This window comes from Microcaecilia unicolor, chromosome 5, assembly GCF_901765095.1.
Source record: "Microcaecilia unicolor chromosome 5, aMicUni1.1, whole genome shotgun sequence".
NCBI lineage: Eukaryota > Metazoa > Chordata > Amphibia > Gymnophiona > Siphonopidae > Microcaecilia > Microcaecilia unicolor.
In genome coordinates, this window is record NC_044035.1 from 303,934,581 (window position 1) to 304,006,669 (window position 72,089).

Below are 72,089 nucleotides of genomic sequence, written 5' to 3' on the forward strand. Positions count from 1 at the left end.
GTTGAGTTTGGGTGTCCCCGACCGTATTATTGAAATGAAAGATGGACGCCCATCTTGTTTCGATAATACGGGTTTCCCCGCCCCTTCATGGGGACATCTTGCGAGGACGCCCTCAGGAAAACTTGGGTGCCCCATTCGATTATGCCCCTCCATGGGGTCCTTTTACCAAGCTGCAGGAAAAAGCGACCTGCTCTAGTGGTGGAGGCCATTTTTCCCATACACCAAGGCCATTTTTTCCACAGCTGGTAAAAGCCTCCCCAAAAGTGACCACATGGTGAGATAACTCTTACCATGTGGCCATGCGGCAAGGACCCCTTACCGCCACTCATTGAGGTGGCGATAAGGGCTCCCGAGCTAACCCAGCGGTACCTGCACAATGCCCAATTACTGCCAGGTTATCGCCACCCAAACCATTTCCTGGGATTTTCTTTTTCCCCTGGAAATGGTGCATGCTTGTGGCATGACTACCACTAGCATCTAGGTTAGGCCGTTGGTAGTCCCAGAAGAGTGAGCGGTAAGCAGTGGCGTTTCTAGGGGGGCTGACACCCAGGGCAGATCGCCGATGTGCTCCCCCCCAGAACAGCGCAACCCACCCCCCACCGGTGAAAGAACCCCCGATCCCCCAGCGAAAGAACCTACCCCGGGTGCACGCCGCTGGGGGGGGGTGCCATGCGCCTGCCGGCTCTTCGTTTTCATGCTCCCTCTGCCCCGGAACAGGAAGTAACCTGTTCCGGGGCAAAGGGAGCATGAAAACGAAGAGCTGACAGGCGCGCGGCACCCCCCCAGCGGCGTTCACCCGGGGCGGACCGCCCCCACCGCCCCCCCTTTGGTATGACACTGGCGGTAAGGCCAAAGGTCCCCTATACTTTGTTTAGAAAGGCACTCAAGACTTATCTTTTTGAATTTTTGTAATAAACTGCCTTAATATATATATATATATTTTACCTATTATCATTGTATTTTTTCAACTATTATAATTTATTATTGTATTTTTCCTGGTGTTTACCCAGCTTCTTGAAGAATGTAAACCACATAGAACTCAAATGTGACTTTATAGGGTAGAAGTACACATTGTATTGCATTGCATCTTTAATTTTACTGTTAGCTTCACTTACCCTATGCAAATCACCCCAGGGGATTAAAAGCATGGTCACCAGAAATAGAGATGACCTCAGTCCTATTATAATTAAGCGATAATTTATGTCCCAATAACCACCAGACTGCAATTTGAAAACTCTCTGCTAGTGAAAATAACAGCAACTATCCAGTAGAACAATAGGGGGCATCATGCACCATAGTGAATAGTTATATCACCCCCAGTCATAAGGCCAGTCCAAAGTTACCATCATAATAAGACAAGAATATAATCTAAATTGCTGCACATTTTGTAGAATGCTAGAACATTACATTTCTAGCAGTTGCCATTCATAACAGCACAGCTATCTCATTATGGTGTTTCATTACTGATTTACCAGCAATATACCTAGGAGTATATCAGCTTGAAAAGCAATTCCATGGCATTATGAAGTTCTATTACTGGCACTATAGGTTGTTGTATTTCTCATTTTCATTTTTCATTAAATTTTGTTAAGATTGTTATTTAATATTCTGTGTTAATACCAGGTCCATGTTGTTTCCCTATTTTAGTTTTGTCTTGCATCTAGAATAATATGTATCATTGCATTTGGTTTTACAGTAAAATGAGCCTATGACCTTCCAAGGGGTAAGAGTGAAGTTTTACTTAGCAATTTCTCAAAGTTTGAAATGGCTTTTGTTGAAACACAGTATACCAGCACACAAAACTGATGCCCATGTATTGCAGGGTGCAGAGATTTATACAACTTGATAAAGTGCTATTCTAGATTGCTGCCAGGATGTATGTATCAATATCCAGCAAACTGAATTGACCAGCAATAACATTAACTTAAGGATATGCATTCATTAAATCATATTTGGTTCATTGATTTAAGGTACACTAACCTTTGAAATTAACACACTTCGGTTTGGGGGTAATTCGTACACAACTGCCATTATAGAATACTAGCGCAAGTCCACATTTACATGCCTAACTTTAGGCATGAATCAACTTGAAAAGGACAAAACCTTATCTTGCAGGGATCATAAACTAATTCCTAAACAAGCTCCTGGCAATCAAAGACTTAGGGCCCTGTTTATTAAGCCACACTGTAAGAACGCTAGAGTTTTTAGCATGTGCTAAAAATTAGCACATGTTAACGCTAGAGACACCCATATAGTCTCTAATGTTAGCATGTGCTAAAAACGCTAGCACACCTTAGTAAACAGGGCCCTTATTACCTGTCACCAATATTATACAATTATTTAGATATATATTTTTTAATGTTTTTTTTGAACCTCAGAACCACAGTCAGCTAAATGCATATCACTGTTTTTAAGTGCATTGCTGCCCATTCTATTATTGCTCATTAATACCAATTATTGGCCTATTATTAATAGACCTGACCTTATAACTTTTTTGCTGCAAATGTAAACGTTATTACAAATTTGGGAATGCAACTTTCTAGAATTAGGGAGTTTGTCAATTAGTGTGCATTAAAAATGCTCTAGCCATGTTAAAAAAAATTATATTAAAATGAATATGTGAATTATCCAATAAACTTCCCAAATCAGGAATAATTCAGAAAAAAACATGAAAACGAACCTGTCTACATCTTTTTATCACTTTACTTTTAATTGAAATGTTGTGACTGTCTTCAATTAAATATCCATTTCTACTGCCTGTGAGGCAGATTAGCCAACAGTGCCTCCTTCTTACTGTAGTGCTGTTGCTGAGATATAGTTATACGACAGAGATGTGATACCTGGAGAACCATGACAAGGATACAGTTATTCTGAGATATAAAGAGATTTTTCTAAGCTGTGTTAAGTAGCTGGTATGGTATTTACTGCACGGTAAATGTTAGCAGAATGGTAGATAAGCCTGTGCTAGTTGCTTAATACAGGTAGGAGTGGGAATTGGGCATATCTTGGGTGGGTCAAAGAAGTCACCATCTTTAATTTCCCAGTGGTTGATATCTCCTTCCATCCCTCAAATATGAAACTAGCAAGGGATACTGGGCTCTATGTTCTGCTTCAGGAACTATGAACTTTCATAGTACTAAAATCTTTTAAAAATAACATCTTAATAGATTTCTATGCAGAGTGGAGGTGTAGCTTAATGGTTAGTGTAGTAGCCTGAGAGCCAAGGAGACCAAGTTCGAACGGCCATTTTTTACCATGGCTGGGAAAAAGGCTATTATTCTAATGGGCCAGGAAATGGGCCTGCACTAAAATTAAAACTAGCATGCGCCTATTTACAGCCTTAGCCCTTACCACCAACCATTGACCTAGTGGTAAATGCTCAATAGCTACCTATGCAGTAACTATGCAGCGTGTGCTAACGTGAACTTGCTGCCAGTTACCACCGGGAACGCCCCCCAGGATTCGTCACGTGCCAAACTCAGAATTACTGCCGGGTGCATGCTCTACCTGGCGGTAATGCCGATTGGGTGCATGCTATTCATGTGTTAGCCCTCCTGCGCCTTTTTTTTTTTTAACCCTGGAAGGCTCGCAATTTAAAAGAAAAAAATCACAAAGAATGTTAGTGAGATTGGAACTTGGGTCCCCTGGTTCTCAGCCCGCTGCTCTAACCATTAGGCTATTCCTCTGCTTTGCATGGCTATCTCTGTGACCATTTTAAAACATGGATATTCTTGTGCTACTACAAGGACATCCATCTCCCTTGTTTTGTCCCATTCACAGTTTGGACATTTCAGTTTGTAAAACAGATGTTTATGCTGGACATCATGAGCACACAGACATCCATTTCTCATGTATTTTAGAATAGGCTGTATGTCAGCAGATCCTGTTCTTCAAATACATGAGAAATGGATGTCCATATGTGATGTATAGATTTTGATGTCCATATTCTGAGTTTGATGCTCTTTCTAAAATGCTGCTCCATTGTAACCACTTGCTAAGTCACATACTAACTGCTTACAAAAAGGGTCCCTATCAGGGGAATTTTCGAAAGAGAAGGGCACCCATCTTCCGAAACAAATTGGGAGATGGGCATCCTTCTCTAAGGGTCACCCAAATCGGCATAATCGAAAGCTGATTTGGCTGCCCTCAACTGCTTTCCGTCACGGGGATGACCAAAGTCACGGGGGCATGTTGGCACCGTACCGAAGGCGGGACTGGGGCGTGATTAAGAGATGGGCATCCTCGGACAATAATGGAAAAAAGAAGGTGTCCCTGATGAGCATTTGGCTGACTTTACTTGGTCCATTTTTTTTCACGACCAAGCCTCGAAAAGGTGCCCAAACTGACCAGAAGACCACCGGAGGGAATCGGGGATGACCTCCCCTTAATCCCCCAGTGGGCACCAACCCCCTCCAACCCCCCCCCCCCCAAATTTTTAAAACATTTTTTGCCAGCCTCTATGCCAGCCTCAAATGCCATATCCAGCTCCATCACAGCAGTATGCAGGTCCCTGGAGCAGTGGGTGCAGTGCAGTTCAGGCAGGCAGACCCAAGCCCATCCCGCCTACCTATTACACTTGTGGTGGTAAAAGTGAGCCCTTCAAAACCCACCCAAAACCCACTGTACCCACATGTAGATGCCCACCTTCACCCCTTAGGGCTATGGTAGTGGTGTACAGTTGTGGGGAGTGGGTTTTGGGGGGGGGGGGGGTTGGGGACTCAGCACCGAAAGTAAGGGAGCTATGCACCTGGGATCAATTTGTGAAGTCCACTGCAGTGCTCCCTAGGGTGCCTGGTTGGTGTCCTGGCATGTGAGGGGGACCAGTGCACTACGAATGCTGGCTCCTCCCACAACCAAATGCCTTGGATTTGGTTGTTTTTGAGATGGGCATCCTTGGTTTCCATTATGGCCGAAAACTGGGGATGACCATCTCAACATTTAGGTCGACCACGAAATATGGACACCCATCTTGTTTTGATAATATGAGTTTCCCTGCCCCTTTGCTGGGCCGTCCTTAGGGATGGGCACCCTTAGAGACAGGCGTCCCCATTCGAAAATGCCCCTCCATGTATCCATATACAAAGCAGGGGCGTATCTGCGTGGGGCCACAGGGGCATGGGCCCCCGCAGATTTCGCCCTGGACCCCCTCCTGCCGTCAACCCTCCCCCGCCGAAGTCCACTTCCTCCTGCCGCTGCCTTTAAAAATATTCCTTTAGCTGGCGGGGGACCCCAACCCCTGCCAGCCGAGCTGAGGTCTTTTAAGTTCTTCTTCGTCCTTCATGCTGTTCAATGCTGCTGAATCTAGTTTCGGAGTCTGACGTCGCTGCACTTTGTACATGCAGAACGTCAGACTCACAGATTCTGTTTCTGTGAGTCTGACGTCCTGCACGTACAACGTGCAGCGACGTCAGACTCCGAAACTGGATTCAGCAGCTTTGAACAGCATGGAGGATGAAGAAGAACTTGAAAGACCTTGGCTTGGCTGGCAGGGGTTTGGGTCTCCCACCAGCTGAAGGAATATTTTTAAAGGCAGCGGCAGGAGGAAGCGGACCTCGGCTGGTGGGGGTTGGGGTCCCCCGCCAGCAAAGGTAGGTGACGGCGGTGGGGGGGGGGGGTCAGCAGTGGTGGCCGGGGGGGGGGGGGGGGGGGGTTGGCAATGGCGGCGGTGGTGGCGGTAGCAGGGGAGGCTATAATGTGCCCCCTCACTCTGGCTCTGGCCCCCCCTACCGCTGAAGTTCAGATACGCCTCTGATACAAAGCCATAATATAATACATTAGCATGTTTTCAGTTGTTTCTACATAAATTTCTATCAAATGCGTTCTTAGTCTGTAAAGATTAATGGGAAGATAGAAGATATCTAGGAGGTGGAATATATTTGATCAAAAAACTACAACTTTTGTGTTGTGAAGATGCATTTTTTCTCTGATCTGTTTTGTGAACAAAATGTATTTCATCTGTAACATCAAAGCAGTTCCATCTACAAATGTCTTTTTTTTTTAATTCCTTAATCCATTCTGTTGACAAAAACTTCTGTCAACTGCCTTGAGCCATTGTATTAACAATTCATTTTGTCAGTCATGATTTGCTCTAGTAGTGAATGTATTTTGCAATTCTCAGCTCTATTCTATGGAGGTATAGAACAGACATTGCTATCTGCTTAATTTTTTAGAAATACATATTGACAGTAATCTTAGCAGCTCATTTCATAAATCTCTCAAGTGACTATATTATATCTACAGAATGGATAAGTTATTCTGTACTGTGAGTAAGAGGAAAAAACGTGGGGAAACAGCAAATAAGGAACACAGCATGGCAAAGGAGAAAAAATGAACTATAAAAAATACTATTTCATTCTGTTTATACTTGTAATCCATTGATCATAATCCTTGTGTGCAATAGCCCTTGAGAATAGCTATCTTTTTATGCTACCACTATCATTACTTTACAGGTATTGATTCATTTGATATTTGTTGCATAGACATTGATGTTAATGAATCTATGCTCTATGAAGCACTTTTGCCAGAATGGTATTGTAATTTGTGATTAAATAAAAGACCATCAATCTATGTTAGGAATTGTTTCCCTATTTCCCCTTGCACAGTGATATTAAAAAGTAGATTCATACAAAAACATTCATAGAGATATTCTGCATTTACAAAGGCAAGAATAACTATGGTTTCTTTGGGTAGTGAAATGTCCAATCACAATCCCCCTAATTCTATAACTGGGTACCTGCATTTATATGCCACTTGTGAGTGTAAAGGTACAGAATAATAACACTTTCATAGGTAAGTGTATATTTATGCATGTTAGTGCAATAAATTGACTGTTATTCTATAAGTTTGCACATAAATGGCATAGCATATCATCCACAAGGGGGGTATTCACATGGGTGGATCATGGCAGGGAGTGCCCAATGTTGCCATTTATATGTGAAACTTATAGAATACAGTAAGTTATGCTTGCCCCAGTTGCATTTAAATGCCTGCAGGTGCATAAATGTTAGGTATGCCAATACCAGTTTACTCTAGAATTTTGTAATCACAGTTCTATATTAGGTTCACTCTCATTAACTGGTCGTAATCACTATAGAATACAAATTCTAGAACAACCGTTACAGTATTAATTTTCAATCTTTATTAAATATTTTTTTTACCACAACTATTTCATTTTTCCATTATTGTTTGAAACTCCCCAATCCTTATCATTCATACTCATTCATACTATCAACAATCAAACTATATAAAATAACATAAATATATACAAATACCAATGCTTTCAACTCCAAATAGTCAATGGTTCAACATAGTCATTGATAATTTAACAGTTCAAAACGTCTTCATCAGTAAATTTTTGATCTTTCATTCCACATTCCCAGATTATACCAGGACATTCTGTTGTAAACTCAAGTTGTGCTCAACATAAATATTCATCAATCCCTGGTGCATTCCTGCTTCAAAGGATTCCAAGTAACATCATTACCCACAACAAGCTGTAGTCTCTGGTTCTTATTAGAACAATTATATCTCATATATGAACAGCCATAAACAATTTGGAGTAGATAAAGTCGCAAATCTTTACATGTGGTCATGCATCTCTTAGTAAGGTAACCACAGTCGGACCTTTGCATGAAAAGCTGTCCACTTCTCATTAAGGCAGCCACAATCGGACCCTACACGATCGTGTTTCGCTATACAAGTGTCTTCAGGGGTCTTGTGTTCTAGAGCAAACAACAACATATTTGTATAACATTTCCACAACCCAACCCAATCCATAAAATCATACATAAATCCAAAAACTTCTTACCGGCTATTCAAGGTCATCAGGCACTGGACAACAAATGATGTGCCAGTGGTAACGTCCAAAAGAACACCCACACATGTGCATACCATACTTCAGGAACTCAGGGTTTAAATACCACCCTAAATACTCAGCCAATCAATTTCTTTATTTAATCCATATGGGTTAACTGTATTCCAGAGAAATATTAAGTGCTGTTCTTTCCTTTATAATATTAAAGGAATATTACCACCCCTCTCTGATTTAATCTGATTTAAAACTACAAATTGTAAATCTTGTACTGCATGATTATAATCTGATCAATGAGAGACCAAGGGGGCCTCCGAACGACCAGTCCGTAGATTGCTCAAATGTTGAGCTATCCTAATTTTAATTTTCCTAGTAGTTAAACCAATATACCATAAACCACATGGGCATTTCACCCCATAAATGCAGTTCGTGGTATTGCAGTCAGTGCGTCCTTGTAATCGATAAGATTTACCCGAATGAGGGATAGTAGCTTCCTTCACTTGCATGGTGTACTGACAATACACACAATGATTACATCTGAAATGACCACATTCTATCGATCCCTCTACTATTCTATTCCTGTCATGAGTTAACTGTTCTCCCAAATTCATCCCTCACGAAAAAGCAAAACGGGGTGTATTTTTAAAAAATCTCATGTATTCCTAATATCGACCAGTGTCACTTGATAATCTGCATTATGCTACGGGAGGATTGAGTATATGGCAATACATATGTCAACGGATTATTTGCCTTTTTATCTATTTTCTGGTATTGCCAATCATTATGAAAATTATATGCTCTTTTTGCAGCTGTTTTTAATATTTTATCCGGATAGCCTCTTTGATGGAACCTAGTGATCATATGATTTGCTTGTATTTTAAACTCATTCTGAGAGCTGCATAACCTCCGAACCCAAAGCAGCTGACTAGCCAGGATACTATTTTTTAACATTCCAGGATGGTGACTGCGATAGTGAAGGATAGCATTACGATCTGTTTCCTTGCAATATACTTTGCTAATGAATCTTCCAGCATCCCATCTAATGTTAACATCCAAGAAGTTAACCTCATGATAAACAATATGATGTACAAATTTAATATGAGTACTCACCGAATTTAAATATTCAAAAATTTTAACCAAATCTCCATCAGTCCCTTGCCATACCAGAAGGATATCGTCAATATAACATAACCGTGTCAGTACCCTTTCAAAGTATCGTGATGTATAAACAAATTGTTTTTCTATCTGATCCATATAGAGGCATGCTACTGTTGGGGCTACAGTGGCCCCCATGGCCACTCCTTTTATTTAGTGAAAAAAATGTGTTATGGAACTTGAAAAAATTATGGTAGATGACTAACTCAGCCATTTTTCCGAGCAACTGTTTCATCTGAGCTGATAAAGGTAGAGACTAAAGCAACCTCTTAATTAACACCAGTTCATATATAAGGCAGTGACGTCTAATGTTACCAGGCATATACATCGATCTATGTTTACCTGCAGCTGTTTCAACAATTCAAGCAAATGACCTGAATCCCTCACATACGATGTTATAAATTCTAGACAAGGATGAAGATAATAGTCTAAAAATTGTGAAAGTGGTTCAAACAATGAATCATATCCTGACACAATAGGATAACTGGGGGGATTGACCAGACTCTTATGTATTTTTGGTGTAAAATAGATCAACGGTATCTTAGGATATTGTTTGAATAAATACTGAAATTCTTGAATAGAAATCACACCATCTTCCGAGGCTCTTTTTAACAAATCATATACTTGTAGTTGATACGGTTCAGTGGGATCTTCCTGTAACACTCTATAGAACGTTTGATCACCTAATTGACTAAGGGCTTCATTTCTATATTTATACCTATCTTGCACAACCACTCCACCCCCTTTGTCAGCCCTCAAAATAATTATACTGTCATCATTTTTTAACTGAACCATTGCTTCACGCTGTGCTCAAGACAAATTACTATACTGTTTACCCATATTTTTTTCAAGGTGTTTAAGATCTTGTAAAACCCATTGTTGAAATGTAGCTATCGCGGGATCAATCGAGCCATATGGTAACCATTTGCAGTTGAAAGCATTGGTATTTGTATAAATTTATGTTATTTTATATAGTTTGGTTGTGGATAGTATGAATGAATATGAATGATAATGATTCGGGAGTTTCAAACAATAATGAAAAATGAAATAGTTGTGGTAAAGAAAAGTATTTAATAAAGATTGAAAATTAATACTGTAATGGTTGTTCTAGAATTTGTAGAATTTTGTAATGGAATCTGGGTGCCTAGATACTATTATAGAATAGTTTACCACTGTACAGCATTGGAACACCTAAACAGACATATCCAGCTATAGAATTTTCTCCAATGTTGATGATACATTGAAACTCTCTGCTCAGTATGTGGCAGCAGCTAAGAAAAGAAATAGAATGTTAGGACTATTAAGAAAGGTACGGTAAACAAAACTGAGAATATTATAGTTCCTTTGTATTGCACTATGGTACAACTGCACCTCAAATATTGTGTGCAAATTCTGTTCACTGCATCTCAAAAATGATGTAGCAGAATTGGAAAAGGTACAGAGAAGGTAATACTGTGAGAGGTCGTAGCAGCCATTTTTAAGATGAGTTAGTTTGTAAAGAGGAAATGGAATATCTACACTGGTTTGATATTCAGATCTTAATCACAGACAGAAGAACTAGAGAGAGATTTCATTAAAGACATTCACGATATTGCTATGAAGAGGAAGTACTATTAAAAGGGTGATTTCATATGCTGGATGTTGATAGGGAGTCATGTGCTATGGTGCCATCTAGAAATAGGGAGATCTGTTCCAGAAACTGGTAATGGAACCCATGTAGGAGAGGGGACATACAGGATCTCGTGCTTATGAATTAGGAGAGTATTTCTGATGCTATAGTGCGTGGCTATCTGGCAACCATTAATCACTGGATGATGCAGTTCAAAATGAGGACACACATTGAGAAGGTTTATTCAAAAGTGAGGTCTACCTGGATGGGATCAATTGGGGGAAGTAAAAATGCAGTGAGAAAATCTGAAAGGAGATATTTTAAGGGCTACAAACCGTTGTGTTAGGAAAGTAAATAAAAGAAAGAGGAAAAAGAAGCCACTATTGTTCTTGAAAGAAATAGCTGAAAAGTTAAGGAATAAGTGGTTAGCCTTCATAAGCTATACAGAAAAAGGAAGACAAACAATATCTGGAAAAGCTAAGAGAAGTTGGTAAAAAAAAGGTTAGGAAACAAAGATGCCAATGGAAGTAAAAAGGTTTGGTGTAATACCTTTTTTTAAAAAGATATGTTAGTGATAGGAGAAAGTGCAAAATAGCATTTGTCAGACTTAGAGGTGAAGGGAATTGTCACGACTTGGGGTAGGTGAACTTTTGGGCCGTAGTCAGGTTTATGCTGCCCACCCAACCTAAAGGATAGGTGGATGCCGGCTGGCTGCAGGTGAATCATGCCCCAATAAGTCAGGGTAGAGTGTGAGAGCCCATAGGAGCTGGCCTAATGGAGTCAAGGCCAGGGAATGGCTGGAACAAGGCACAGGCTGTAACAGGGCTAAAGAAGCAGGCTAGAACAGGGCTGAAGACAGAGGCTGGACCAAGGCGGTACCTCACACTAGACCAGGCTAGGCAACCCATTGCTAAGGCACTGGCTGGGAGACATGAACTTCCTTATATATTACTAGACAGGAAGTGATAACATTAACCAGCACCCTCTTGCAGGGCTATAAAGGAACTGCAGGGTTTCCAGCAAGTAAAACAGATTCTTCTTGGCATAGAATGCTGTTGGAGACCACAGAAAACAGGCGACAGCATGATAAGGATGAACATGTAGAAGCTGATAAGGATAAAGTGAGATTGCTTAACAAATACTTCAGTTTTGTGTTCACAGATGAAGGGCTAGGAGCAGGACCATAGAAAACAAACATGGATAGCAATGAAAGTGAGGTAGATCTTGAAAGAGGTTTAGATTTCCTTTTTTAACTAAAAGTAGATTAAATGATGGGACTAAATGGGATACATTCAAGAGTACTAAAGAACTTAGGGAAGTTCTAGTGGCTCTGCTATATGACCTTTTCAGTGCTTCCCTAGAGGACTGGAGAAGGGTGGATATGGTCCCTCTCAAGAGGAGATTGGGAACTACAGGCTGGTTAGTCTGACATCTGTGTTGACTAACGTTTTTGAAACATTGCTAAAAACAGAGGGCCATTCATTTTCTGGAATCCAATAAATTGCAGAACCTGAATAAGGATAATGTTACTAAAGAAGTTTTGTCAGACAAATCTGATTAATTCCTTTGACTGGGTGACCACAGAGTTTGATCGAAGGAAAACACTAGATGTGGTATACTTTGATTTCAGCAAAGCCTTTGGCATAGTTCTCCATAATAAACATAAAAATAAACTGAGCACCCAAGATATGAGCCCTTAAATGACTGACAGGGTTAGAAACTGGTTGAGTGGGACTCAACAAAAGGTAATAGTAAATGGAATGACCCTTGGTTAGCAATATTGCATAAGGCTATCAGGTACGTTTTGCCTCTTTTTGGTTAATACCAAAATCTTAAATAGGATAGACACTTTGGAAGATGGGGATAACATAGGAAGAGACCCAGTGAAAGTTGAAGAAAGGTCTAGAAGTTGGCAGCTAAGATTTAATGCTAAAAATACAGGGTCATGCATTTAGCTTGCAGAAATTGAAGGGAGAGGGTAGAAATATGTATGTACATGAAAGAAGAATGGGGACCTGGTGGTAATTAGATTTGTTGATGTTAACATGGCCAAAGAGGTAGAAAAGATGAGAGCAAAATCTAGAAGTATGCATAATGGGGGGAGGGGAGAGGGGAGAGGGCGGGGATAGTCAGCAAGAAAAAAGAGTTATTGTACCTCTGTATAAGTTTCTGGTCAAACATTATGTACAATTTCTGGAGATAGCACCTTCAAAAAGATAAAATCTGAATGCATTATGTCCAGTGGACAGCTACTAAATTGTTAGTAGCCTTCATCATAAAGCATATAGGGACAAACTTAAAAATCTTAGGGCCCTGTTTACTAAATCCATGATATTTTATGGGCATCTACACGGCTAGTGCGCACTATTTTTTAGCACGAGCTAAAAACGCTAGCACACCTTAGTAAACAGGGCTCTTATTATGTAAATTTTGAAAGCAAGGTGAGAAAGAGGAGATATAATAGAGATACTGAAATAACTGTTCATAAATGCACCAGAAGCAAGTCTCTTTCGATTAACAGGAAGCTCTGGTACAAAGGAGTATAAAATAAAGGTGAAATGGGATAGACTCAGCAGTAATCTAAGGAATATTTCTTTACACAATGGGTGGTTGATACATGAAATGGCCTCTAAGTGCAGGTGGTGGAGACAGGAACTGTGCCTAAATTCAAAAAGCATGGAAGAAGCAGAAAGGATTTCTAAGGGAGAGGAAAAGCTTGCAGAATTTAGTAGTATGGATGCTAATTTTCATTGACCGATATTACTCCTGACTATTTTAAACATGTTTTAAGACCTCATGATCCAGCCCTCTTGCTGAGGTCAACAGGGACCTGGCAGTTGGAACAACCTTATTTGACCGGAATACACTATGTTGAGACCTCTGAGAGTGCTTTGTCTGTAGCTGGTCCACTCCTATGGAATAACTTCTTAAATTCACACATAGCTGATAGCATACAAATAGTATCAAGCAATTTAGAACATAAGTGTAGCCATACTGGGCTAGATGGGCCATTGGTCTGACCCAGTATGGCTACTCTTATGTTCTTACGTTCTAAATTGCTTGATACAATTTGTATGCTGTCATCTATATGTGAATTTAAGAAGTTGAAAACAAATTATTTGTACAGGCATATGCCTAATCTGGTGATGGAATAGGATTGGAGAGGAGCTGTTGATTGTTATTTATGTTTTATTTTACTTAAGTGTGCTGATCTGTAAACTGCTTAGGTGATAGGCTGACTATAAATACAATAAATAAATAAGCCATATCTTCCTTATCTGCAATCATTTTTATTGTTTCTATTTTTTTTTGTATCAGACACAAGGAGGCAAACCATATCCAAAAGCCGTTCTACAGCATTACTTACAAAAATGTTAATCCTTGTAGTACACCACTGATAACACAGATAGACAGATTTAGAGAGAGAGAGAGAGAGAGAGAGAGAGAGAGAGAGCGAGATTAAAATAGTGATATATACATTTTTTATGCACATGTTTTATGTGATGAATTATTTTTTATTCCAATATGTGGAAACATGAAAAGCTGTGATTTTGTTGAACATTGCTTGAGGAAACAAAATATGCCCAAACTAGTTACTGAGTACAATTCTTTATTCTGTCAAGAAATTATGTTTAATTGGAAACAAATTTTGAATGGTGTCAATCCATCAATCATATTGTTTTATATTGATAGAGATGCCACATTTCTGACAGCAGTAAGAAATGTGCCTGACACCAATAACCACCCTGTCAATGCAGTTGGGCACTGCAGTATTTTCCTCTGCAGAGCTAGAATTACAGCTGTATGTAAAGTACAGCAAAATTAAGACACAAATTAAATAAAAACTGAACAGGAAGCCACAATTTTGACAATATTTCAAAGAGAGAGACAATTTGTTTTGCTGTTTAAGCTCAGTGGCCCAAAGCATATTTGTGCATTACTTTCCAATGCTGTTTTTATCATAGGGGATAAGGTGAGCCTATTATATCAAGTAAAATCTAAATTAGATACACTCCACCCTATATTCAAAGCAATTTAAATGGCCGGGAGAGGATTAAGGCTGCTTAAACCGCTTGTCTATAGCTAACCACAAATATTCAGCTGCATATAACTGGTTAGTGCCACTGAATATTCACGGTTAGAGCTGATCCATAACAGGCTAACTTGTGGGCATTCCAGGATGGAGTTGGCACTTACAAGGTTATTCAGCCTCTAACTGCATAAAATAACTGCTTAAATTAAGCAACATAAACAGCAATCCTATCTTTAAGCGGTTCAGTTTATATGATTGAGGACTGAATATTACACTTAACCACATAAATATTAGTGGCCATATACAACCAGATATTTAATGCCAGTGCTCGGACATGACCCAGTATTGAATATCCAGGCATACTGCTGGTGGAGGACATAAAAATGCTGACCGCTGCTGTTTGATTATATTGGTTGGAATATCTTACAAGATAGACATGTTTTTGACCACTCTGCAGAGCTACAATGACTCCACAAACAAATTCTAAAATTACTAAAAGTAACCCACCCTGATGCTCACCAGGCAATAAAGGGTTACACATACAACTACAAGTTTGTAGAAATACCATTGGTTTATCTAAACAAGTGGAGAGAGAAAAACTGATCAAGTCAAAAAGATCTCTTATACATTTCTCTTGGGTATCAACTAGCATATTTCAATAATTGTGATGCCAATCTCCACTAGACTTTGTTGGTCATAAAGAGGAATAAACCCCTCAGATTTTTTTATGCTCTATTATGGTTTTCTTCCACATTTCCATTCCCCCTGTTGTCCTAAGTGTTACAAAACTGGAGAAATGAAAGTAGACTGGTGACTACTGCAAATTGTATGGGAGATGTCACATCTGGTGTGATCCTTGCCTACTGATTGTCTCTTTTACTCTCTTACAAGTCCTGAAAATATTGCCTCTGCCACTGCCCATATCCTTCCATATCCACTAGGCCACATCTACCTGGAGACCAGAAGTCTATACTGATGATCTATTACCTTCTTCCTCAATAGAATGTTTCTTTCACCAAGATTTGCTTTCCAGTCTCTACAGGTGGAAGTATACAGGGCTATCATTGAACCACCAGAAAAGTTAAGGGGGGAAAAAGAGGGGGGAGGAGGAGAGAAGAGAGTACATGAGAGTAAGATGAACTGTTTTTTTTTTTTTGTTGTATTATATGGAATGTTATTTAGGACTGTGTATGTGATTTTTGTTATCTTCCCAGTTAATTATACAGAACATAAATTAATAAACTAAACTAAAATCTCCTTTCCTCCCTATATTTTTCCTTGAAACTCAAATTCCCAGAACCTTGACCTTATACTTATTGTAGGGGTCAGAATCAACCTGTCTAATCACTGTCCTGCTGATATTCAGCCATCGGTGGACAGCATTGTTTTGTTCGCTGCTGATGCTAAAACTGGAAATTCAATGTCAGGCCCTGTTCGGGCTCCAGCACTGAATTTCCAGTTTTTTTCAAAGCTGGCTAGCGCATGCCGAGTTAAGTCAATATTCAGACTTAAGCAGCCATAGGCTGTCCTATTAATGTGCTAAACATGGCTGCTTAGCTCTGATTGTTGTGAGCTAACTGGACTCCTCCCTGGAACACCCCTGCCATAGCTGTGTGTTGTATCATTCATTGCAGCTTTGGCGATGGTTTGTCTGAGCTTTGTGGTGTGAAGTCATCTTGCCTGGCTGATAATAGATTATACTACAGACCTTTTTTTTTTTTTTTTACCAAAACATAGGAAAAAAAATCCATTTAACATAGACATTAAACTGTGCCATTACCCTAGAATTGTCTCTGATTAGTGCATGCAATATAAAGCTTTTCTGTATGTAAAGCAATTTTACTTGAATTTTCAGTTATAATTTTATTCCCATTACTTTAATAATACATATATATCTTGTCTTGCCAATAACGTTTATATAATCTAAATCAAGCACCAGTAGGAGAGTAAGGAAAGGAATAATATCACCAGTAGCAGAGGGAGAGAGAGAAATCAAAATCCCTGATGATTTTCCCATGCCACGAGAGTAGGCACCAGTAGGTCTCTTGCCAATGAGATGGATGGGAAGGCGGGAGGGTCTCACTGTGACTAGGCTCTGCAGTTAGTTGTAGGATATGGAACTACTTTGAGGTACAGAGCACTGTGCAGTTGGCACTATTTCCCTTCCACAAAGGAAAATCCCTGCATATAGAGGATCCCTAGTGTTAACTATGGACAAGATAACAGTGGCCAAGCACCCAAGTGAAATTTGGATTGGTGGAAAGCAGAAAGGGTTGGGGAAAGGGGATTTGCATGGAAAAGGGGTGTAAGGTGGAAAGGGGGGAGTTTGAATTGGTGTTAAAGGGAGATTTGTTTGTGAATGGTTTTGTTAACATATTGAGAGGAAGGTCATTACTTAGTGAGGAGTGGGGTGTATTAGTGCTGGATTAAAAAATCTTATGAGCTGGTGAAATAGGGCGGATGGTTGTGATTGGAGGAGACAGTGGGTGGCAAGAGTGAGGTGGTGAGGAACTGGGTGATTTCATTTGGGGGGATTAATGAGGAGATTTGGATGATGGGTGGCTAAGAGAGGGAATCTGTGCTGGTTTTGCTAAGTGGTTTTCCCATCTGGCCCTCCCTTAGGTTTTGTTGCAATGGACACTTGGTGGTACAGGGTGGGAGGATAGGGGTTTGAGGTGTTTAAGCTTGTATTTTCATATGGGGGAAGGTCACAGTGGATAAATATAAAAATTCCAGGTGGCCTTCTGATAAAAAGTGAAACAAAATAGAGATGAATACTGGAGTGTGCTTTGTTTGTGTGCAATACCGCCACAAATTGAAGGCAAGATCTTGATGACACTACAGGTCTCATGGGAATATGATATTGATGAATAATTTGTTCAAGTATGTGGTTGAGAAGGGGGTGGCTAGGTTGACACTGATTAGCTGCAGAAGGGAGGGGGATGGGTATTATAGTGAATGCCATACTGGAATTGCGTGGGAACAATTTAAGATTGTCATTGTGTTACCTAATTGGATGTTTATATTTTAATCAAGCTATGGCCAAGTTTTGCTCCAAGGTTAAGGTTGCTGTGTGTTTTATATTTTGTTGCTTGATGTGAAGGAACGAAAGTTTGCAAGGTATAAGTATTTTGTTGTTCATAAAAGATAATAATAAACAGGCATATAAACAATACCGTAAACCAGAACACCAATACAGCAGATTTCAGCAAAGGAATCAAGGACCAGTTTTAAACAATAGCCCCCCCAACCCCCATAAATTGTACAGGGGAAAGGGGAAAACCCTGATGAGTACCCCGTAAGATGGGAAAAGTCTCTGAGTCCCATTGACCAGCAAGGGAGCCATAGGTTGAGCATATAAGTTTTAGTAGCCTGAATAAACCATCCATCCATCCACCCCCATATAGTATAAAATCCAAAACAGGTAAGACTAGTCAACCTGATCGAAGGCTTTTTCAGCATCTAGACTCACAAGCATAGCTGGAATGTTGGCAAGATTGCTATTGGCCTTTTTAGGAGGAAAAGTTGAGATCTCCCCCGATGTCTCTAAATGGACTCAGGAAAGGAGGAAGAAGATTATAGCAACGAGACAAAAGGTACTATCATTAAAAGCTCATTTTCAGCTCTGTTTTCCTTGTAAATGTATTCTTCTTTTTAAAGATAAGAAATATGTTTTCTTTGAACCTCTCCAATTACATAGCTTTTTGAATTCACAGGGTAGCTCAGGCTATACTCCAGTTGTTTAGCCGACCAAGATATAGTTAAGGGAAGATTACCTGTCCTTTCTTCTTTATTGTATTTCATTCTTAATCCAACTTCCCTTGGAATATTATCAAGGATCCTCTATATTTGTGGACTATTTAGCCAAGTTTTTCTTTTGTGCCTTTGTAATTAGTTTCCTGATGTTTAAAATTTTTCTTTATATCTTGGTGTTTTTTCTTTCACAGATGTATATTGTCTTTGTAAACTTAATTGTATAAATAACATTTTTTTTAAAGATTGCTACTGCCCATTGCCAAAAGAGTCTTTCACACATTGATCACTGACTGCCTGCCCTTGACAAAGCCCACTTGCTCATGATTAATCACAGCAGGCAGATGAACAGCCAAATGATAGTCCAAAATTCGAGATAAGATCTTAATATTCACGTTCATTAAAGAAATAGATCCATAAGATTCAGTGATATGACCAGGCTATCCAGGCTTGGGATAAGGGTAATGAGAGCCATGTTATAAAGACAGGGCACCACCATCAATCACATCATTATAATAAGACAGTAGAGGACCACAAGCTTTCAGCACCATAAGTTTATACAATTCCAGGGTATATACATCTGGCCCTGGGGTCATAAAACATTTCAATTTGTGAACCTCAAACTGAAACTCTTTGGCCTGGTTAGGAGAGTTCAAATGCCCAAGAACATCTTCCAAGAACCAAGGAAGACCAGAATCTTCCTAATAGTCCAGAAGCTGAGCCCCTGGCACCATAGGAGAAGCACTATAGAGTTTACGAAAGTAATCTAAAAATATCTGAGTGATTGCTGATGTGCGGTTTCAAGGAAATCCCTGCAAATTAGAAAATGTAGAAACTTGCCCAATTTTTGGTAATTTGGGCAAGTAATCTCCCTGGTTTATTGCCATACTGAAAAAAATGTATACTTGTGAAAAATATTTTCTTAGTACATTCATGAATTAAGGCATTTAATTCATACCTGCATAGCCTTCATAACATCCTTATTAGCAGAATTAGAATTAGATGCATAAATGCATTTGTCCCGTGCATAGTGCATCTCTAAAAGAATAATACCCTGGGAAATATGGCGAGCATGAGCTGACATATAAGAAATAATATCCCCACGAAGAACTGTCTTCATCGCATCCCAATACAATAACGATTTTGAGACATGTTGCTCATTAAAGGCAGAATAATCATCCCATTTAGAATTCAAATAAGCCTGAAAATCCTGGTCATGATGAAGATAAGAAGAAAAGCGTCAAACTGGGTGAACCTCACTCAACAAATCCAAATCCAGAACCACGCATACCATAAAGTGATCTGAAACAACAATAGGGCCAATCTCTGCACAGACAACTTTAGCAAAAATAGATTGGGAGACCAAAATATAGTGTATGTGAGACATGGTGCCATGTGCTCGAGAGACATGGGTGTAATCAGTCTCACAAGGATGCAACAGGTACCAAGGGTGAACTAAATGCAAAGATGCACAAAGAAAAGGTAACCCCTTACCAGGGCCCAAACCCAGATGTGATTTCTGGGAAGTTCAGTCCAGATGGAAATTCAAAACCTGATTAAAATCATAAGGGCTACTGTAGTGGTACAGAGTTGGGTACAGTAGGTTTTTGGTGGGTTTTGGAGGGCTTCCCATACAATATAAGGGGATAATGGTGAACCCTCATCTCCATACCTCATCCTTGGAGACTTTAACATATACGTTGATGACCAATCCAACCCTCACGCTTCTTAGTTCCTCACTCTAACATCCTCCTTCAACCTCCAGCTATGCTCCACCACCCCAACTCACCGAGACGGCCATTGTCTTGACCTCGTCCTCTCCTCTTCTGGCTCTCCCTCCAATTTCCACGCTTCAGCTCTTCCTCTCTCCGATCATCACCTGATCACCTTCACACTTCTTCATCCCCCCCCCCTCAGCCCCGTCCAACTCTAACCACTACCTCCAGGAATCTCCAGGCTATTGACCTTCCCACCCTATCCTCTAGTATTTCTAATCTCCTCTCCTCCATCATGTCCTCCGAGTCTGTCGACAAGGCTGTCTCTGCTTACAATGCCACTCTCTCCTCTGCTCTGGACACCCTTGCACCATCCACCTCCCGTCCCACTAAGCGTACTATTCCCCAGCCATGGCTGACCTCTTGCATCCGTTACCTTCGCTCCTGCGCCCAATCTGCTGAATGACTCTGGAAGAAAACTCGCACCAATTCAGATTTCCTTCACTACAAATTCATGCTATCCTCCTTCCACTCCTCCCTATTCCTTGCCAAACAGGATTATTATACCCAATTGACCAATTCTCTCAGCTCCAACCCCCGCTGTCTCTTCGCCACCCTTAACTCCCTTCTTAAAGTGTCCTCCGCTCCCACCCCCCCTCGCTCTCTCCTCAATCACTGGCCGATTACTTCTGCGACAAGGTGCAAAAGATGAACCTTGAATTCACTACCAAGCCATCTCCTCCTCTTCACCCTTCAACCCTCTCCCTCAAACAATCAACCCAGGCCTCCTTCTCCTCCTTTCCTGACATCACCGAGGAGGAAACCGCTCGCCTTCTTTCCTCCTCAAAATCCACCACCTGCTCTTCTGATCCCATCCCCACCAACCTACTTAACATCATCTCTCATACTGTCACCCCCGCCACCTGTCATATCCTCAACCTCTCTCTCTCTCTCCACTGCAACTGTCCCTGACACTTTCAAGCACGCCGTAGTCACACCTTTCCTCAAAAAAACATCACTTGACCCTACCTGTCCCTCCAACTACCGCCCCATCTCCCTCCTACCCTTCCTCTCCAAAATACTTGAGCGCGCCGTTCACAGCCGCTGCCTTGATTTTCTCTCCTCTCATGCTATCCTCAATCCACTTCAATCCGGTTTTCGTCCTCTACACTTGACAGAAACAGCACTCTCTAAAGTCTGTAATGACCTGTTCCTTGCCAAATCCAGAGGCCACTACTCCATCCTCATCCTTCTCGATCTGTCCGCCGCTTTTGACACTGTCAATCATGATTTACTTCTTGCCACACTGTCCTCATTTGGGTTCCAGGGCTCTGTCCTCTCCTGGTTCTCCTCCTATCTCTCCCACCGCACGTTAAGAGTCCACTCTCATGGATCCTCCTCCACCCTCATCCCGCTATCTGTTGGTGTTCCCCAGGGATCTGTCCTTGGACCCCTTCTCTTCTCAATCTACACCTCTTCCCTGGGCTCCCTGATCTCATCTCATGGTTTCCAGTATCATCTCTATGCTGATGACACCCAGCTGTATCTATCCACACCAGACATCACCGCGGAGACCCAGGCAAAGGTATCAGCCTGCTTATCCGACATTGCTGCCTGGATGTCCGACCGCCACCTGAAACTGAACATGTCCAAGACTGAGCTTATCGCCTTTCCACCAAAACCCGCTTCTCCTCTTCCTCCACTTTCTATTTCAGTTGATAACACCCTCATCTGCCCGCAACCACGGAGTCATCTTTGACTCCTCCCTCTCCTTCTCTGCGCATATCCAGCAGATAGCCAAGACCTGTCTCTTCTTCCTCTTTAACATCAGCAAAATTCGCCCTTTCCTCTCTGAACACACCACCCGAACTCTCGTCCACGCTCTCATTACCTCTCACCTTGACTACTGCAACTTACTCCTCACCGGCCTCCCACTTAGCCACCTATCCCCCCTTCAATCTGTTCAGAACTCTGCTGCACGTCTTATATTCCGCCAGAACCGATATACTCATATCACCCCCTCCTCAGGTCACTTCACTGGCTTCCAATCAGATACCGCATTCAGTTCAAGCTTCTCCTTCTTACCTACAAATGCACTCAGTCTGCTGCCCCTCACTACCTGTCTACCCTCATCTCCCCTTACGTTCCCGCCCGAAACCTCCGTTCACAGGACAAATCCCTCCTCTCATTACCCTTCTTCACCACCGCCAACTCCAGGCTCCGCTCATTCTGCCTCTCCTCACCCTATGCTTGGAACGACCTTCCCGAGCCCTTACGCCAAGCCCCCTCCCTGCCCATCTTCAAGTCTTTGCTTAAAGCCCACCTCTTCAATGCTGCGTTCGGCACCTAACTCTTTCAGGAAATCCAGACTGCCCCTATCAGACTGACTGTTCACGTGTCCTTTAGATTGTAAGCTCTTTGAGCAGGGACTGTCCTTCTATGTTAAATTGTACAGCGCTGCGTAACCCTAGTAGCGCTTTAGAAATGTTAAATAGTAGTAGTAGTATGTGTACCTGGGACTTTTTATGTAAAATCCACTGCAGCAACCCTTAGGATGACGCTCTGCTGGGATGTCTGTGTGGTCAGTGTACTAATAATGCTGCCCCCCCCCCCCCCCAAATATATCCCAATGGCTTGTTTTTTTGTGAATTTTTTCCCTTTGACATTTTTCTTCTTGAAAATGGTCCCAAAAGAAATTTCTGGCACTGTTTCTGAGTAACTCTAGGCAAGTCAAGAAATAACTTAATTTTTGAACCATTTCTCAGAAATAAGCTTTCAAAACCAAATTTTGGTCTGATTCCAAGTTAAATGTTGCAACTAAAGTAGTTGTCTAGATTACAACATCCAGAAAATCAGTTAAATTCATAGCAAATACAATCCCAACTCATGGGAGCAAAGTCAGAATGGGTCAAAAAAAAAAGACAGACATTGGGCCTGCACAACAGGTGGCAATGACTCCGTAATTATTTTCAAAATTTCCTGCATATATTTCTGAACCATATCTATGAGGTCAATTAAAGAAGATCTAGGAAAATTCAGAAACCTTAAAATGTTCTTTCAGATCTGATTTTCCAGATATTCCATTCTCCTTTGACAGTATAATGTATCTTTAACTAAAGCATTATTAGTTTTCTGGAGTTCCCCCAGTTTCGTTTCCAGGTTCCCCCAATGTAATAGCATGTTGATTCAGCAATTGGGTTTGTTTCTCCATGGTTTCTTTATACTTTGGAAAATGACCTACATATTTTACAACAAAAATCAAGGAAGTGTAAAGAAGTTGCATGGTATCCCAAAAGTAACTCCATTGTCACAACTGACAGTTTTTGCAGTGGCTACACAGATAGCCCGGAGGTACCTACCATTCCCTCCCTGAGTGGGGTTCCTCACTGTTTGCTGCTCTTGCTGTTTACCAACCACTCTAGAGATCTCTATATGCAGGGCCGGTCAAACCCAGTAAGCAGGGTAAGCATTGCAGGAGGGCACCTGCCTTCAAGGGCGTCACTTTGCAAGCTGAGTATCTAATCTCTGCTGCTCATCTCAGTCTGGCTCCAAAGTTGTCAGCTCTCTGTCCAGTCCCCTCCCCCCTCCAACTGAATCTGGCTCTGAAATAACTTGTGGGAGCTCAGCTAACCTCTGTCTTCTGCCCAGAGAGGGCTCAGACAGAGACAGCACAGCAGAGCCTGGACCCTTGTTTTGTCAGAGACTGTTGTTTAGTGCTGCACCTGACCCACCCTTTTCCACCCCCACCCCCCACCCCCAACACAACAACTCACAGGACAGGAGGGCTAGATGCCTGCTTTCAATTCCTAACCATCACCTAACTCTCATTCCCACTTCAGTAACTCCTGTTAGTCTGTCCAACTCAGATTGTAGAATATGTTAGTTTATGCTGATTAAGTCTGTCCTAGCTAGATCCTAAGCTGTGCTCGATGGGAAAGTTATTGTGCTGCATGCAGAGTCCAACTTCTTAGGATTTCAGGTTAATTTTTGAAGAATTTGAAGAGGGGCTATCTCTGTTCTACATGTGTGACTGCAAGGCCAAGTGTCTGAATAGGGATCTGTTTGTTAGATTCTGAAATTCTGGTAACACATAGTTTTTCAGAGTTGGCAAGACTGTCTGTTCTCCTAATTCCTGGTCTGTGTGCTAAGTTATTTTTCTTCTATACTGGTGTAATATTTTCAATGATGCCATGGCTGGTAAAAGGGGTGTCTCTACTGTGGGGGCGGAGCCATAGTGATCCCGCCTCTGGATGGGTAGGGGCGCCGACTAATAGACTGCAGGAGGGCGCTAGAAACCCTAGGGCCATCCCTGTCTATATGGGAAGAAAAGATTGCAAAAGGAGAATGCTCTGTCAAAGGTAGAGAGGACACTGTCTCCTCTGCCTTAACCCCACATTCTCCCACTCAGGCAAAGCCTCCGGACTGCTATGGAGCAAAACTATGTGCATTGCCCAGAGAAACCTCACTTGCACTGTTCCCAGCACTACTCGTTTCTGGTGCAGTTGAGAAAGGCATCATAGCAGAACCAGCGGGGGCTCGTAGTCTTTCCAAGGTAGTCTGCCTCTGCAGGGGGTTTGACTGCAATGTCAGAGGAAGCTGATGCACTACACCTTTCCTCTTCTTCCTCATGATAATGAAGAAGGCAATGAAATGCACACTGAACCAAACACCAAGAGCAGCATCTATTCATGGAATCATTTTTGATCCCTCCCCCAAGTTGCTGCTTTTTTCATTGGATGTTGTCAGTTTAAATCAATCTTTGAAAGATGACATATCAGGTATTCTGAAGTTGGATGTTTTCTTGTTTAAAAAAAAAACAAAAACGGTCCTTAGGAATGAAACAGAAGTTCATGAAAATAAAACCCATTCAATTAATCTGAGGCTAACAATTTCCAAAATTACCTGCGAGGTCTCCAAAGGAAACTTTTATCTGTTATTTATTTGAAATACTGAAGCGTCTTTAGAGCTTACTCCTCCTATTATCAAATCTGTTACTTGCAATAGCTAAAAATAAACCTAAGCAAGAATCAGTTGAAACAAGTGTTGGCTAATCTGGATAGTTGGATATATCAGATATTCTTGATTCTTCTGCTACTGATTTAGTGCCCTGTTTACTAAGCTGTGCTGTAGGTGCACTAGCATTTTTAGCATGCGCTAAAAATTAGCACGCGATAACACTAGAGACACCCATAGGAATATATGGATGTCTTTAGCATTAACGCTAAAAATCCTAGCACACTTTAGTAAACAGGGCCCTTAGGGGCCCTTTTATTAAGCTGCGTAAGCATCTACGCATGCCCAGCGTACGTCAAAATGGAGTTACCACATGGCTGCTGCGTGGCTCTTGCTTAGGGTTACCATATTGATCCAGTCCGGGTTTTGCTTCCATTGAGAGCAATGGAAGTAAAACCCAGCTCAATCTGTCCTCCTTTTTCTGGAGCCATATGGTAACCCTACTCTTGCTGTAATTTCATTTTTGGCATGCATCCGATAAGCGTGGCCAAAAAATAATTTATTATTTTCTGCAGCGCATATCAGACGCACACCAAGTGGCATTTGGTGCATGTAGGTCATTACCACCCAGTTACCATGTGAGACTTTACTACTAGATCAATAGCTTGCGGTAAGGTCTCAGACACAAAATGGACGTACGGCAATTTTCAGTTTGCCACATGTTCATTTGCAACAAAACTTTTAAAGGCATATTTTACAGGTGCACTGAAAAATGATTCTGTGTGCACCCAAAACACGCATCTACACTACCGCAGGCCATTTTTCAGTGCGCCTTTGTAAAAGGGCCCCTTAGTGACTTCTGGATAATAGTTTCCTATGCATTGAGATCTAATAGAGATTGGCTTGTATGTTTATTGCTTAACCATAGGGAAGAACTGTTTCTAAATTGCAAGGTCAGAATGTTTTCTGACGTTACTAAGGAAACACAGAAGCGATGGAGAGAGTTTTTGTTACTGTGCTCTGTTCTTCTTCAGCTAGAGGCTCTTTCTTTTAAAAATTTCCCTACAAAGTATAATCAAATATAGATATACAAATTATAATTTCATTGAATAAGTTCATTTAACCTCTTTTTGGCTGCTAATTGTTAGATGACTCCTTTAGCTTTTGATTCTTTTCCAGCTGCTGTTTGAGATGTTTGTAATAGGGTTTAGCCTAAGGTTAAACATTTATGCCTACTTACATTCTTCCTTTTTGTAGACTTTTTTTTTTTTGCAAATGATCTTTATGCTCCTTTTTTCTCATATGTTGGGGGCACTGTGGTGCAATGATATAAGCTTTTCTTTATAGGATTTTCTTTACATTTTATTCTCATTGTTGCACTTTTCTGTACAAACTGTTTGGTTATTGTTCTATAGATTTTTCATTAAATATGAAAAATACTTAATAAATGAATATACAAATTAATACAAAGACAAAAACAAAGACAACCAAATATTTCTAATTTTTCAACTAAGCTAAAGTGCACTTCAAGTTCCTGATAAATCTCCAAAAGCCTTAGAAAAAAGAATTGTTGAACCCCTGTTTAACTTGCAGTAAGATGATACCACATGAAAGTAAGGGAGAAGAGACTTCCAGAATGAGGGCGCAGCAAAGGAAAAATGGTAATGTGTGATTTCTCTAGGCCCTTTCACTCTAGTTAGGTGGTGTCTGTGGGGCATGTGAGGCATGCAATCAATAGCACCAATGTAATTCAGAATACCAGTATAACCTCCCTGAAAAGTGCCTCTGTTGCAGTCAGAAGATGGGATAATTTTCTGAGGGTCACTGTGGCAACAGGTGCTGGTAAAGCTGGCCCGGTAGGTGGAAATGGGAGGAGCCCAGCCTCAAGAGGTGGGGCAGAGATGTGTTAAAAGGAATTGTGAAAAGTGGATCCAGATATTCGGTTACCTTACCCCACTATGATCCTTAGTATTCAGGGGGGCAGTCCCAGAGCTGAACAGGAGGACTTTGGAATGGCTGGTTGCTGGAAATCTCTGCTGGGAGGGCAGAGGGAGTTAGAGTAGGGTCCCCATCGAGGGTATTCACAAAAAGGAAGGAGGGACTTTTAGAAAAAGACACCCCCAGGTGGGAGGAACGTGGGCGCGGGAGAGCCCCACTCCTTCTAGGACTTGCCAGCCAGCCAGTGGATCCCTAATCTGGGATGGGACAGACATATCATGGACATTGATTAGATGTGATATTGGCCTCTTATGCACTTAGGGCCTCTTTTATAAAGCTGTGCTACCGATTCATGGTGCGGCAAATGAGAGGAAGCCCATTCAATTCCTATGGGTTTCCTCTCATTTGCGCGCAGGGATCATTAACGCGGCTTTGTAAAAGAAGCCCTTAAACTGAAGAAACAAGGGTTGGTTTATGAACTGATATTGGTTTGATGTTAGTCTTGTAAAAGGAAATTTTGAAGTTATGTACTGAGACTGATGGTCATTATTGAAGAAGAGTGGACTATTGTATCCCCCAGGGCGGGAGTACCCTTTGGCCCATCAGGATTTAGTCCAGCCCTGTCCTGTGCCCAGTTCGACTGAATTACAGTCTGTTTTGTGGACCCAGGTCCTGGATACCTGACCCAGGTAGCTCAGCCGGCAGCCCTGACTGAGGGGTAAACCAGGGTTACATAAAACTGACGCCTGTAACGTGAGATGAAAGGGCTAATTCTCACCTGGACAGAGACTTGGAGAAAAGGAGACAATTTTATGATTTTTTTCTGTAAACCCACTCATGTGGGGAGAAAAGAGAGGATTGCACCTTTGCGTACAATTGCATGGCTCCCCCAGAGATGAGGTGAGTGGGAAGACCGCTATGGAGATCGCTGCAGAGAATTCCTCAAGAGACTGAGTAACTCTTGGGGCAGAGCTGGGCAGGAAAGAGGCCTGAGTGTCATGATGACTGTTCCCGCCAGTGTGAATAACCACTGGAAGAAAAGGGAATTTGTGTTCAAAGATCATTGCAACAGAGAAGAAAGTGAGCATGTCATTACATCACTGGTAGAGATTTCTGGCGAAAAAGGATGGACATGGCGGTCCAGTCCTAGATACAGTCCAGCAGCTGGGGAAAAGCTCAGTGGGACAATTGCCTGGCAAGGGAACAGACAAGCTGCAGCCCCAGGTTGTCCTGCTGGATGGGACAGAGCTAAGAGCCAAATTGATATTAAGGGAGACTGAATCTGAGGAATTACAATCTGTTTATTGCCCTGGGATTGCCCCTGAGAGAATGAGAGTTAATGATTGTTTAACAATACCTGTTGCTGAAAGTTTCTGTTGATTTTCCTATTGATAAAGTTCCCCATTTATTAAAAGCAACCTGTGGAATGGGAGTGGATTCTTTTCTTGAACTGGTATTAAAGCTGAAAAAGGTGATGGCAACCCCCACCCCCAGGATTTAGCCCGGCACCGGTCTGTGCCCAGCTCACAAAAATATTTTATTTTTTGTACGCCTTGGTCCGGGTCTAATTGAGCAGGACCAGAGTTAAAAGGATGATCATTTATTAAAACTTATAGATGTTCTATTTTTTTTTTACTTACAGCATACATTTGATACTGATTATCTTAGCAGTATGTTAGATTTTTATATTATTTTTCAATGTAAATATAATTTGAAATGTAGATAGAATATTGATGATTTTTTAAATTCAACCAATGTTTTACTGTAGGACTTGGATATCACATTGAGTGTTCCACGGGAACATCAATATTTCTAAATAAGAGTATAAATAACAAGAGGTAAGATTTTTTTTTAACTATTATTAATGTCAGAGTTTATATGGAGACAATGTGGCTGTGGTCCTGAACTCATTAATCATTTCTGATAATTACTAAAACTTAATGATGTGTGAATCATTACCTTTTTTCCCCATTTCATTTTGTTTTTCATTTGTGTCATTCAGTACATGCTTGTACTAAGCCATGCATGCTGTTGCTAGATAGCATGCATTGTTAGTAATATGGATCCATCCAATCATTCTTAAAAGACAGATAAAGATATACATGCAGAAAATGTTCATTTCATTCTGTTTTGTTTTCATTTGTGCAGTTCCATGTCATTTTGTGAAAGTGCACTCTTTAACTAGGTAATGTACACTGTCTAGTATTAGCACATGATATCTAATAAAAGCATGGGCTATATTTAGTGCATTCTAAACTTTAAGTAGCATGCCCTATTAGAAAATGAAATGAATCAGTACAAAATAATAGATGTGGCTATCTTTTAGGGCTGATTAGGGGTGTGCAAGCAAGAAAGCCAACAGTGAAATTATTTGAAAAATGTATGTATTCCCATTATAAAATGGGAAATACACATACAAATGTTTGGCTCACCCTAGCCATCCCCGTAACACTCCTTTGAAATTTCTGCATCCCAGCCATCTACACATGTACTGTAGATAAGAGGATTTTTTTTAAAAAATCAACCTTTACATATATACGCCCAAATTCTATATATGACATATAGAGTTATATGTTTAACGTATATATCTCAATTGAATAATGAGTCAATCAGTGCTGATAATTGATGATAACAACCAATTATCAGCACTAATTGGCACTAATTAGGATTTACACACATATATTCTATAATGATCTGTGTATAAATCCTAATGCGTGTAACTACTCAGGGGAGTGTCTAGGGGTGTTTTGGAAGCATTCCTAAAATTTATGCATGTACATACAGAATCATGCCTACAACTAGGTATGTTCACAGCAGGTCTAATTGCAGGTGCCTACAGTTAGGTGCAGCTATGCGCTAAGCACGATTCTATAAGAACATAAGAATAGCTATACTGGATCAGACCAATGGTCCATCTAACCTAGTATCCTGCTTCCAATAATGGCCAATCCATTTTGCAAGTACCAGGCAGAAACCCAATTAGTAACAACATTCCATGCTACCAATCCCAGAGCAACAGTGGCATCTCCCATGTCCATCTCAAGTACAGACTGTGGACCTTTCTGCCAGGAACTTGACCAAACCTTTTTTAAATCTAGATATCCTGATTGTGGTTACAACATCCTCCGAGCGAGTTCCAGAGCTTAACTATCCTTTGAGTGAAAAAAGTGTTTCCTCCTATTTGTTTTAAACGCAGGGTTTTTTTTTTTTTGAGGGGGTACTTGGGGGTACTGAGTACCGGCACCTTTTCCATTATCTGCTACAATTGATTCATAGACCCCAAGTTTTAATGAAAGAACTCAGGCTCTACACACCAATTCTGCCTTGTCATAGATTCTGTGACTGATTGCAGGGGGCCTGGCTATTGTGGGGTGGGTGCCTCAGTGATTATCCTACTCCTGAAGGGTGGCCTAACATTTGAGTACCGGCACCTTTTTTGCTAGAAAAAATGCACTGTTTAAACATATTTCCATGTATAAAGAACACATACCCCTTATAGAATCATGCTAAGAATGTTAAAGTTTCAGCACTACTTATAGAATTTGGCCCATAGTCAATTTACACATATATGCTAAGCTCAATATTCAAAGTGATATAGCCGACTGCTGACAGGTTAAATCGTTTGGACAGGGCTAGCCATTAATTTTCAGCGGCATTTAACCGGCTAAGTGCCACTGAAATTCATGGTTAGCCCCTAACTCAAAGCTGGCTATGTTGAGGGCATTCCGGGGTGGAGTCAGCAATTGGCCACTTAATTGCTGATACTCAACAATAAATGGGACCGCATAAGAATCTGTCCTATTTTTATGCACTAGACCTCCCATGGCTGCTTAAGTGCTGAATATTGACTTAAGCGGCTAGGTGTTAGCCAGCTGTAAAATAGCTAGATATTCAAAGCCAAAGCCCACACAGGTCCTGGCTTTGAATATCTGGGCATAACTCCATTGGCAGTGAGCAAAACGCTCACCACCACTGATTGAATATTAGACCTGCTATTTAAATGCGTAGATGCTTCTAAAAGGACCTCTACAATCAGTGATCTATCCCACAAACTAACGGTACTGTGTTCTTTTTTTTAAAAAATTTCTCTGTTACAATTTTTGCTGTACAATACTGAATTTAGTTTACATGAAATCAAATATCCACATGCATCCATGCATACATTCAAACAGCATGAAATCATATCCTAAACAAAGGGTAAAGGAGGTAATCTTCATGTTCTGTCTGGAGTGGCAGGTACAATTTTAGCTCTCTTACTAGGCAGAATATATGGTCCATGCTTGTCTTTATCTGCTGTCTTTTACTACTACTACTACTTGACATTTCTAAAGTGCTACTAGGGTTACGCAGCGCTGTACAATTTAACATAGAAGGACAGTCCCTGCTCAAAGGAGCTTACAATCTAAAGGACAAATGTACAGTCAGTCTGCTGTCTTTTACTATGTTATATTATGTTTTACATTCCTTTGCATGCATAGATGAAAAGTAGCACTTTCATATGTAAGTATCCTGCACCGTACTCTACAATAGAATACGTAAGTGCTTGAGCACGCAATTGCAAGGCGGTGGCATGCAGAGTATGGGTGGGATGTGGGTGGGGATCCCAGTTATATGTATGACTGACAGAATGCAATTTTGAGGTCCATATATAGAAAGCGAGGGTTAGCATTCAGCTGCCAGGGGGTGGAGCATGGGTGTGTCATGAGTGTTTTCACAAGTGACACATGCAAATTACAGAACACTATTATTTAAGCATATTGCATGATGTGTTTAGTTGCATCAACTTATTCCAGCCATTGACCTGTTGTAAGTAGGTGTGCCTAACTTTTGGTGCACCAGTGTGCACTTCAGACAGGCGGACCCAGGCCCATACACCCACTACCTGTTACATTTGTGGAGGAAACAGTGAGCCCTCCAAAACCCACCAAAAAAACCCTCTGTACCCACATATAGGTGCCCCCTTCACCCATAAGGGCTATGGTAATGGTGTACAGTTGGGGGTAGTGAGTTTGGGGGGGGGGGGGTTGGGGGGCTCAGCACACAAGGTAAGGGAACTATGTACCTTGGAGCATTTTATGAAGTCCACTGCAGTGCCCCATAGGGTGCCCAACTGTTGTCCTGGCATATCAGAGGGACCAGTGCACTAGAAATGCTGGCTCCTCCCAAGTCCAAATGGCTTGCATTTGGATGTTTTTGACTTGGACGTCTTTGGTTTTGAAAATCGCCGAACGTCATAGACGTCCTTGGTATTTTCAAAACGAAAGATGGACTTCCATCTTTTTTCAAAAATGAGCTTTTCCCCGCCTCCGGATCTGGACGTTTTACAAAGACATCCAAATCCCAACTTAGACGCTTCTTTTCAAAATGCCTCTCTTGGTCATTTAGAACTTTCCTCACTTTCATCTTTTTTTTTTGAGACAAAATTCAGAAGGGAAGTCAGGGCCTTGGATAGTAATTTTTTTACCCATCTCTCAGGATCCTCAAAATATATATTCTCTGTAGCCCTCAAAACTGCGACCAAATTGTGTTCCACCGTGGATGCAGCTACTCTTTAGAAGCAGATATATAAGTAATTTTGCTATCACTAATGCCTGGTGAAAACAATGCATTTGTTCTGTCACTTGATATGTGCTACATTCTTTCATCTTGTAATGTCTTTCCTGATGTGCAGTATGGATGTGACCTTTCTATCTACTGATAAAACTGAATTTCTACCAATATAACTGTGAATAAAACTGAGTGTGAATGATCTAAGTGGTCGTTTCAAGCTTGAGCACAAATTGATTTTTTATAATTAAACTATAAAGCATCTTCAATCAGTTCTGCTAGAATGCAAAGATTTATGGAGACATCCAATGTTTGTTGCATTATGGTGAATGACTTCTCTTTAAAAAGCAAAAGCCTGAGAATGCTGGTCATTTTCAAACTGGGCTGTGATTTATCTTCCATTTTTATTGACAAGCTGAGAGAATTTCTGTCTTTAATGCAATTGGCTGTCATTCAAAAGTATATTATACCTATAACTTTCTCTATATCTTTCTGAATCAGGCAGCAACAACTAATTTCAAGTATACTTCAAGCAGATATGGTGTATGGTATTGATGGAAAGTGAGGAAGAAGACCAGAGACTCAATAGCATTTTCAATTACACAGGTAGGGCCAAATGGGCAGATTTGGAATTTGGTGAGCCAAGAGATCCTTCTTTAGCTTCTAAAATGTTTTCTTGTTTCACAAACACAATATGATATCAGAAAATAAATGTGGAAAATAAATAAAAAAAAAAAGAATCTGTGTTTTACTAAAAATAGCTGAAATTGTACATGCATAAGAATTCTGAAGAAATCAGATATGCATGTCTATGATCCTGGCCAAGTCATTTAACCATCCAGATATAAAAAACTTACCCCCCCCCCCACCTGATATTTAAAAAAATGTAAGAGGGCAAGAGAGCCTCCTAGCTGCCAACTGCTGATATTCAGCAGCACAACTGGGCAGAGTCACTGAATATCAGCTGTGACTACTCATTTAAAAAATGGGCAGGTCAGGGGCAGTACAAGGAGGGAAGTTGGGAAACAACCGGCAATATTTAGTGTCAGCACCCAATTAGCTAAGTAGGAAAGTTTAGGATAGCTCAGAAGCTATGTTGGTGCTAGCACTGAATATTAGTTGGTACCCACATAACTATTTCCCCCCCTTCCTGCGCCCCCTGATGCAGCCTCCTCCTTTGGGCTTCTCCCAGGCCTACTTCATATCCATGGTGGTCCAGTGGGGTTGATGGGGGCAGAAGCAAAGACCACTCACTCCTGCCCCTTGCAGTTACCTGAAGAAAATGGCTGACTTGATCTCTCATGGGAGCTAGGAGATGGGGAGCTGCCTCAGGTGGGCAGGAGGAGGAGTGATGGGGGTTAAAAAAGGGAAAACATCATTGTGGGTGCCAGACGATATTCATATGCAGCCCGCATAACTGTCTTATGTGGGCCCCGGCTGAATATATGCCAGGACCCGCATAAGTTCTGGCAGCCAGCCTCGCTTAAATTACTTGGAGGGGCAAAGTCTGACTTTGTACATGTTGCTCAAAACATCTAGAATCTGAATAGCAAATATAGCCATTTTCAAAACAGCAAAACATCTATCTTTTTTTTTAATGGCCACTTACTAGATGTTTTTTCTCTGTGCATTTATCTTTTTGGTCCATTTTTGAAAAAAGAAACGTCCAAATGAAAAAATGCACAAATCAAGCCATTGGGATGAAGAAGGAGCCAGCATTCTTAGCAGACTGGCCACATAGACATCCCAGCAGAGCACTGGGACACCCTGGGCCTAGGGGGCACTGTAGTGGATATCACCTAAAAGCTCCCTGATACACATCTCACCATTGTTCCCTTATATTGTATAGGGAGCCCTAAAAACCTATCAAACACCTACTGTACCCAACTGCACACCAATACAATAGTCCTTATGGCTGCAGGTGTCACCTATGTGTTGGTACAGTAGGTGATTGGTGGGTTTTGGAGGGCTGATTATGGGTCTGGGTCCCCTTCTCTACAGTGCACTACACAGACCACTAGGCTACTCCAAGGACCTGCTTGCTGCTCTAATAGGAATGGCTATAACATCTGAGGTTGTCATAGAGGCTGGTATGTACTGTTTCTTTGGGGGGGGGGGGGGGGTTGGAGGGGGTCAGTGAACAATTGGCAGATGGGTTATCTGGTCATTTGTGGCTAAGTCATTGCTAAAACAGGTGTAGCTCAAAAGTCTTAGTTTTAGTCCTGGACATTTTCATTTTGTTCCATTATGGCTGAAAAACATCCAGGTCTTATGAACACCCAAATCTCACCCTTAACATACCCCCAACACACCCCCTTGAGATCTGGATACACTACAGACAAACTGCATAGAAAATTGTCTGTAAAATGGGTTTTGAAAATAACAATTTGGATGTTTTAGTGAGAAAACTATCCAAATGCTGTTTTATGCCACTTTTTAGATGTTTTTCTCTTAGAAAATGAGCCCCATAGTAACATAGTGAATGATGGCAGATAAAGACCACCCAGTTTACCCAACAGCCCCACTCATTATCAATTCATAATTAAACCAACAATGAATGTGATATAAAATACTTGATCATGGTCTTTCTTTGGCATTTCTGGGACATGGACAGTAGAAGTCCTCCCAGAACTGTCCTTTTGTTCCAGCTACTGGAGTTACTGTCGAAGCCCACTCCCGGTTATAGCCCTGTACTAAATATGTGGGACTAATTCTGTCTGTAGCTGTCAACGTTTAAAAAAAATGCTGACCACCATGGGCTGTATATTACCCCATTAAATAGTGAGCCTGCTAAGGACAGGGAAAGTACCTATATATAATGTAAACCACGTTGCTTGTATCACAGAAAGGCAGTTTATAAAATATGATATTTCCATTTAATAATTTGCTAAACTTGTTCATAATGTATTGTTGTTTTCTCTGTATTGCTGCAACCAAAATTAAACCTTTTATTTTGGAACTTGACTTATCTAGATAATTGCATGGGTGGGCCCTGCTGAAGGGGAAAGAAAGGTTATACCTCTGAGGTAAATAGGTATTCAGACACTAAGATTACCACTTGCAAAGAGTCATTTTCTCAGATTTCCTTAAAACTGCTGCCCATTAGTTTCATGGAAGATCGCCTATCCTAGGACTATTTGGAAGAATAAATAATGATTTCCTATTTATTGGTTTCACCCCACTCATGATTTTATAAAACTGTAGCAAAAGTCCATCTCAGTCATCTCTTTCTCAAGCTTATTGGTCGTAACCAGTTTGGTCTTTCTTCATAACAGAGCTGTTCCATCCTCTTTATCATTTTTGCTGCCCTTCTGACTACAATTGGAGACAGGATGCCCAGACCTATATACAATACATTTATAAACTTATTCCTGTAGACCCTGTATGGCCCTTTGGCCAGGATAGGACGGGCCTATGGTGGTAAATGCAGGAGATTGTAAAAACACTCTCGGTGGACTTCCCTTTCGTGCGTGTCCTCCCACCTTATCCTCTCGTATCTCTAATCTCCTCCCTTCCATCATGTCCTCTGAGTCTGTCGACATGGCTGTCTCTGCCTACAATGCCACTCTCTCCTCTGCTCTGGACACCCTTGCACCATCCACCTCCCGTCCCACAAGGCGTACTAATCCCCAGCCCTGTCTGACCCCTTGCATCCGATACCTTCGCTCCTGCACCCGATCTGCTGAACGCCTCTGGAGGAAATCTCGCACCCATACCGATTTCATTCATTACAAATTCATGCTATCCTACTACTACTTACTACTACTACTACTTAACATTTCTAGAGCGCTACTAGGGTTACGCAGCGCTGTACAATTTAACAAAGAGAGACAGTCCCTGCTCAAAGAGCTTACAATCCTCCTTCCAGTCCTCCCTATTCCTTGCCAAACAGGACTATTACACCCAATTGACTAATTCACTCGGCTCCAACCCTCGTCATCTCTTCACCACCCTTAACTCTCTCCTCAAAGTGCCCTCCGCTCCCCCCTCACTCTCTCCTCAATCACTGGCTGACTATTTCTGCGACAAGGTGCAGAAGATCAACCTCAAATTCACTACCAAACCACCTCCTCCTCCTCACCCTTTAACCCACTCCCTCAACCAACCATCCCAGGTCTCCTTCTCCTCTTTTACTGATATCACCAAGGAGGAAACCACCCACCTCAACCAACCATCCCAAGCCTCCTTCTCCTCTTTTCCTGATATCACCGAGGACGAAACCGCCCACCTTCTTTTCTCCTCGAAATGCACCACCTGTTCCTCTGATCCCATCCCCACCAACTTAATAAACACCATCTCTCCTACTGTCAACCCCCCATCTGTCATATCTTCAACCTCTCTCTCTTCACTGCAACCGTCCCTGACACCTTCAAGCATGCTGTAGTCACACCACTCCTCAAAAAACCATCACTGGACCCTACCTGTCCTTCCAACTACCGCCCCATCTCCCTCCTACTCTTCCTCTCCAAAATACTTGAACGCGCTGTTCACAGCCGCTGCCTTGATTTTCTCTCCTCTCATGCCATCCTTGATCCGCTTCAATCCGGATTTTGCCCTCTACACTCGACAGAAACATCACTCACTAAAGTCTGTAATGACCTGTTCCTTGCCAAATCCAAAGGTCACTACACCATCCTCATTCATTCTCCTCAACCTATCTGCCACTTTTGACACTGTCAATCACAATTTACTTCTTACCACACTATCCTCATTTGGATTCCAAGGCTCTGTCCTCTCCTGGTTCTCCTCTTATCTCCCCCACCGTACCTTCAGAGTACATGCCCATGGATCTTCCTCTACCCCCATCCCGCTCTCTGTTGGAGTTCCTCAGGGATCTGTCCTTGGACCCCTTCTTTTCTCAATCTACACTTCTTCCCTGGGCTCGCTGATCTCATCTCATGGATTCCAATATCATCTCTATGCTGATGACACCCAGCTTTATCTCTCTACACCAGACATTACTGCGGAAACTCAGGCCAAAGTATCGGCCTGCCTATCCGACATTGCTGCCTGGATGTCCAACCGCCACCTGAAACTGAACATGGCCAAGACTGAGCTCATTGTCTTTCCAGCCAAATCCACTTCTCCTCTCCCCCTACTATTTCAGTTGACAGCACCATCATCCTCCCCGTCTCATCTGCCCGCAACCTCGGGGTCATCTTTGACTCCTCCCTATCCTTCTCTGCAGGGCTGTGCCAACACGGTAAGTGCGGTAAGCGCTGCATGGGGGCGCCTGCCTTCAAGGGCGCCACGCTGTCGCATTGTATTAAAAGAAAAAAGCCTTACTCCTCCGCTCCCCTCCATCGCCAATTCCCCGGTGCTTTAAATTTACCTCGCTCCGCCTCCGACGTCTGCGCAGCATCAGTGAAAGCGCTGCCTGTCTGACGTCTCTCCACCAGCCTTCCCTTCGCTCGTTCATTCCCTCTGTGTCCTGCCCTCAAGGAAATGATGTCAGAAGAAGGCAGGACACAGGGGGGGGGGGGCGTGCATGAACTGATAGTCTGCAGGGGGGGCGCCAGAGACCCTAGGCATGGCCCTGCTTCTCTGCGTATATCCAGCAGACAGCAAAGACCTGTCGCTTTTTCCTCTACAACATCACCAAATTTGTCCCTTCCTCTCTGAGCACACCACCTGAACTCTCATCCACTCTCTCATTACCTCTCGCCTTGACTACTGCAACCTACTCCTCACCGGCCTTCTACTTAACCATCTATTCCCCCTTCAATCCATTCAGAACTCTGCAGCCCGTCTTATTTTCTGCCTTGACCAATTTGCTCATATCACCCCTCTCCTCAAGTCTCTTCATTGGCTCCTGATCAGGTACCACATACAGTTCAAGCTTCTCCTTCTAACCTACAAATGCACGCAATCTGCAGCCCCTCAATACCTCTCTACCCTCATCTCCCCCTAACCTCCGCTCACAGGACAAATCCCTCCTCTCAGTACCCTTCTCCACCACCGCCAACTCCAGGCTCTGCCCTTTCTGCCTCATCTCACCCTATGCTTGGAATAAACTCCCTGAGCCCATACGCCAAGCCCCCTCCCTGCCCATCTTCAAATCCTTGCTCAAAGCCCACCTCTTCAATGTCGCCTTCGGCACCTAATCATTATACCTCCATTCATGAAATCTAGACTGCCCAATTTGATTGACCGCACTTTTGTCCTTTAGATTGTAAGCTCCTTTGAGCAGGGACTGTCCTTCTTTGTTAAACTGTACAGCGCTGTGTAACCCGGGTAGTGCTTTAGAAATGTTAAGTAGTAGTAGTAGTAGTAGTATAGTATACCATAATCTGCATAGGTTCTCTCTGCCATTCTGGACTTCATTAAGCCAAGTTCCAGTCAATGACTGTTTCTGTGAGTAGAAGAACTGTGATACAGTCCCTGAATCATTCTTACTTTCTTCTCCTGTAAGACATTTTGTCCAAACGTAAATCTCACTTTGAAAGGAGGAAGAGAGACCTGGGCTGCTTCAGGAACTATTAGAATGTGGTGTCTCACAATTCCTGACTGCAACTGGACCCCTACCCATTAGAGTTTTAAGAAATACCTATACATGTAGCAGAGTGGGTTGGGGAGGAGGCACTCCAGTATGGAGCTGCCAAACTTAAAGCTAATTAGTGCAGCAAAAATCATTGGACCAATTCTGCTCTTATAGTCTGATCTGCCTAAAGTTCTAAAATGCACAATAATTTTTAAAATGTAGCTATAGTCTATATGTAGCTCAAGAAATCAGCATATTTGTTTAAACCCAGTTACATTAATAGATAAATATTGAGACTGCTCTTAAAAGTCCTTCTGCATCAAAATTATGTGACATGTTATGATTTTGCTTCCTTAACTCTTAATCTGTACATGTGCTATAGGGAATTACGTGTTAGATCATGCCTTGAAGAAATCTACTATGTGTTATACTGCTTTATCTCAGTATATTTAACACTGGAGTTTTCCACAACACACATTTTTGTCTTATTTGATTCATGTATTGGATAGTTGAGCAAAGCCTTAAGCAATTATCTCTGAAAAATAAGCTATCTTCTATAAGCAGTTAATTTATACTCTGGCATACAAGAAATAAGTACCTGTACTCAGCTCCCTAGACAAATTTACTGCATCTTTTATAAATGGATCCAGAGAATGTTGTGTAAAACATTTTAAGACTTTGACTTTAGGGGTGACCTTGAGAAGTTTCAGTTTTATTTCCCCCTTTCTTAAGATAGCAAAGCTCCTGATCTAACTTCCCTGTATAGCATGATTGGGAATCAAGCAGGAAATCTGGACTTGATTCCCAATCATGGCTTTTCCTTCCCAGCCAGGACCAGCCTGCCTCTGCTATTGATTACTAGGTATTACTGTTTTGGAGACTTAGGTTTCCTAATTTTATAATTTATTGCACAACATGCATGTCCAATTGGTATGCAATTAAATGTGCTGGATGTAGTTAAATGCCATATGGCGCCTATATTTGTAGTTACTGTGTAACTGCATTGGAGATGTGCATGTGAGTTGAGATGGAGATGTGTAAAGCTTATAAAATAGTATAAGTTACATGTGTATTGCCAAAATGTAGGCATGCACATTTATACCCGCCATAGACAAGGTGTAAATGGTGATCTCTAAATGCTGGCATTTAATATGGACTTATATTAGTATTCAATAATGGAATCTAGCCACACACACATAGCCTTGTAGCATAGCGCTTAGCACCCACCATTTCACCTGCATTTGGGGCCTCAATTTTGGTGGCCTATACATAATTGCCCCCAGGGTATACACTTGTTTATATTTATGTTTATGTTTATTAAAAGGCTTGAAATTGCACTATTTCTGATTGTAGGTCATAGCGGCTAACAATTAAAAAACAAAATTTAAAATAGAAAAGGACACCAGAGTAAAATAGGAAAGCAAAAGACCAGTCAATGAGAACCAGTCATACATATGCTGTAGAGGTCTAGGAGCACGTATTGAGCTGTTGGGACAGACAGACCACCATGTAACCTAAAGACGTCACGGTGGTGGTTTGAAAGATTTAGCAAACAAATAAGTTTACAACAAAACCTTAAATGTAGGAAATGACAGTTCAGATCAGATATAAGGGAGGAAGGAATCCAAAGTGAGGGAGCAAGCCTTGGGAGAGGGAAGAACTAATCATGAAAATCTAGTGAATGGAAGGCATGAGAAGGTTTCACTACAGCAGCCAGGTAAGCTGGGGTACCAAGATATAGGTATTTATGAGTTAGACACAAAACCTTAAACAAACATCTGTATTGCACAAGGAACCAATGTAGTTGAAAAAAAATGGGGGTAACATGGTCCTATTTTCGAGCAAGCTGCAGAATTATGAAATGTTTGTAATCTACAAAGGAAGAAAGATGAAATACTGTGAAGAGTTGAATTACAGTAATCGAGAAGTCAGATAACCGATACATGAATAAGAGTGTGAAGAGAAGAAGAATCTAGGAATTGTCTAATAGATCATAGATGGCATAACCAATAGAAACCCTTCTTAATAATGACAGAAACGAGAATAAAAGGAAAGTCTGAAATTAATGATGACACCCGGATATCGAAAAGATTGAACAGTTGTGATAGAAACATTGAACAAAGAGAGTGGCATGGTAGGAAATGACAGGACTCCAAAAATCCAACAGGGAGTAGTCTTTGCAGGGTTCAAACCCATTTTACGGGTGGTAAGCCAAGTTGATAACACAAGCAAACAGGACTGTAAAGCTGAGTGGTCAGGACTGTAAGGAAAAACTAAGAGAATATCATCTGCATAAAAAAAGAATTTGTTATTGAAATCTTGTATATGAAGAGGCAGAGGACTTAGAAAAATATTGAATAGCAGTGGAGAGAGGATAGAACCTTGGGGTACACTGTACTCGAGTGGAAAGGTTGCAGATGTACAGGAGGTAGTAGAAACCTGAAAACTCCTCCCAGCAAGGAAAGCAGTAAACCACTGAAGTACAGAACCAAAAATATCAATGGAGTTAAGACGAGCCAGGAGAAGAATGTGATCAATGAGATCAAAGGCAGCAGATAAATCAAGAGAAGCAAGAAGAATAATCTGGCCAGAATCAAGGAAAGAATGTAATTCACTAACTAGTGCAGTTATAATGGTCTCAGTGCTATGGTTAGCACGAAATCCTGTCTGTCGGGGGGGGGGGGGGGGGGGGTAAAGTATGTGATGGCTGTCTGTAAACTGTGCTAATTGATTAAAGACAACACGTTCAGTGAGTTTAGAGAGAAAACAGAGATTAGATATAGGACAATAGTGTTATGAGCATAAAGGATCTAAAGAAGAATTCTTTAGAATGGTTTTAACTGTTACATGTTTCCATACTGAAGGAACCAAGCTAGTAGAAAGACTGGAACTGACTAAATGCAGAGCCAAAGGGAGAAGGCAATGTCTATCGATCTTTAGCCAGCTAGAAGGGAAAGGGTCCAGAAGTTAAGTGCTAAAATGACTTTGGAAAATTGAGTTAGCGAAGGGATGAAAAAAGTGGTCCATGAAGAACAGTAAAAATTTTGCGGATCAATGGGATCAAACTGTAATGGAGTTGAGGAAGAGGAACAAGACGATTGGAGTGATGTTCTAAGTGAAGAAACCTTTTCAATGAAAAATAGTGCTAATGAGTCAGCACGGGGTTCTGAATTAGTGTTTGGACTAGAAGGGCAATTTGAAAAAGCAGAGGTAAGAGAAAACAAGATTATTAGATTTAATCGATTGTTTAGAGAAGTAAGATTTTTTAGTTAAATGGAACTGAGCAGAGTAAAAATGGCAGAAAAAGCTAGAAGAGATTTTCCCCATTTCCTTTCCACATGATGTATCTGGTGATGCAGTAAAAACAGTCCACTATGATACAAAGGTTTATGAAGAATTATTTCCAATAAACTGGAGAGAAGGAACAACAGAAGAAGATTGTGGGGGGTGAGAAAAAAAGGGTAGATAGAACAGCATTCCAGGTTAATGCGGCATCTTCTAAAGACATATTCAGGAAGGTTTGGGGAAAGGAATGGATTAATGGAGGGTTAGTGACAGGGTCAATATAAAGGAAATATTGTGAAGAATGTGTCAATTGGGATTTAGATTTTAAGGCAACAGAAATGGAGGCACTTACAAGAAAAAGATCAGTCCAAGGTAAAGCAACAGCAGACAGAGGCAATATGGAAAAGAAACTATTAGAAGTGGCAATGATTAAGTCAAGAGTATGACTAGCAGAGTGAGTAGAGACATGAACAAACTGGGACAAGTTAATGGCACTTAGAAAAGAAAGAAAAGCAGCCATACACAATAAAGATGCATTATCAATTTAAGTATTGAAATACCTACTATCAGAAGATTAAGATAGCGTACTGAGATATTGGCCAGAGTTTGCAACAGGGCATCCCGTTTGCCTTTTGTTGCAGATGGGGAAAGTAACAACAGCAGATAGTGAAAATGGAGCTGAGATACACAAAGCTAATAGCTCAGAGTAAGGGAAATCCAGAGATGAAAGTTTGTTTACTTAAAAGAAGAGGGTAGACATATTGCTACATCTCCTCCTTTCCAAGACACTCAACGATGATGGCAGGCCATAAAATTGGCAGGAAAGCTTTGATTTAGAAAGGATTCCTCACCATCTTTCAACAAGACATAGAACATCCAAGTGAGAAGAAAATAAGTCACAAATCTGATCAGTCTTTTTGCACAAAGATCTACAATTAAGTAATCCCAGGCTGAACTGAGGTGGGGCAGAGGAGAGAGAAATGTGTATTGAACAGAGAGAAATCAGTGCTCTGGAAAGAGTTCAGGTGGCTAAAAAATGGGTGGTATAGGGAAAGTATTTCCAGGGGTTTGATAATTTAGATGAGTGGAGTCAGAAGGGGCCATTAAGAAATTAAGTAAACAAACAGTGACCCAATACAAGGAGAGTTGCAAAAGTTTAAAAAATAACGAGAAAAAGTTTGCCCCCGGAGTTCGCCCCAAGAAGCTCACCCAAGGAGCATGATCTGCTCCTTGGGCATGCTCCTTCAGCGCAAGACGCCACTGTCAGCTCGGTAAAATAGGTTTCTAGAAGGATCCACTTTATATGACTCTGGGCCAGAACTGTTGCTGTAATAGCTAGAGTAGAAAGGCAGAGGGGAGGAGAATAACATGAAAAAGAAAAAAAAGGTAGTCATGATGCCATAGTTGATGAGAGACTGATTCTGACTGAACTAGAAACCTGCAGAACCACAAAGAAAACTAATGGTGGAAAAGAATGGTTTCTGGAGCGTCTTCACTACTTTTATCACAGTATAAAAGAAAGGCTTAGTAAGGGGTGATTTTATAAAGCATAGTAGAGAAAAATAGCACATAGAGGAAAGGAATGAAGGGAGAAGCCCACCAAGTATGTTTTTGCACATGCTGTAACTACATACCAGCCCCGGCATATGGTATAAATGGCTAAAGAAACTCCTTAGATATTTTGGCAGCTTTATCCCTGGCAGTAGTACTGCAGGACTACTGCTAGGGGGCTTTCCAGCTCATTTTCGAAAGTGATCGCTGGCGATCTTCCCTCACAAATCGGGAGATCGCCAGCGATCTCCTGATCCCGGCCAAATCGGTATTATCGAAAGCCGATTTTGGCCGGCTTCAACTGCTGTTTTGTTGCGGCGCCAGCCAACCTTCAAGGGGGTAGTGAAGGCAGGATGAGGGGCAGGGCAGGGGCATGGGTACAAGATGGCCGGCTTTGCCTTATAATGGAAAAAAAGAGGCCAGTTCAAATGAGCATTTCGCCGGCCGGACTTGGTCCATTTATTTTTAGGACCAAGTCTGGAAAAAGTGCCCCAACTGACCAGATGACCACCGGAGGGAAGCGGGGATCACCTCTCCTTACTCCCCCAACCCAACCCTCTCCCACCCCCCTAAAAAAAACTAAAACTTTTTTTGCCAGCCTGAATGCAAGCATGAAATGTCATACCCAGCTCCTTGACAGCAGTATGCAGGTCCCTGGAGCAGTTTTTAGTGGGCGCAGTGCACTTCAGGCAGGTGGACCCAGGCCCATCCCCCCCTACCTGTTCTACTTGTGATGGTTAATGTAGAGCCCTAAAAAAAACCCCAAAACCCACTGTACCCACATGTAGGTGCCCCCCTTCACCCCGTAGGGCTATGGTAATGGTGTATAGTTGTGGTGAGTGGGTTTTGGGGGGCTCAGCACACAAGGCAAGGGTGCTATGCACCTGGAAGCTTTTTTTTTTTAAGTGCCCCCTAGGGTGCCCGGTTGGTGTCCTGGCATGTGAGGGGGGCCAGTGTACTACAAATGCTGGCTCTTCTCATGTCCAAATGCCTTGCATTTTGCCGGGTTTCAGATGGCCAGGCCCGGTTTCCATTATGGCTGAGAAACGAAGCTGGCCATCTCATATAAACCCGGTGATCCTGCTCTAAGCCCGGCGAGCGATTTGGCCGGCGCCAAGCATATTTGAAAAATACACTTGGCTCCACCCGCTTACGGTGCCAGCCCCGAAGATGGCCGTTCAATTATGCCCCTAGCTAGAGAAGAATTGCCAGGGATCACTTCTTCCCTCCACCACTCCACCAGCTATCAGGGAGATCCTCAACAGGTACAGGAAGGGAACTCAAGTATATGTGTGTGTGTGGGGGGGGGGGGGCTATGACAAGGTCATGAGGGGATCAAGGAGATGTTGAATATATGGCAAAGAGATCATAAGCGGTGGCCTTCTTATACAGCCATTTAAAAGGTAGTGAAACCAACTTGGGACCTATTTTCTTTGCTGTGGCCAGGAACTTGTAATGCTCCTTGGTGTAAATCACTGCCTTAGGGTTCTGAGTATTACAGGTTAGTGACTTGAATTCAAGAGAACTTGAGACAAGGTCATAGGATCTCTAAGGGAGTGATAGGGAGAGTAAATGGCATGGATCGGCAGACTGGATAGACCATATGATCTTTATCTGTCTATATTTTTCTCTGTTTCTATGGAAATTAGCATGTGGCCATTAAAAGGGGTCATTTTATCGCCATGCTAAAAGTGGCCTTAGTGTGTGGGAAGAACCGGCTCTGGGGATAGTGCTGGTCACTTTTTAGCACAGTTTAGTAAAAGGACCCCTGTGTAAGATACGTGCATATTTACAGAATAGCAGTTAGGTGGAACTGTAACATTTACACTCATATATGCACACATACATGTATAAATGTCATTATTCCAAACATTTATGTATATAAGAAACATACAACTGTTAGCACTGATATTATTGAATTGCGCCTTAAATGCACATTATACCACAGTTTAGTAGTGATCCCTTATAGTAAGCTCTAGATAAGTAGAACACAAAGTATGGGTACCAGTATATTTGGTACAAGCTTACAAATCCCTGATTTCCATATGACATTCCTAAATTTGCATGTGTGACCTGTAAATAAGTTGTACCTGCACAGGGTTTTGACTGTACATGATAAATGTACTGCCTAGTCCTTTTTTATTATAGAAAACTCTGCTTACAATGATCATTTTCAAATCTTAACATGGATCAGGCTGGGGATTATTCAGTTGGTATCTAAAGCCAAACTGGGGAAGAATCTGTTTCTCTGTCTGAAATGGAGTAAGGGTTGGGGTAATAGACAAAACTCGATTTAATCAATTATTTTGCTATTCTTTTATTTGTTGTAGAAGACACTCCAGTACATATAGATAAGAAGCACCAAGAAATCATGCTTGCTTTCTTTGTAAGAAATGTTTAAATGCACTCGCTATAAATAAAACCTTGAATTATCATTTCTTGTACCAGTTTAACTCCTACCACAGTGCACTGTACATTTTCATGATCATGCACTGTGCAATCAGAAGCATGAAAATAAAAGCTGCATAACACTTCTGTGTCTTATCAGGAAATTCCATGGGTTCTGCAAATTAAACTCACAGGAAAAAAATTGCTAAAAAAAAAAGAATGAATAAATGAATGCAGTCTATTGTTTCTAAGTAGAGCATGCAACCTGTTCATTATAAAATGTCACATCAGGAATAACATTACTAGTTTATATGCTGATCAGTTTTCCTCACCAAAACAAAATAGTGCCCCTTTACCTAGTTTTTCTCCAAATGAACACTTAGATATGAGGATCACATTGTAATTGTGCATTGTTTTGATACAGTTATCAAAATACTTGTTCTGTTCTAGATAATTTTAACAAATGGAACTCTGTGCAACATTTAAAGAGGCACAACACAGTTTTGCACCACTGCCAATTGATAGTGATTAAACAGGGCTGGTTCAAGGGATAATGGTGCCCTGAGCCCCCCCTCCCCCCGCAGGTTCAACATCTTTCCCTCCCTTGGGCTGGCATCTCTCCCCCTCCTCTATCCCCCTCCCCATGGGTCTGGAACTGCTCCATCACCTCTCTCACTCCCCTGTGGTCCTGCAAAGTTTACATCAGTTTGCAGCAGCAGCATGACAGGCTACTCTCAGTCAGTCCCTGGGTCATCATTCTGCCATGTCCTGACCACACAAAATTGCATCAGAGGAGGCAGCAGTGGCGTTCCTAGGGTGGCTGACACCCGGGGCGGATCGCCGATGCGCACCCCCCCCCCCCCCCGGGTGCAGCACCCCCCCTGGTGCAGCACCACCCCCCACCCCCGGCGAAAGGCCACTTCCCCTCCGTGAAAGGACACCCCCCCCCGGTGAAAGGACACCCCCCGGGTGCATTTTTACCTGCTGGGGGGGGGGGGGGGTGCCGTGCGCCTGTCTGCTTCGCTCGTTCCATGCTCCCTCTGTCCCGGAACAGGAAATAACCTGTTCCGGGGCAGAGGGAGCATGGAACGAGAGGAGCAGACAGGCGTGCGGCACCCCCCCAGCGGCGTGCACCCGGGGAGGACCGCAACCACCGCTCCCCCCTAGGAACGCCACTGGGAGGCAGTATGCAGCAAAGGGAAGATCCAGGGACTGGCCAAAGGCAGCCTATCATGTTAATGCTGCTGCTGCTGGTGATTGATGTAATCTTTTTCAGGTATGTGGGGGAATGAGAGAGGTCAGGGAGAAGTGCCAGACTGGGGGTGGGGGGGTGGGGTAGACAGAGAAGGGGAGAGAATGGACCATGCGAAGTAGGGGGAAGAAAGGGATTAACCTGTAGATCAGGTGAGGTCAGAGGTTTGGTATTTTGGTGCCCTTAATTGCCACCACCCTAGACCAGAGCCTCACCTGGTCCAATGGTTAAGCAGGAAGCTGCTGATTACAGTTTAATGAAGAAGCTAGTGTTAGGTCTGCTGGGAAACAGTGATCATAACATCATCAAATTTGAGTTAATATCTGGAGTGAAGTTGCAAAAGAAATCTATTGTACTCTGAAGAGTAAATGTGTGTAACACACAAACAAAATTCACATCTTTATAAAGAGTTATGTATGCTACATACTATTTGAGATATATAAAAAAAATACGTATTAAAAAACAACATACCTGGAAATCATAGCCTTCCTACTTGTCAACAGGTATTTATACAAATTTGCAGACTGCAGTCTATTGTACAAAGCACAAAAGTAACAACAACTTTCCACAAAATATTGAAATATTATCATAGTTGTTTACGTGAGCATGCTGTAGAATATGATTATAACACTATGGGGCTCATTTTCAAAGCACTTAGACTTAAAAAGTTCCATACATTACTATGGGGCTCATTTTTGAAAGAAAAAAACAGCTAAAAAGTGGCATAAAGCAGCATGTGGATATTTTTCTTTCTAAAACATCCAAATCAGCATTTTCAAAACCCATTTTTCAGACATTTTTCTATGCTGTTTGTCTGCAGTACATTCAAATCTCAAGGGGACATGGTGGGGTGTGTTAAGGGCAGTATTTGGGTATTCCTAAGTCCTGGACATTTTTCAGCCATAAAGGAACAAAACAAAAACATCCAGGATTTAATCAAAGACATTTTGAACTACACCTGTTTTAAAAACGACTAAACCACAAAAAAAACCCCCTCAAATGACCAGGTTTCAGAAGTAGCCTAGTGGTCAGTACAGTGCACTTTGGAGAAGGGGACTCAGGCCCATATCCCATTCCAATTGTTACACTTGCGGTGGAATGTGTCAGCCATCCAAAACTCACCAAAAACCTACTGTACCAACAAATATAGATGACCCCATTCACCCATAAGGGCTATTGTAGTGGTTTGCAGGTGGGGGTGGTGAGTTTTGGAGGGCTCAGCAGACAAAATAAGGGAGCAAAAGTGAGATGTGTAACTGGGAGCTTTTATATGAAGTCAACAGCAGTGACCCCTTAGAGTCATTCATTGCTCTCCTAGGATATATGTATTTGCCAGACTACTAAGAATGTTGGCTCCTCCTACATCCCAATGGCTTGATTTTATTGTTTTGCACTTGGGTGTTTTTTTTTTCTGAAAATGGACCAAAAAGATAAACGCACAGAAAACAAAAACATTTAGCATGTGGCCATTAAAAAGAAAATAAGATTGATGTTTTGCTGATTTGAAAATGGCTATCCAGCTTATAATCGAAAGTGATCGACGGCCATCTTCCGACACAAATCGGGAGATGGACGGCAATTTCCTAAAAGCAGCGAAATCGGTATAATCGAAAGCAGCATTTTGACAGCATCGCCGCTTTCCCGTCGCTTCGCCGGTGAAAGTTCAAGGGGGCGTGTCAGTAGATTAGCGAAGACGGGACATTGGCGGGCATGGGCGTGGCTACCAGATGGCTGGCTTTCGCCGATAATGGAAAAAAATGTGGCGTTAAGCAGTATTTCGCCGGGTTTACTTGGTCCTTTTATTTTCACGACCAAGCCTCAAAAAAGTGCCCCAACTGACCAGATGACCACTGGAGGGAATGGGGGATGACCTCCCCATACTCCCCCAGTGGTCACCAACCCCCTTCCATACTAAAAATATAAAATTAAAAACCTTTTTTGCCAGCCTCAAATGCCGTACCCACCTCCATGACAGCAGAATATGTTGTATCCTCCGACAGCCTTTCCTTGGTTGCGATGTGGCTCTCGGGTGAGTGTGACACCTTTTCTGTTAGGTGCCCTGCAGAGTCACAATAGCAATGCATTATGGTGGGTGTAGGGTACTGGGCTCTACTTCCATGGTGCTTTCCCCCCCCCCCTGCTAACTGGGTCAGAGTGTGCCCTGTTTTGTTTCCTGTTATAGTCCATGCGGTAGTGGCCATTTTTGTAAGCCAGTTTTAGTTCCCTTTCCTGTGTTACCCACGTTAGAGAACTTAGTTCTTACCTTGAATGGTGCTGAAAGAGGGCATTGTACACCATTGTGCCAGCTCTGACCTACTGCTAATCTTAGTACCAGGGGACTCTTTGCCAGTGGGGCACAACCTCTGATCTGCAGTTAACTGTGAGTAAACATGGTTATTTCAAGAAAGGACTTTTTCAGAGAGATTAGTCTTCAGGTGTGAATTGGTGTGCCAAAGTTATACAGCAGCAATAAGTCCTAGAGGCTGTATGCAGGTCCCTGGAGCAATTTTAGTGGGTGCAGTATATTTGTGGATAGTGGGTTTAGGGGGGTGTTGGGGGGCTCAGCTCCCAAAGTAAGGGAGCTATGCACGTTGGAGCTTTTCTGAAGTCCACCGCAGTGACCCCTAGGGTGGCTGGTTGGTGTCCTGGCATGTCAGGGGGGGCCAGTGCACTAAAAATGCTGGCTCCTCCCACGGCCAAATGCCTTGAATTTGGCCGGGGTTTGAGATGGCCGACATAACTTTCCATTATCGCTGAAAAACAAACCCGGCCATCTCAAACCCAGCGAACTACACGGCATTTGGCCGGGCTAAACCATATTATCTACAAAAAAGATGGCCGGCCATCTTTTTCGATAATACGGTTCCGGCCAGCTGTAGCGCCACCACCAACATAGATCGCCGACGATCTATTTGGCCGGCAACGTTCGATTATGCCCCTCCACATTTCCTATTTGTATTTGGGATGTTTAGTACAAAATGTCCAAAGTCTGACTTAGACATCATATCGAAAATGCTTTTCCATGCAACTTTGTAAGTCTAAGTGTTTTGAAAATAGGCCTCTTTGGCTGTTAAATAGGGGAATGATTTATCTTTTTCTCTGCAGGGTCAGCACATTAAGACTTATTTGTTAGGAATCTTGAAGATTACTGAAAGTGTGGCCTTGTAGGAGATACATTACAAGTTTATTGTGAGAATGTACATATCGCCTCATAGAGCCTTCAAGTCATCTCTGCGGACTGATGATGTATGTTTGAAATGTGCCGGTCCTCATGCTCACCTAAGCCACATGTTTTGGTCTTGTCCAGAGATTTTGAAGTTCTGGAGGCAGCTTTGTGCTCATGTCTCCCACCTTTGAAGCATTATGTGGTGCCCCTTTCCATGATTGCTGTTTTGACTTATTCACCTTGTTGACAGTATCACCCAAGGGCTTTTGCTTTTTCTTGAAATGCTCAGTTTTAATGGTGAAGAAATCCATTTTGCAGTGTTGGATTGTCCCAGAAACTCCCATCTTGTTAAAGTGGTTTTTATATCACCATCTCCAAGGGCATCAGTAGGCCAAGGTGGTGCATTACTTGCAGCTGCACCTGGAACATTAGCATTTAATGGAGGGGATAGATTGGGGGGAGGGGGACATGTTCCTCTTCTGAATCACTACTTATTATAATCAGTGCCTAACCATGAACCTGCTCCCTCAGAGATTGAACCGCAGGCATGAGAGGCTGGAGTGGTTGAGATAGGAGCTCCATGTGAAGAAGAGGGCACAAAGGGAGCAGGTGCAATGCCAGGAAGCTCCCCAACTACAGGTGCTGAGTCTCTTTCCTTCTGACCCCCTCCATCATTTCTGTCCCTTCTTCCAGGAGCTACATCATTTCTTTCTCTCCTTCCTTTTCCTCCTCTCTATCCTCTTCTGTCTCCTCCTTCTCCTCTCCTTTTCCTTCTTCCTCCTCATCCTCTTCCCCTATGTCCTCTCTTATCTTCTTTCCTTCTTCCCCTTCCACTTCTTTCTTTGGTGGTTGGGCCTGATGGGCTGGGACTAGAACTGTGGCAGAAGGTCCATTTGTATGTTTGGCTGTGGAAATACACACCAAGGCAGGTAATTCCCTCTTTATATATATGTATTAGGTAGCAAGGGGGCACATATGACATTTTATCCATGGCAAGGAGTGGGTCATAGTGGGATTTCCATCCATCACAGGGATATGGGTACTAAGGAAACATTGTCTAACATGTTCCATGTAATTTGCACTGCTTGTTCAGCACCACAAATAGAGGGTGTGCATGGGGTTTACACACATGATGTGGGCAATAGGCTGCCAGGACATGAGGAGATGATGTCTATGGTATGGGGATAGGGTATATCACTTACATAGACATTAGGGCCACACATCCAGGAATTGGGTCACCATAGTTTACATGGTGTCTTCTCGGTTGGGGGCCTTCTGTGACACAGGGAGCCCTGAACACTTTGGATAAGGTGCCACATCTCAGATAGGCCATATGCCTGTCCCAATATCTCTAGCACCTGAATTATAACATATGTGTTTCAATGACTGTAGTGGGGGACCTTATAGAGTCCATTGGAACTGACCTGCTTCTGTCAAGCTGCTCCTGGACCCTGCAAAGGACTTCAGGTCTGTGCTTCTACAGGTATCTGGCCCTCTTGCTCTTTGACCTGTATGCAGCAGCAGGGAAAGGGGATTAGAAGGATGCAGTGACATATCACCTCTGATGCCTAGGAAGCTGTAGTGTGGTATTGTTGTCAACTATGTTTGGAAGGTTGTGGTTACAGGGAGATGACAAACATCCAGGCTCCACTCCCTGGTTCCCTGAGGCCATAGATGTGATGGACATATATGTGTGAATATGTGCCTGGGTTAATTTTGTGGTGGCATAGTGTAATGGTTGGAGCAGCAGACAACATGGAGGATCCAGGTTTGATTCCCATAGTGGCAATGTGAGGCCTTAAGACAATCACACAATCCTCATATTCACTGGTGATAACTTGAGATTATGATCCCATTGGTGACAGAGACATTTTTTGACTGTACCTGTCACAGAGTGCACATTACTGCCCTTTACATACTATGCTTAGGTGCACTGTAGATGTGTGACTCTTTGTTTCCTCAGCTGCTGTGCTAGTATTTTTGGTGTTCACTTATGCAGCACAGGTTTTGCTGACGTATGATTTCCTGCAACATTCCTCCTGTTCTACCCTGTGATAGCACTCACTTCTCTGTGGATGGCAGCACTGTTTAATCTTGTCCTCAGCCTCTGCCAGGCCCTCCTCATCTGTGGCCAGTCTGCAGAAACAGCTTTCTCAGCTGTGGTAGAAACAGCCTGTCCAACAGGAGGGTATCAGCCAGGGGGTATGCTGGTAAATTTTTAACAACAGGCTCTTTCTCCGGACGTAGCCAGCTCTGCAGTTGGAAGGCCCAGGGGTGGCCGGGGGAGCAACACTTGCCTCTCTCTCCTCCCTCCCTTCATGCGGGCACGCTAGGCATACCTTTGCTGGCAGCCAATAAATGGTGTAATGTTTCCGCATCTGTGATTCCAATGCATATATTGTGTAACTACACGTACTTTTGTGGCAGGAACAGTGCACAACATTTTATGTTAGGGGGTGCCTCGCCACCACGTGTTGCTCACAGATTTGCAGAATGCTGGGTGCGAATTCTGCAAATGCCACTGAAAGGTGCACAATCTTTATGGCATACTGGGATACATTTCAGTGAGCTTTCTATAGGCACACTGTCGGTAGAGCTGCCTTTTTTTTTTTATAAGTAGAACCTGAAGAAAAGGTAGGGCATGATAAAGACATTTAAACACCTCCAAGGTAGAAGTGCAGAGAAGTACGGTATTTTTTTCAATGGAAAGAAATATATGAAATGAAGGGGATCAAAAACAAGAGTGGTGGAGGCATGGAACAGCCTCTCACTGGAGGTGGTAACAGATATAGGCTACTGACTAACAGAGAAGATAACAGCTTGCAGAAATCATATTAATTTTTATATTGTTTTCTATCTTGCCTGTTCTTTATTTACAACTGTTTCAGTTCAAATCATAATTTAAATAGGGTTTTATATGTAGCTCAAGAGCTAAAAGGCTAGATCCATTAATTAAAAAACAAAAACCTCAATACACCCAACAATGCTAGTCTTTTTTCCATGGAAACAGAGAGACATAGGATGATGGCAGAAAAAGGTCATACAGTTCATCAAGTCTGTCCATCCACAATCCCTATCCTCTGATAGTCTATGCCCTCTATTACACAGTAGGACTACATAAACAAGATAGAACAGGAAATAGGAGGATATTTTTTCAGCTGGGCTTTTTCAAAGAAGTGTTACCAGATATGGGTTTAAACTTAACTTTATGCCAGGTATCCTGAAATACATATACCTCTGGATTCTCTATATGGAGCATTGCCAAGATGTGCACATACCTTAATTGGTTAATGAGCAATAATTGCACACTAGTAACCAAATATTGATGTTAAGTGGTACCAACTGGGATTTTTGTGCACATCTGGTTGCACGCAACTCTATAACTCCAGGCGTACAAATCCCATAGCACACAACTCAAAAGGGGGTGTGGCCTTGGGAGGGACATGGACCCATTATACAATTGCATTTAGCATTGATCTTTTTCTGGCACCCATTTTTGAGCACATTTATAGAATCCGGACCATAGAGTATGTTTGGTATTAAGCATGTCCACAGTTCAGCGTATCTCCCTCAAATAGAGGTCCTAGAAGAAAGCTTCAACCAAACCATTAAAAATATATTGAGGAAATATTTGAAAGTACGCAGTAGAGATTGGGATCAATTGCTCCCTGTTGTGTTCTATGCAGCAATAGAGAAGCACCACAGATATCTTGGAGGATATCTCCTTTAGAATTATTGTTCAGGAGGCACTCTAGAGTCCTGTTGGATGGTCCTAAGAAACATGGTGAAACTTTAGTCCTATTTCTATAGATGTGCTACTTTACCTATCAGGTCTAAAGAAACATACTAGACAGGTTACAAAGCTAGAAAGCACTTAACCAACCAGATAGTAAATCTATTACAATAAGAATGCCAATCAGTGAACTTTTAAAGAAGGGGATAAAGTATTTGTATTTCTACCGTCCTATCCTCATAAATTCCTGATCTGTTGGAACAGATTCCCAGATCATAACCTTCTAAAGCTCAACATCCACTCCCCCTGATCATCACCCCCTCAAGAGATCCCCAATCATAATTCTTCCTAGAGATCCAATAGTAACATAGTAACATAGTAGATGACGGCAGAAAAAGACCTGCATGGTCCATCCAGTCTGCCCAACAAGATAAACTCATATGTGTATACCTTACCTTGATTTGTACCTGCCTTTTTCAGGGCACAGACCGTACAAGTCTAACCAGCAGTATTTCCCGCCTCCCAACCACCAGTCCTGCCTCCCATCACTGGCTCTGGCACGGACCGTATAAGTCTGCCCTCCACTATCCTCGCCTCCCAACCACCAACCTCTCTTCCCCCACCTGCTCCGCTACTATGATATCAGATATTAATGTGAGTAAACTGAAAATAGATTCCATGGAAAACCTACTGAGAAGTATTAATTTAAGATTATTAAACTTTCCAACTGGTCAGAATATTTCATCGAAAGAAATGTTTCAAAGATACTGTTTGGATGTTTTGAAGCTTGCTTCTGGAACTATACCACCTGTTTATAAAGAGTTATTTTCTTCCTTCAATGAGAAGGTGACAAAATGCGGGCAGGTTAGTAGGTTTAATACCAGACTCTTTGGAACCGACAGGTGGAGTTACTACAGACATTTACTGGCCAGTCAGCCATTCCACTAATAACCCCCTGCAAGCAGAAGCACCCATTCAGCAATCCTCAAAACCTTCCCATCTCTGACCCCCTCAAACCCTTTCGGACTTACCCAAGGGTATCTTTGGTACTCTAGTGTATGCAGTGGGGGTAATCCCTCTCCACTCTTACCCCATAGACCCTGACAGGTATGATTCTTAGAGGTAGTCTTGTGATACTACCGCTAGGGGTTAATCTGCCATATAAAGGCAATTTTTCTTGAAATGGCATGAAGTGCAGTTGTGCTATCAGCATCTTTGATAGCTAGTATGTGGTAACACACGTGTGCTAGCTGTCAGAGTCATACCTTATCTCTGCCCATAAGCTACCCTGGTAGCACAACTTATGCTAAGCAGCTAGCATAGGATTTTTATTGTACTGATTAGTTTTAGTGTGTGATAGACTTTATCACATGTTCACACTAACAGTTACTGCATGTTAACACCTTTGCTAACTAATTTGTGTCACTTAGTAAGGATAGCATGTTATGTATGTTCCTGAATAATTTCACAGTAACTGGGAATAACTAGCTGATTGAGTTATGCTGGGCAGTAAGGGGTAGGAAGATATAAGAGGAAGAGGGGCTCACCTTAATTTACAAAATTTATATTTTAGTTATGAATACCATTTTCAGTGATTACTATTTTTACATGTTTCTTCTACACTTGTCTTGGTAAGATTTCTTGTTTCTAGCTAAAAATTCTAATATATTGCACTGACTCAACTGCATTGTATTAACAAATCATAGGAGCCACTGTAATCAATATATGGAAACAAACACAAAGCTGGATTTAAAAAAAAACAAAACAAAAAAAACAAAGGCAGTAGCAGTATGCTGATGTGTTCTTTATTGAAGATAGGATCAATCACTAGATGTAACAATTGGTGATTTTGAATGATTTTTGCATCTATTGATTGGTCTTATCTTCAATAAAGAACACAATACCAATACCACTATCATGATCTGGGGTGAGCCCTTGAGCCACAGCCAAGTTGAGCTACTTAGCCAAAACCAGCCCTGACTGGTGGTGGGTGAGACACCTGGGCAAGGATGGACTGAAGACAAGGCTGGAACTTATAGACAGGACTAGAACAAGGCTGGAACATGGACAGGGCTAGAACAAGACACAGGTAGGAACAGGAAGAAAACTGCACCAAAGCTGCAACACACACTAAACAACTCTCAGAGACCTGTTGGCACTGGTGAGGAGTCAGGAACTTCCTTATATACTACCTGACAGGAAGTGATGACATCAGTCAGTGCCCTCTTACAGAGCTATAAAGGAAGTGCTGGGTTTCCAGGAAGTAAACAGATTTTACTTGGCATGGAATGCTACTGGAGACCACAAAACAGATGAGGGGCATGACAGCCACAATACCATGACTTCAGATTTTTTAAATCCAAGTTGGTAATTTTCTGTTATTTATTGTTGGATTTGTACCTCTTTTGTTTTTAGACTGATCAAGATATTGAATACAGAGGGCATCCTTTTCCTTTTCTGACCTAATTTGCAACTTTCTTTAAATTAGTACCTTATTTTCTTACTCCCATTAATCTTATTTACCTATATGTTCCATCTTTGCTTAAAACCTATGCTGTCTACCAAAATGTTTTACTGTCTATTGTGCTGACATTGTAATGTAGCATACTATCAGGCTTATTTTCGAAAGAGAAGGATGCCCATTTTTCGACACAATTTGGAAAATGGGCGTCCTTCTCCCAGGGTCGCCCAAATCGACATAATTAAAAGCCGATTTTGGGTGTCCCCAACTGCCTTCCGTCGCGGGGACGACCAAAGTTCCTGGGGGCGTGTCGGAGGCATAGCGAAGGCGGGACTTGGGTGTGCCTAACACATGGGCGTCCTCGACACATAATCGAAAAAAACAGCATCCCTGACAAGCACTTGGACGACTTTACTTGGTCCTTTTTTTGTTACGACCAAGCCACAAAAAGGTGCCCAAACTGACCAGATGACCACCGGAGGGAATCGGGGATGACCTCCCCTTACCCCCCCCCAGTGGTCACTAACCCCCTCCCACCCTCAAAAAAATACTTTAAAAATATTTTTTGCTAGCCTCTATGCCAGCATCAAATGTCATACTCAGGTCCATCGCAGCAGTATGCAGGTCCCTGAAGCAGGTGTGCAGTGCACTTCAGACAGGCAGACCCAGGCCCACCCCCCCTACCTGTTACACTTGTGGTGGTAAATATGAGCTCTCCAAAACCCACCAGAAACCCACTGAACCCACATCTAGGTGCCCTCTTCACCCATAAGGGCTATGGTAGTGGTGTACAATTGTGGATAGTGGGTTTTGGGGGGCTCAGCACACACGGAAACGGAGCTTTGTACCTGGGAGCAATTTCTGAAGTCCACTACAGTGCCCCCTAGGGTGCCCGGTTGGTGTCCTGGCATGTGAGGGGGACCTGTGCACTACGAATTCTGGCTCCTCCCATGACCAAAGGGCTTGGATTTGGTCGTTTCTGAGATGGGCATCCTCAGTTTCCATTATCGCCGAAAATCAGAAACGACCAAGTCTAAGGATGACCATCTCTAAGGTCGATCTAAATTTCCAGATTTAGGTGTCCCCAACCATATTATCGAAACAAAAGATGGACGTCCATCAGAAAAACTTGGGTGTCCCTTTCGATTATGCCCCTCTATGCCATACTATGTATAGTTTGAATATTTTTACTGCTATAATTGACTATTGCTTATGTTAGACTTATTCTTGCTGTACACTGAATTCCTTCCAAAAGGTGGTAAATAAATCCTAATAAATACCCCCCCTCCCCATTTACTAAGCTGTGCTAGTGGCTGCTGTGCGCTAATGCTGACACACGATTGGTGTACGCCGATTCCAGAACTACCATAGAATGACAGTCTTTCCCACAGTAGTGCCTTTTAGCATGCGGTAAGCACATGTTAGTGCTTACCGCAGCTTAGTAAAAGGGCCCCATAGGTAAAAAACAAAGTTTAACTAAGAGACTAACACAAAAATAATGCAATGTAAAATCAACATGCCTTTATAGGCTTTCTTTATAAGCTGAAATTGGGAAATCCTACTGGGGAGTCAAACAAAATCAGCAATACTTAGCAAATGCTTGCATAAAGAACCAATCAGTCAATATTCCAATGCTGCAATCAGCATGTTATTTTCTAAATGCTGACCATGCAGTGGTCAGAATTTGTTTTAAATACTGGTCAACATGATTAAGTTATATCAGAATATTCAACACCAATACATGGGTATGAGGCATTGCTGAATATCTGGGTATAATAGACAGAGCTATGAATATGTGGGTAACAAACCAGCTCATTTGCAAAAGTGATCGCCGGCCATCTTCCGACACAAATCGGGAGATGGCCGGTGATCTCCTGAACCCGGAAAAATCGGTATTATCGAAAGCCAATTTTGGCCGGGTTCAACTGCTTTCCGTCACAGAGCCGGTGAAACATCAAGGGGGCGAGTCGATAGGGTAGTGAAGGCAGGATGGAGGTAGGACGGGGGCGTGCTCACGAGATGGCCGGCTTTGCCTGATAATGGAAAAAAAAAGCAGGCTTGACGAGTATTTCACTGGCTTTACTTGGTCCCTTTTTTCTCACGATCAAGCTTCAAAAAGGAGCCCGAACTGACCAAATGACCACCGGAGGGAATCGGGGATCACCTCCCCTTACTCCCCCAGTGGTCACCAATTCCCTCCCACATACAAAAAAAAACTTTTTTGCCAGCCTGTATGCCAGCCTCAAATGTCATACCCAGCTCCCTGATAGCAGTATGCAAGTCCCTGGAGCAGTTTTTAGTGGGTGCAGTGCACTTCAGACAGGTGGACCCAGGCCCATCCCCCCCCCCTACCTGTTCCACTTGTGGTGGTAAATGGGAGCCTTCCAAAAATTCACCCAAAACCCACTGTACCTACATGTAGGTGCCCCCCTTCACCCCTTAAGGCTATGGTAATGGTATAGAGTTGTGAGGAGTCAGTTTGGGGGGGATTTGGGGGGCTAAATAACCAAGGGAAGGGAGCTATGCACCTGGGAGCTATTTTTAATTTTTTAAAAAAATTTTTGAAGTGCCCCCTAGGGTGCCCGGTTGGTGTCCTGGCATGTGAGGGGGGCCAGTGCACTACAAATGCTGGCTCCTTCTACGACCAAATGCCTTGGATTTCGTTGGGTTTGAGATCGCCAGCATTTTTTTCCATTATGGCCAAAAAACAATGCCAGCCATCTCAAACCCGGCGAAGTCTGACATTTGGCCAGGCCCAACCGTATTAGCGAAGAAAAAGATGGCCGACCATCTTTTTCAAAAATATAGTTGGCTCCGCCCGCTTGCAGCGCCGGAGATGGCCACCCCTAGAGATGGCCGGCGCCTTTCGATTATGCCCCTCTATGATACTCAGTGCCATTAGCCAGATAGCCACACAGATAATTTAGGGCAGTCTCTTTGGGAACAGAGGGGGGCCAGAGAGTTGAAAGATTGGATGTTTAATGTGATAATGTTGGATAAGTTGTGGCATTGAATGAAAACATTAAAACTCTACTCAGTTAGATCCTGGCCCTGTTATACTGTTTAAAGGTTGCTCTAATTGAATGTAGTTATTTGGATACTAGTGCTGAATATCATTGGTCTCTGGGTAACTTCTGGCTCTGCCCTGGCACTATCCGGATAGTGGCAGGGCAGTCTGCGGAGAATTTCAGTGGAACTATTCAGATATTGCCCCTGAGAATCGAGGTACGGCAACAATCAGTGCTATTTATCTGGGTAGAAGTGTTTTCTACCCTGATAAGTAGATTTGAACATTGGATCAAATATATGTATCCAGTTGTGTTTCCTGGATAGCAAGTGGTGCTGAACTTAAGGAGAAAAGAGTGACCAGTGATGATTCTACAGATGTTTGTGATATGCAGCTGCTATCATCCATATAGCTATTTATTTTTATTTAGGCTAGCCTTTTAGGAAAGCTGTTGAATATCACTGATTGTTAATAGAGTTAGACGGAATGTCCACATTTTGCCCTATCTGGATAGCGCTGAAGCAGTCTAAAAGTGTTCAGTGGCACTATATAGATAGTACTGCTGAATATTAATAGATAGGGCACTTATCCATATATCAGCAGTCACCATATGGAAAAGTGCTTTTGAATATTAGGCTGCAAGTTTTTAGACCCCTTTTGAACTTTGGGCTACAGTTCATAATTTGTGCTAATAAAAACAAGACACATTATTTGCCAAATATCATGTGCTAATTTACAAAAAAAAAAAAAAAAGCTGTGCAGGTTTTTGGCTTGTTTCTTTTTTTGTGCAACACACAATAATGGTGACCTCACTTCAGGGCTGGTGAAAAGACAACCCAGGACAAGCTTTCATTTTGGGCATGGAGTTTCAGTGAGTCATCCCATTTGCCGCTGTTGGTATCTGGGACTTTAAAGCCTTCCAGCTCCCATAGGATTGGGTTATGTGCCAGCTGGGTGGTTCCTACCTACCTGATAATGTCACTTTTAGGTCAGCTGCAGTGTGACCTTAATCCTCCATACATATTTGTTTAGGGATACAATTTTTATAATGTTATATTAATTTTTTGTCTATCTGGAAAAGCATGCAATATGGTACTGACCTAGAACAGCTGTCTCATGGTGACACAACCCAATTCCCTTGATTTCAGACTCTCGAGCTGATCTCCCAAGAGGAGACGCTACCAAAAGAAGAAGACCCAGAACCCTAATTCTCTATCTACTCCTTTGACAAACTCGAGAACATAGCAGTAGCTTTGGTTTTCTAATGGTCTGTCCTGTTTTTAAAATTGAGCCCATGACCCCTGTAGTAGCATGATAAGACTAAAACTAGGAAGTTGCAGGCACTATTTGAATCTGGAAAGCACTAGAATGGGAGCAGAGGAAAACTGCTCCTGTCCTGGACCATTAGAGTACTAGGGAGACTCTGGAGTAAGTTCCAGGGGTTCTGGAGTGGGAGAGGATCATGATATTGGAGAGTTTGCTTTTGTAGGATCTGCATTGTGGAGGACTGGATCAGGGATCTGCTCTGAAGGTGAGCTTTGGATCCGAGGAGTCTGGTCTGGGGAAATAGAATCAGGGGACTGATCAATGAGATCAGATCTGGACACTGATTAGTTGAAGAGAGGTGAACATAGATCTTGGCTGCACTACGAGGTAGCTGGTAGCATGGCTGCACTTAACACCACCTCTTGAGGTGGCTGAGTTACCTCTAGATGTAATTTTGAGGCAGCAGGCAGGAAAAAGATTATTCCAAGAGGATCTCAGAAATAAGCAGGAGAGTAAGGGGAGTAAGGAAAAGCTGTAGACAGGTTGTCTTTAGATGACATTAAAGGATCAAGTGAATATCCTCCTCTATGGAAGACACTGAACCAGGAAATTTCACTTGCTGTTTTCTAAAGTGGACAACCTTTTTTTTTTTTCATTACCTGTTATCCTTTCCTTCTCTTTTTCAGTTTCAGCTAACATAATTTGAAAGCTTGATACAGTGAGCATTAAGGCAAATAGCTAGGAAGAGTAGACTATCATCACATTACGCTTTGATGTTTGTGCAATTTTTAGATAATTTAAATTTGTTATAATGCATATACAGTAATTGGATTGGCATTTGCAATACAAATTAAAGACATTCTAAAACCTCAGATAGATGGCATTTTGCAAGCCTAAAAAGAGAGGCTGTGCTGTGATTTGACTAAACTAAGTCACATGAGCAAAAATATTTTCAACTGTTGCCTGAGCAACACAGCTTTTCAGTCAATAGACACAGTTTCCCAGTAATTAGACCCAGCTTCACAATAGAATCAAGTCTATTGACTGCTGTCATAACAAATTATTCAACCAGCCATCTGCAGCTCTGCATTCTAAATAATTATAAGCCTTTAAAAAGAAGAAAGAATAGACAGACAGCGAATCTCTGCTTTTCTGTCTTAAAACTATCTGATAAAAATACACAACTTCTGTAGGCACAAGAAGGTAGTAGGTAGGTAATTAGTGCTAATTTTTTTCGAACAAGGAACACTTTGCTGTAATAGAATGGGGAAACATCCGCTTTAATCCTCTTTTTTGCAGTAGCTCTTTTGTAATGTTTAAAATAGTTTGCCTTATCGATATGCACTGAAAACTGATTTGTTTCATTGTTTTTCCTTTTTTATACTTTTTGTTTCTTTTTTCATGCAGTTGTTTCATTTACTTAACACAAAACAAGCCTAAACAATTCAAAAATGGGGAAAAATTGTTAAAAATGCTGTCATGTCAGATTCAGAACCTAAACTTCCCCTGGGCTTGCTCCACATCCTTTCTCTCAAATGCTCTTCCACACAGCATCTTATATCTTCTATGGAGATGAAATAAAGCAAAATCAATTAGCAGAAGCTCCCTTCCCACCAGTGCTGTAATATAAAAAGCCATCAGTCCCAGGTCAGCCAGTACTATTTTGGATAACAGCACTGGCAGAGCAATTGCAATTAGGGATTGCTTCTACCCTATTTCATCCCCAAAGATGGAATAGGGGTGTTCGAAGATAGTGCCATCAGCAAAAAGCATGATATCTTAGAAATGGAGCACCTAAGTCATTTACATTAAATAACTCTCTGTCAGGGGAATTCCTTAAAGGTTGAAAAAGGTAATGTGAGAAATATTATGTCTGGGGTTGCAGTAGAAAGGTAGGGTGTCCATGAATAGAAGACATATAAGATGGCTGAGCTTTTCATTACTTGAGTAGATAAGTAAGGGGTTGAGAATAAGTTAAGGCAGATGACCCTCAAGAGCAGTCTCAGTGGGAGGGGAGGGAGGACTGCAAGGGGCCGAAATATTGGATGTTTAATGTGATAACAGTAGACAGGTTGTGCCTACCTACTCAGTTTAGATCTCACCCCTCGGGCGTTGTTTAATTGTTGCTCAGATAGAATATTAGGTTGGATCTTAGGGTCTGTTAATACCTCTTTGGAAAAGAAAAAGGCAGATACATTAGGCTGTGCTAATGTTTGACCAATCTGAAACCTTCCAGTACTATCAAAATTAATCAAGAAGGAAGTGCAAGAGTAGATTAGCTCCTTTTAAATAGTTTGCTAGATGTGGGACAAATGAGTTTTTAGAATCATCAGTGAGACAGAGGCCTTGTGCTGACTTTGCTGGATCAGGTTTATTATTTTTTGGATAAAGAGGTCATAGTTCTCTTGTTATAAGATTTGTTGATGGCATTTGATCTTGTTACATTAGACAGGGCATAAAGGCATGAATTTAAGAATAGCAGGGGTAGTGCTGGAGTGTATTAGATCTTTTTTTGATAGAAGGCTGCTTAGAATATGGTATGCTGGCAGTTGTTAAAGGTCTCGGTCATGGGAATCCTGCAGGGGTCCCCATTATCCCCATTTCTTTTTAATATTTACCTGCAATCTCTTGGAACATTGGTTAGATAATTTTGGGTGATGATTCATGACACAGTGATGATATACAATTGTTGATGTCACTGAAGGGTAATCTAATGGGTTATATAGAACAGCTGAATAGTTGTGGGAGCTCAACATTAGGCAGGAAAATAGTGGTTTGGTAACAAATATGGAGAAAGCAACTTGCCTTTGTTTTGGTGACTTGCAGCAGGATGATTTACTGGAGCGGCTGATGGAGAATATTGTGGCGGTGCCATGGATGGATTCTCTTAGGTCATTCAGGGTGATCCTGAAGCGAAGGGGTTAAGGGAAGGCACCGGTGGGTAATGTTATGAGGAGTGCTTTTCACTGGTTATGGCTAATATATCAGTTACATCCCTACCTAGATGATATGGCACTGTGTATTGCCACCCAGTCCTTATTTATGATCTACCTTAGATTAATGCAATGCTTTGTGTGTATGTCTCCCTGCTATGCTGGAGAAAAGGACGCAGGATGTGCAAAATTCAGCAGTTGAGATTCTATCAGGAACAAACCATGGAACAATGCTCAGCATCAACTATATACAGGCAGAGATATTATATATAAATAATAGCTTCCTACACTTAATAGTCTCCATAGGTTTCCTTTTGGACACTTTCCTCAATAGGGGTTTCTGATACAACTCCTTTTACAGCTTTACTTTTTCAGTGGACCCTTTCCCTGTGAGGAAAATTCTCTGTAAGTCTCCAATCAATTTTTTCAGGGCTCTCTGAATCTTGTAGTAAAACGTTCTTAGTAAGTAGTTTTTTCCGCGGTGGGAACTTAGTTACTGGGGTTAATTACCAGGGATTGGCACTAGCCCAATGGTAGTGCTATTTTGGCACATGCTACCTACATGTTAGCCTTCCTGTGCCTTACTAAAAGGGCCCCTTAGTGCTTATAAACAATAAAAAAATACAATAAAATACATCGAAATTATATCTTCAGGCTTGATCTTACAGCACTTCCCTCCTTGTCTTCTAGAAGGGAAGTAGTTGTTGTTGGTTTTTTTCCATTCCAGCTATCACTTGTGGCAAGTACAGTCTGTTTAAAGGCTCTGTTACTGTTTCCATTCTTTCTCTCTTTAGGTGCAGTGGCTGTGTTAGTCATAGATTCTCTTCCTTTTATAGTAATGGTGCAATGGCCAGGTAAGCAGGGACCAAAGACAAGGGATTCAGATTGGGCTGGCTTTTATCCCAGCACAATTCCCCTCCAAGATGTGTGCTCCTGAAGCTGTGAGGGTTTGAAAAAGTCAATTCTTAGGTAGTCACTGGAGGTATCTGCAATTCCTTGAGGGAGCAGAACCTTAAGGCCTCCATACTAGTTATGTATTTGCCTTACTTCACTGTGCCCTATTGCTTGGGACATCATTCTGGGATACACTTAGGGGTTCATTTACTAAGTCATGGTAAAAAGTGGTGGGTGCATGGTTTGGGTGTGCGCTGGGCATTTTTTTAACTATGGCTGGGAAACATGGTTTTTTTTAAAAAATGGAAATAGGCGTGCGCTGAAATTAAAACTAGTGTGTGCCCATTTATGGCCTGAGTCCTTACCACCACCCATTGACTTAGCGGTAAGGGTTCATGTGCTACCCATGTGGTAATCACACAGCACATGCCAACTGCTGTTTACCACCAGGAATCCCCCCACAGTGCCAAATTCAGAATACTGCCATGTGCATGCACTAGCCCAATGGTAGTGCTATTTTGGCACATGCTACCTACATGTTAGCTTTCCTGTGCCTTACTAAAAGGGCCCCTTAGTGCTTATAAACAATACAAAAATACAATAAAATACATCAAAATTATATCTCAGGTATCTCAGTAAAGTATGGGAATTTAGTACTCTTGGGGGATTTAAATGTCTACTTTGATAACCTGCGTATGTTATGAGAGATGTATAAAAAAAAACCTCTGTCTCATACCTTGCAATTTAAGGAACTGTTCTAAGTTACAGTATGTGTAGCAAGCTAGTCCAGGTGCTTAATATATAGCCAGTCACCCTTCATATTAAAGACTTTGGAGAAGAGCCGGGCTTTCACCTGCTTCCTGAAGTAGAATTAGTCTTGACTTATACGTATCCCCTCTGGGAGTAAATTCCAGAGTGTGGGAACTACTCCTGGAAAGGCTCGCTGTCGGGTATCAGATCATACAATTTCTTTCGATGAGAGTACAGATAGTGATGATCCTTGAGAGGACCTTAGAGGTACATAAGTACATAAGTATTGCCATACTGGGAAAAACCAAAGGTCCATCAAGCCCAGCATCCTGTTTCTAACAGTGGCCAATCCAGGTCACAAATACCTGCAAGATCCCAAAAAAGTACAAAACATTATCTACTGCTTATCCCAGAAATAGTGGATTTTCCCCAAAACCATTTAATAATGGTCTATGGTCTTTTCCTTTAGGAAGCCTTTCACACCTTTTTTAAACTCTGCTAAGCTAACCGCCTTTACCACATTCTCTGGCAACAAATTCCAGAGTTTAATTACACGTTGAGTGAAGAAACATTTTCTCCAATTTGTTTTAAATTTAAATTTAGTAGCTTCATTGCATGCCCCCTAGTCCTAGTATTTTTGGAAAGCTTAAACAGATGCTTACATCTACCCGCTCAACTTCACTTATTATTTTATAGACTTCTATCATATCTCTCCTCAGCCGCCTTTTCTCCAAGCTGAAGAGCCCTAGCCGCTTTAGCCTTTCCTCATAGGAAAGTCGTCCCATCCCCTTTATCATTTTCATCACCCTTCTCTGCACCTTTTCTAATTCCACTATATCTTTTTTGAGATGCGGCGACCAGAATTGAACACAATATTTGAGGTGTGGTCGCACCATGGAGCGATACAAAGGCATTATAACATCCTCATTTTTGTTTTCCATTCCTTTCCTAATAATACCTAACATTCTATTTGCTTTCTTAGACACCGCAGCACACTGAGCAGAAGGTTTCAACGTATCATCAACGACGACACCTAGATCCCTTTCTTGGTCCGTGACTCCTAACGTGGAACCTTGCATTACGTAGCTATAATTCGGGTTCCTCTTTCCCACATGCATCACTTTGCACTTGCTCACATTAAACATCATCTGCCATTTAGACGTCCAGTCTTCCAGTTTCTTAAGGTCCTCTTGTAATTTTTCACAATCCTCCCGTGATTTAACGACTTTAAATAACTTTGTGTCATCAGCAAATTTAATTACCTCGCTAGTTACTCCCATCTCTAAATCATTTATAAATATATTAAAAGGCAGCAGTCCCAACACAGACCCCTGGGGAACCCCACTAACTATCCTTCTCCATGGAGAATACTGAACATTTAACCCTACTCTCTGTTTTCTATCTTTTAACCAGTTTTTAATCCACAATAGAACACTACCTCCTATCCCATGACTTTCCAATTTCCTCTGGAGTCTTTCATGAGGTACTTTGTCAAACGCCTTCTGAAAATCCAGATACACAATATCATTCTGCTCACCTTTATCCACATGAGGTCTTAAAGGTGTGTAAAGGGTTAACTTATTCTTTGAGTACTCTGGCCTATTTTGTCTGATGGCCTTGAAAATCAAACATAGAGTTTTAAATTTAGCCCTGTAAGGTACTGGTAGCCATTGTAGCTTTTGCAGGAAGGGAGTGATGTTGTCATGCCACTTGCAGCCTTCTATCAGTCATGCTGCAGCATTCTGAATTAGTTGGAGCTAATACAAACTCTTTTTGGTTTGGGCCAGTGAACAGGGCATTGCAGCAATCTAGTTGTGATGTTATCATGGCATGGACCACTGTGGTCAGACTTGTATTTTTAATACATGTAAAGAGATTTTGTAGCTGCCATAGGAGATAGAGACAATTTTTGAAGGATGTTTGAATTTGTGAGATCAGAGTGAGTGATGAGTCTAGCAATATCCCAAGATTCCTGACCTGTGATTTTAGGGGGCGTTCATAGTTCCCAAAAGGTATTTTGAAGTCAGGTATTTGTCCACTTGTGTTTGGTACCCAAATAAACTCTGCTTTATTTGGGTTCAGGCAAAGTTTGTTGTTTGCCAATGTCAGAGTTGTGATTAGGCAGTCAATATACTCAGAGCTGTGGGTAGACCTGGTTCAATGGGTATGAGTAGTTGCACATCAGCATAGATGTAGAATTTTGTATCTATTGACTGAAGTAGCTCAGCCAAACGCTTGAGGTATTAAGTAAAATGGGAGACAGTATGGACCACTGTTGCACCCCACAGTCCAGTGTCCAAGGTAATGATGTGCTGTTGCTGAACAGAACCAATTGTCTATTTGACAGATAGGATTTGATCCAAGTAATTACTGTGCCTCTGATATCTATTTATGCCAGTCTTGTAAGCATGATATTATGACCATTGGTGTTGAAGGCTGCTGAGAAATTGAGTAACACTAGAATTGAGGTAGATCCCCTATCACGGTTTCTGTGCAGATCATCAAGAAGGGACACAAGAAATGTCTCTGTTCCATACCTAGGTCTGAAGCCAGATTAACTGCAGACTGTCCTTTCTATAAATTTTGCCAGGAAAGGGATGTTAGAGACTGGTCGGTAGTTTTCGAGCTTGTCGTGGTCCAGTGAATTGTTTTCAGTAGGGGGTGCACCACAGCTCTTTTTAGTGTTATTGGCAGCTGCCCTTCCATAAGAAAGGAGTTAAAAATTTTAGTGGCCCATTCAAAGAGGCCTGTGCTTGCTCATTGTGCAATCTTTGCTGGCAGGGATCAAGAGGGCAGGTTGTAGATCATAGACATTTCAGGATATTTTCAAAAGCTTCCTCTGTGACCTGGTTGAATGAGTCCCATATGGCTGTGCATAGTAGGGAAGAGGGAGTGTTCTCTTCATTAGCTGGTAGGAGCTTTCATGGGGCTGTCTGTAGGTCCTAATGATGGGATTGTCTGTAGGTCCTGATGGAGACCTGATACTGCCATACTTGTTAGCCGCTGTCTTCAAGGAAATTAGGAGATTTTAAAATCAGGGTAAGACAACCATTAGTGTTTCCCTGGATCTATTTTCTGCAGCGGATTTGGTGGTTCAAAATTTCTTATTATATTTCTTTAGCAAAACTTGGTCTCAGAAACAACATTATAGGCTGGTTCTTTTCAGCTCTTTATGGTTCTTCTTTTTGGATGACCTGGCCACTTTTCTCTGTAGAAGGCACAAGAACAGCAAAGGTGGTCCAGGAAGGAGAAACAACTAATGATGCAAGTTAAATACTTATATTGAAGAAGGTCCTTCTTCAGTAAAAGTATTTAACTTGCATCATTGGTTGATCTTCCTTCCTAGACCTCCTTTTCTATTTGTGTGCCTTCTACCAATTCTGAAAAGGTCATATTCCTCTTTTTTTTTCTAATCTCACTCTTCTCTCTGTGCATTAGGAGTGTACAGGCCAAAAAAACCCTGATATTTTTCTAGCTTCCTGTGCCATTTGCCGTTTTGTTCTTTCTTTCACAATGACTATCCACATCCCTACACTGGGTACCATTACCTTACAGGACTAAATGTAAAGCTCTATCTTTGATTTTCAAGGCACTCAGACAAAATGGGGCATAGTACTAAAGATCAGGTTAGCCCTACACACACCTTTGAAGTGTCTAGTGTCCTCAATTTGCTACTGAATTTGTTGTTTCCGTTACACACAATTATTCAACATTTTGTGCTTGGCTTGTTTTGTTTGTTTGTTTGTTTTTGTTCCTTTGACAGGTATGTTAGCTGAAACACAGATCTGTGTTGGGTACTTGAATAACATTGCAACATCCTCTGGTGATATTTATACAGTCTTTGTTGATTGTATATAGACAATGCATGTTGAGTACTTGGATATCATTTGAACATCCTCTAGTGGATAGTTTTACAGTCTTTGATGATTGCATACGGACAATTCATGTTGAGTTTTGGGGTATTTTAATGTTGGCTGATTATGATAGTGTTTATTAAAGACTTTTAAAATTCTCTATTCATGGTTTAGATTCCCTTTGTTAACCCCTATTTTGCTGTTTTGGTGTTTACCTCTGACATAGGGTAGGCATCTCCCATTTGTGCTCATGCAAAAAGATGGGATCATATTGCTCATTTACTGAAGCAACATCATTAGCTTCCTGTTGAACAGAGAATTATCTATAAAATATTAGTTCTTATTTTTAAAGCATTCAAAACGGGTTTATTGGATTACTAAGCAACTCTTACGATTTCACATTCTCCAGCACATGTCCTTCAATCCATTAATGACTATCGTTTAGTTCTTCCAGCCCTAAACTAGCCCAAATTGAAAGCACTAGACAAAGTGCTTTCTAACCTTTTGGCCCCAGCTACTTGGAACAACCTGCCATTATATATTCATAGTATTTCCGCGTTTAAAGAATTTAAAACCGCCATTAAGACCTGGCTATTTGAGTGTGTCTATAACTCTAACTCTGAATAGTCATCTCTTCTTCCGGCAGTACACTCCTTTGCAAATTTACTTTCTTTTCTTATGTGATGTATGTAGTCTGTCCTTTTTAAAAACTGTAGTTCTTTCCCATTTTCCTCCTTAGTTTGTACACTACCCAGTTCTGCTTGCTAAAAAGGAAGTACTGCTGGTCTACCGCAGCAGCCCAGCGGTACTTCCCACCCCCAGCATGCCGTCATATCTGGTGCTACAAAAATATATTTACTTTTGTAGCGCCGGTGTGAACCTGGTGGTAATTGGACAGTGCCACGCGCTGTCTAGTTACTGCTGAACTAGCCCTTACCTCCATCTCAGTGGGTAGCGGTAAGGGCTCCCCCTCCCTGAAATGCCTGCACAACAAGTGCTTCACTTGCTGCATGGCCATTTCTTAAAAAAAAGAAAGACCTACCTTTTACCCACTGTAATACAAGGGGGCCTCAGCGTGCATCAAAAACACGTACCGACACCAGCGCAGGCCCCCTATTACCGCAGCTTGGTAAAACGGGCCGTAGGAGCGGTATAAGTTTTAATTAAATTATAAGCAACAAAACATTCTTTGAACATGGAGTTATCACCAAAACAATTGTAACCTTTAATGTAGGACTAGATTATTCTCATATCACTGCACAGTTATTATTCTGCTTAGTATCAGATAACCAGAAGTAGGGCATGGTGATAAATGGCAGTTCTCCTTAAAGATTAAAGCTAAGAAACACAATGAAAAATACAGATAAGCAGATATATAAATGCAGAACATTCAGTGAAAGGTCATGGTAGTTAGGGTATAAATCCTTGGACTGTTTTGTCCCAAAACCAAAAATCATTTAGAGTCTATTTTAATGCTTCTGATTTGCTACACAGAATCTTATTTTTTATAACACTTATCAGAGGCATAAGTTTTCTGTGATGAAAACTTGGGATGTGCATTTTAATTTAATTTCTCCTGGAAACTAAAAAAAAAAAATCAAATTAAATTTTATTTTATTTTTTCATTTTGCTTTATTTCCACTAAGTAGAAGCAGCCACCAAAATTGCTATTAATATTTATATTCAGTGCTATTCAAATATAGGGCCCTGTTTACTAAGGTGTACTTACGTTTTTAGCACGTGCCAAAAATTTGCATGCGCTAAGTTTGTAGACACCCATAGGAGTATTATAGGCATCTATATGGTTAGCATGCGCTAATGCTTAGCACACGCTAAAACGCTAACACACCTCTAGCATGATTTAGTACACAGGGCCCATTGTCTTGTAAAAATCTTCACACAATTACACATTTTTAACATTCAAAATAAAATAAGGTAAGCAATTGTTTCACTGATGTAGACAGCAAGCTTTCAACATGAAAGAACAATCATAGAAATTATCAAAAATCGAGAAAAAGAAATGTTGTCAAAAAGTGCAGGTTTCTTATCTCCTCCAAACATTCCGCTGCAACTGTTTGATATTTCTATTGCAGCATCTCACTCTTTCCATTATCTAGGTATTATTGTTGATTCTAAGCTTTCTGTTCATGAACATATTTGGATGTTATCAAAAAAGGTTTCTTTTGGCTTTGCCAATTATGATGCCTGCGCACATTGGAAGTTAGGTGCACTGCATTACAGAATATGCTTAGCGAGTTGTGTGCGTAAATTCAAATTATTGCCAATTAGTGCTCATTATTGCTTAAGTGCTGTTATCAATGCTGATTGGCTTGTTAAGCCAATTAAGTTACACCTGTTGTTATATAATGCACTTGGATTTGGGTGCAATTTTCTAGGCGTCCTATATAGAATCTGGGGGAAAGAGTCACATTATATAAATGGCAGCTTAAAATAGGCACTGAAATACTATGCGGTTAGCATGATTCTATAAACTATGCCTAAAGTTAGGCATCTTTCTACAATACCATTCTTACAGTAAAGCATAGTAGTAGCAG

At 41.7% G+C, this 72,089-nt stretch overlaps 1 long non-coding RNA gene across 1 annotated transcript; it reads left to right on the forward strand.

Annotated features, from left to right (window-relative positions):
- The first annotated feature begins 44,920 nt into the window (after positions 1–44,920).
- On the forward strand, positions 44,921–58,908 carry LOC115470830. Its single transcript, XR_003942244.1, has 3 exons — positions 44,921–45,006; positions 48,642–48,648; positions 58,897–58,908. It is a non-coding gene; the product is annotated as an uncharacterized LOC115470830 (long non-coding RNA).
- The last annotated feature ends 13,181 nt before the right edge of the window (positions 58,909–72,089 follow it).